The sequence below is a fragment of the Uloborus diversus genome, chromosome 1 (assembly GCF_026930045.1).
Source record: "Uloborus diversus isolate 005 chromosome 1, Udiv.v.3.1, whole genome shotgun sequence".
Classification (NCBI taxonomy): domain Eukaryota; kingdom Metazoa; phylum Arthropoda; class Arachnida; order Araneae; family Uloboridae; genus Uloborus; species Uloborus diversus.
In genome coordinates, this window is record NC_072731.1 from 191,361,927 (window position 1) to 191,434,015 (window position 72,089).

A 72,089-nucleotide genomic window follows, 5' to 3' on the forward strand; every position below is an offset into this window, starting at 1 on the left:
TTGACCCCATTTTCAAAAGATTTATTAGCCTTTCGTAGTACAAGTTTTGAAACCAAATTGATGAAGCTTGCAGGTAAAATCGTATGCAAGCTTACGACCAGTCAAAAGTAACAAATTTTTAAATTAATTAGTATCTAATTTAAAAATACTATTTAACTTCGAAAGATGTGAAAAGTTAAAAAAAAAATTCATTCATTGGCTATTGTTATTTAACTAAAAAAAGGAAAAGTATATCCAATAGGGTTTTGCTTTAATTACATTTAACTTAACGGCATTAATCAAAACAATTAACACATTAACTAATTCATTTCAGAGAAATTTTGGTAGTATTGCGCCGAAAATACTCATCAAAATAGTCACAACAGGTTAAATATGTTAATATTACAAAATAATTACATCAAGCACAGTTTTGACCACTGTGAACAAACATATCTAAGAACTATAATAAAAAAATAAAACGTAAATACTTTTTAAAATGTTCACTCAGAAATAAACATTGTTAATTAAAAACGATGAACTGAGACATTAAGTTCTTAATTCAAATGTGCAATGGCAAGCTTGAAAAAAAGAAAAGTAACGGGTTAAAACAAAATGCTTCCAATTACTATCATAAAACGCATTGTATGAAAAAAAGATTTGTATCATAAATCGCCAAAGATTCAAGTCCTTATTTCATGCTTGCTCGCGAACAATTTTGGAGAGTCGGTAAAACATACTTCAAATGAAGAAATTCTATTACCCAAACCTTGTTTATGAAAGATTTAAAAAATTCTAACCTCTGAAAAGTTTGATAACTGAATCTGCAATAAATATCCAATTCTAAGAAAACGAAATTAAAAGTATACGATACAAATTGTACTACAATTTTGAAATATAATGAAAAACGATACCCGCGAAACATCAGAAGCAACAAGCGTTGCTTTCAGATACATTCAAAAATGCGAATTATGCAAATATCATCAAATCAAAGGCATCATTATGTACTATATCAAATCTTAATCTAAGATAATATCTGCATCTTGCTAACAAGAATTAAAGCCAGCGTGGTCCATAATTCATAGTTTAAATACTGTTCACTCTGCTGCAACAATTACTCTTTATCTGTTTCCCGTCAACGTGGAATCTATTTCATCTCAAAGCCGAGGCATCTACTGAAACATCTCAACCAGCTAACCTTTTTATTCTCCATATCTGACTAAAAAATCCGCACGAGTTAACTACTAAGATGTTCCTTTATTTCAGAAACTTCTTATCAAATCTGGAAGTTGTATAATCCAGCACGAGTTAGAAACGCCCATTTAGAAAAAGAATACACTTTAAATCAGCGGTTTTCGAGATAAAAGCGAATGTAGTTGATTAAAAGATCCGGGTGTTGCCACGCGCTTGTTAAATCGTGTGCTCGTGAAGTATAATAAAGATTCCTTCATACTAAAAGAACATGAGAAGGTTCTTGTAATAAGTGCCAAGTTTCAGAACGTTCGCTCTTAGTAAAAAATAAAAAATAAATTAAAAAAAAAAAAAAAAAAAAACTTTTTAGAAACATTTTTGACTTTTCTTGTGGACTTTTAAAACGATATCTATGCAAATAGCACATTGCTATTAGAGATAAAATTACATTTTGGCAAAATATTTATTTTACTGTGTTTCTGTAATTGAACTGTTAGAACGTTTTTAGAAAATTAGTGAAAAAATGGTGCATTGATTTAGGATAATGTTCCAAAAAATCGTAAATCAAAGTTCGTAGTGAAATCAGAACATCAGTAATAAATGCTCTTTTGTTTCTTCAAAGAACCTTACCTTCATCTGAAAAATTTGTAGTTTGATTGAGTTTTAGATTATTCTACTGATTTTTACTTCCTTTTACAAAAAAGGAAGTATTGTATTCGCGGAAAATTTTCACTCAAAAAACGGCCTTAATTTCCATTTTGCTCACCCCTGAATAAATGTTGAGTTTTTTTTTTTCAACCCGACCACACGTGGATAAGTGCCTACGAACGTATAGAGCCCCCGAAATATCCATTTTGACAATCCTAGAGTTAATTACAACGAGTTTTCTCGTGACGTCCGTATGTACGTTTGTATGAATGTGCGTATGTGCGTATGTATGTCGCATAACTCAAGAACGGTATGTCCTAGAAAGTTTAAATTTGGTAGGCGGACTCCTAGTGGGGTCTAGTTGTACACCTGCCCTTTTGGTTGCTTTCGGATGTTCCTAAGGGGGTCTTTTGCCACTTTTTGGAGGGAAATCATTGTTAACATCGATGTAAACTCAAGTGGTGTTATAATTTGGCGAACATTTGGCGATATATCGCCAGTCTTTTGGTCGCCAAGACAAATTTAGCGAATTTTTTTTTCAAATCTGGTTTCGACTTGGCCACTGTTGGTTAAAATTCGAAAGTAAACTATTAAATCACATTAAAATTGCCAATAATGGGAAAATGACATTAAATTGGAATAAAAGGAAGTCATGTGATGCACACATCAGCTCGATTTTTCTAAGTTCATAATGTTATATGCTTTATTATTATTATTTTAGTTTTAAAATGAATTTGTTGTGTAAAATTAATTCAAATAACAAACCAAGCAATTGAAAAATCGTACTTAAAGTAAAATACCTTGAATTTTAAACTAATTGCATATTTAAAGTAAGACATACAACGTTAGAAAAATCACAAATTTGCCAATAATTTGCTGTAATTGGCAAATTTGTGCTTTTTCTAACGTTGTTTGTCTTACTTTACTGTTCAGCACAAAGGTATTTATTTATCGTAATTGCATATTTAGTTTAAAAAAGGCAGTTTTTGTTAGACAGACAAAAGAGAAAAAGCCGTTAGATGTGATAGCATTTGGTAAGATTATTTGAGACACTCTCAAATATACAGTAGATCACCAAGTGAAGAAAAAGTGGTATATCACTCGACTAGCGAAACTATAACATAAATTTATGTTAAAATAGCTTGAGGTGCTCAATCGCGTAGAAAATTCTCTTCACACACAAAAACATTTCTCGGAAGCGTTAAATATTATTTTTAAAATATTATTTGAGCTTTGTGTTCCCTCTCGAGCAACATTAAATATAAATATTGATTATCAAAGCTACCGTTGAACACGTTAAAAGGATAGAGTACAAAAAACGATTTTTTATTTTTCCCAATAGTTAGAATAAAAAACCGAATTTTGTAACGGTACTAATAACGCGTCAAGAGTACCTTTCTTTTAAGCATTTTCATTAACAATATGTTTACGATCTTAATTAGCTATACAGGATTTTCAAATTTAAATATAAAAGGAGATGAGCTGATGGAAGTAAATTATTTATTGTTTATCTATTCACTGGAATATTTAAATTCATTATTTAAGTTTCCAAGAACTTCAATCGCTTTTTTTCTTTACTTCCGTCTTTCTTTCCTTTCTGTTTCCTTCCTTATTTTTTATTTTGCATTTGATTTTAATTTTGTTCATTGGTGTTATTTCGATGTCTAAATTTAAATTATAATTTTAAAGTTTGTCATAGCAAGAATAAGGTGTTTACGGAATAACTGTATGCTAATTATACTCATTTCTTTAAATTTAAACTCATAAATATATGGACTGGCTCATCTTCGACAGTTGACCAACTGCTTGTTTTTGTCTATAGTATAGAAAACAAATGCAGTTATCAACGCACAATCAGTTATTGTGTTTAATGTCATAGTGCAGAGTTGATAAATTAATTTATAGCTGTTTAGGGTTTTAGTCAATAAATCTATTTAATTTTGTTTTTATTAATTAATAATTTTATTTATTAAAGTAAAGCTGAGACGAGATAAAGAAAGAGGTAGTTATAACTATGAATATAAAAGAGAAAGGGATAGACATGTACATGGGCGTAGCCATAGAAGGGCAGGGTTGGGACAACTGCCCCTCCATAGAAGAGATGCTCTGATTATCACGCTCTTTTAAAATGTCACCCAAGGAGGAGAACCACTTCACCGATTTTTCTGCCCTCATCTGATTAAAAATTGCGCAAAATGTTTTTCAGGGGGAGAGGAGGCCTATAATTTTAAGCAATTAGCGAAGTTCGCACCGGGCGAGTGGTGGGGAGGACAAGTAAAAACCACTAAATTGTTGCCCGTGCGCTTGCTCTTCCCTTACGAGAATACTGGTTACGCCCATAGCCACCTGATAGCCTATTTCTGATAACGTACAACAGAGATTGTAGGGAGAGCTAAAATTCGAATCGGCCTTTGAAAGAAATATTAAAAACTTTCTATCGATTTACCGAGCAGCATGCACCAATATAAAATTAGTAAACAAAAAAGGCGAAAAAAAATCTTCTGAGATGTTTCCAAAGACAAATGCTTAACAAACTTTTCACAATTTGACAAAATATTTTTTAAACTTTGCCGCAAAAATATATATTTTTCATCTAAGATACCGTTTACAAAAAAAAAAAAAAAAAAAAAAAAAAAAAAACCTAACTTTCTTGTCAATGTCAGGCAGACACAATAAAATGCTTTTCAAAGTATGAGAATCGTTGAAATAAAATAAATTAATTGAATATTCAAGTGGGGGAAAATAAGCGAAAAACGGTCGCACAGTTTTAACCTGTGGAATGAATTTTTAATCTTGACCTTTGAAACGACTCAATTTCATTTGTACTTTCTGCATTTAAAAATAGAAAAGGTCTGGAAAATTTATAAGCTCTATAATCAGCAAAATATCAACGTCGTCAAAAATCAATGTAAAATATTAGTACGAATAGTAAGTATATATTTAGTGCCATGAATAAAAGAATGTATTTCGATTTGAACAATTACATATTTTATTATTTTTTCATCTGATTACTCTAGTGATGGCTTACAATAAAAATATACTTTCCGAACATTTTGAGCTATAATATATGTGTAAATTCTTTCTCTTATATATTTTAGTTAGAAATCAAACACTTACTGTTTAAAATGTCTAAAATTAAGGAAAATGGTGTTACTAAAGCTGTCTTCTCCATTAAAGAAAACTTTTTAAAAAATGTCGGGACATTTCGTTAATTTTACTTTTTCGTATAAAGATTAACAATTCGTGTTATAGTCGAATCTAATAACAACTGTGATTTCTTGAGACATTTGAACTACACCTCTTGAGTTTTCATCGAAACTAACAATTATTTCTCCCAAAAAGGTATAAAAGACAATTTTTGGAACATCCGAATGCAACCGAAAGGTGAGGTACACAACCAGACTCCACCAGGAGTCGACGTACCAAATTGAAACTTTCTACGGTTTACCGTTTTTGAGTTATGCGAGATACATACGCGCATACGAACTTTCATACGTACGTACGGACGTTACGAAAAAACTCGTTGTAGTTAACTCGGGGATCGTCAAAATGGATATTTAGGGCGTCCATACGTTCTTAGGTATACAGTGGTTCCCAAAAGTGTTCGTACACTTACAAATTTTTTACTAAAACCAAGATAACGCGAAACTGAACTCCAATATGAAGTCCAATATTTTTTCACATCATTCCTATTACATTCTAAATAAAAGCCTGTAGTTTTTTCAAAATGTTGACTTTTTTTTTTTTTTTTTTGAAATGGATCAAAAAACGAAGAAACACAGAAATAATACGCCGCAAAAGTTATCGTACACTCAAATATTTTCGAATAAATTCATGTTAAAAATTATCATCTGTGGTTTTTTTATTATTTTTGTTTTGTGTTGACCCTTAAAAGTCATTTGGCTTTAATTTTTTGTTTATTTATTCCTAAATATTGTGCTTATTGCTTTAAAATAGCTGGTATTCATAAAAAACTCTAAACACCATTCTAAATTTGAATTTTTTCCTCACGGTAGAGGTACATTGGTGTGAAATGTCTCTAAATTAATTAATTTGTTCCATTCTATAGTAAAGTGCCTGATAAAATGCTTTACAGAAAAGAATCGGACCGAAAACAAGGTAAAAAAAGGTCCACTGACGAAATTGACAAAGCGTGATCGGAGATTTTCAGTTAAAAAATTTATGAAAAAGACACATTTGAGTGCTGTAAAAGTTTCTGAAGAGTTAAATGAAATTTGATTTTCACCTAAAATTGTTCACCAAGTTCTCTGATTAGCTGGATTAAGTGGGACCTCTTCCAGCAGAAATTTTCTTGGCCGTGCGAAAAACAGAAAGCTTACGCTATTCGTCGCAAAATGAATGATAAATAAGCTCAAAATTTTTTGAATTACGTCTTACTTACAGATAAAAATGAATTTAACATTTTTGGTTAAATTGCTGTATTATTGTAAATAGAAGAAAAAAAATTATGAATTTAATCTTAAGAACTTAGTTGGATCATTTAATTAGGACGGTGAAGGTGTTTTTGTGTGAGGGTTATATCAACATCAGGACTTGGTAGTTTGGAATTTTTTGATGAAATATTGAATCATGCTGTTCATTTAAATATTTTAAAAACCAATTTTAAACTCTTAGTCACCATTTTGGTTATCGGAAACAACTTTGTTTTTTGTCATGATAACGATAAGAAGCACATGGTTTTTTTCAACGTTCGCGTCTGGTGCCACAAAAATTGTCCTAAAAGTTGGAAAACACTTGTTCAATCACCAGATTTGAACTTAATGCAACATATTTAGAGATATCTGGATGATAGATTACGAAAATGCGGATGGGAAACGAAAATAGAGCTAGAAACAATAAGACTCGAAGTGTGGTTGAACACTTACTCAGATATTATGCAAAAAAAAAAAAAAGAAAGAAAAAAGAATGAAATCTATTCCCAGAAGTTTAAAAGATGTTGTTGATACTGCCTGATGTTCTACTAAGTAATAACTTAATAAAAAGTTAGATTATTCAAAAATATATAGACATTTTAAAGTGTACAAAGATTTTTGTGAGATAATACTTCCGGCACTTTTTGGTTTTTGATCTTTAAAAAATTAGGTTTAAAAATTTTTAAAAACAGTTTCATGGAGTTTAGTTGAAAATTGATCATAGATCTTATAATTAAATACCTTTTCCGAAATATTAATTCCAACCAATGGTTAGGTTTCTATTTCATTGAAAGTCGTAGGTTACGAACACTTTTGAGAGCCACTGTATGTACACAAGTGGTCGGGTCGAGAAAAAAAAAAAAAAACTCAACATTCATTCGGGGGTGAGCAAAATGAAAATTAAGGCCGATTTTGAGTGAAACTTTTTTTTTGCGAATACAATACTTCCTTTGCTATGTAAAAGAAAGAAAAAATGTAAGGAAGATTTAGTCCAGTTTGTTTCGCACTTGACGATGGAATCGTCCTGTATCACCAAAGACTGAATTCCTTACGTACTTGCATGCTCTAAACTTTAAGCGCATAAAGGCTTCAAAAAGCATAAACATCAACAAGAATTATGGTTTGTCTTCCTTCCCCTCGTAAAACTCACAACGCACTCTTAAAGAGTTACATCTATCCCAAATGCTCCACTTACTCTTCAGCCAATTTGCTTTTGCAGAATTCAGGAACGGCAAACTCATCAAACAGTTCATATCAGCGTAGGCAAGTTTAAGATCCCCTTCGTCCTTTCGATCCATTCCGTCCATCCTCTGCGCATTCTATCCCTCGTTCGAGACGGACGTAGTTATTAGTTGAATATTCAGTCATCTGTGGAACCGGATGGCAAATTGGTGGAAAGTTCCCCTGTTCCCTGACTTCGTGTTTTACTCGTCATACTCTGGATTTATCGATTCTTCGCTTGCCCTGGCTGCCTTCAGGTTTATGAACACATCTACGACATCATTCTGGTTTGAAATTTTTATGCTCCACGTTGTTAAGTGGAGTGTCTACTGAAATTTGCTTCGATTAAAGTTACGAGAAATTAACGATGAAAACTAATTGCTTATTGTGAAATTACCTATGTGATAAAATAATATTAGCATTCTAAGAAAAACATTTTGCACATTTTTTAATGACATGTTTTTAAATATATTTTTACAGCTTTTATTCTTTTGCCAATTTAACGTATATTCGGATAATGTTTAGAGACGATTTGGAAAGCAATTACATAATAAAGCATTTGATTTCAGAGGTTCCTCCAAAGAAAAAAAATAAAAATAACTCAACTACTTAGTACAAAATTACCCATGTGATAAATAATATTAACGTTCTACATAACAAATATTTTTCAGACATTCTCGACATAAACATGCTTAAAAAGTTTTATGTCTTCATCTGTTAACTGCATAGTCGAACACTATGTAAAATACAGTCTAAAAATGTGTACAAAGAAAGGAGCAAAATACGACAACGTGTACACAAGTATAAAAAAAACAATAAAAGAAGAATTAAAGACTCAGCAAACAGCTGTATCGGGGCTATAAAACAAACCTCTTCATCCGTGCATAAAAGAAGGAATGATTACTAAATAGTCGGGCAATGTAAAAAGAAAAATAGAAGCAATTAGGTAATAAAGCATCTGATTTTAGCTGTTACTAAAATAAAAAAAACTAGAAAATAATTTAAGTTGTAATTGCAACATTTTACATGTGATATTATTAATCTTCTAATAGCCACCCATTTTGCACAGGCATTCAGGCATTAGTGTTTTTTAGGCATACATTCATAAATTTTAATATCTTGCCTATTAAAGCATAGTCGGATAATGTCTAAAAGAACACCTTTAGAAGAAATGATGATGATATGAAAAATGATATGAAGCATCTGTTTTTAACAGTTGCTAAAATATAAACCCAGAATATAAATTTACCACCAATTACAAAACTTAAAAAACAATAATAAAATACTAATAATGATACACAACAAAAACAAAACAAAACAAAAAAAATTACAAAATTTAAACGTCATAAAATAATATTAATAATCTAATTGACACTCCTTTTGTACAGCCATTTAGATTTTAAGGACTACTTTTGCAAGCATACTTGTGTAAGTTTTAATAGTTCGCCTATTAAATGCGTAGTCGGATAGCGTTTAAAATAACGACTTTGAAAGTAATGAGGAAATTAAATATTTTATTTTATCTGTAATGGGGGAGGACATTTGAAAATATTCAAAATATGTCTAAATCAATAATCATCGTTAAATCCAGAATGTAAAAATACATTTAGAAACAAATAACTTGATAATAACATTGAAAACGGTAGCAAATATCTAAATTTTTCTTTTGATTCGGTAAAATGGTATTTTCTTTCTTTCTTTTTCTTTTTTAGTAATCGTTATTACCGAAGAAAAGGGTTCAGTTTGCTATTAGACCGCGAAGCAGCATTTACCGATGACACTTAAAAAAACACATTTATTAAGGTAAAAGTACATATTTTTCCCTTTGGAGGTTATAATTCTAGAAGGACAGTAACAAATAAAATATAAGTAATTGCCTTTGTGTAATATTCATGCTCTGGTTTCTGGGGGGAGAGGGAGAATTTTTGAAAAAACATGTCTTTTATAGCAAAAATAGTCTAATGATGCGACTAAAGATGTTATGTAATGAGAAAATAAGCAGTAAATTATTTTCCACTGTACTATATCTCTTCATTTAACAAAAATATTGTTTTCCTCATCGTGATACTGATGTTCATACGTCCCAGTTTTGATACATCGAATTAACTTTATAGCGTTAGAATTTTCTAGCATAAGAATATTTTAATAACAGTGAAAAGTACGCTTGCATATTTTTTTAGCAAACATTTCAAAAGTTAATCCTGAAGGTAAGGGTTTTGATTTTGAAAGGAAAGACTACTTTTTCGATGTAGGTATCACAATCGCATTCATTTTATTAGAGGAATCATTTTTTTCTTACTTGAAGAAAAACTTCGTTTACGTCACCGCAATGTCTGCTCCACATGGATTCCAACTTAAGGGAAATTTTGTTTTTGTTAACAGATACTTGTACGTTCTAATGAACTTTTTAAAGTTATTTACTTGTTAGAGAATTATTTCATGTCATTTACTGCAGTGTTATCCGCCAAAAATAGATATAGTAGTTTTTTATTTGACGAAATAATTTGCTTTTAGGTAGCTTAATTCAATTAATTGATCAATTGATTATTTTTCATTTTATTGTAATTTTTAGACACTTTGACAGCCTGTTTAGTTTGAAAGACCATTCAAAAGGCAACGCATGGTATTGCTAAACAAGCAGTTTTCAAGTAACTTTAAATAGTTATGACGTCAATACACGATGTTGAAGTTAATCAAAAAATTTAAAATATCACCATCTATAAAGGGAAAATATCAATTATTTTTTTAATGATTCAGTCCTCCCCCCCCCCTCCCTTTTTTATAGTGTAAAAAAGACTTTATATGTTTTTTATTTATTTATTTAATTTAGAAACTAAATACGATAAAGAAGGATGGAACTAAATAAGAATAAGAAAGACGTACTTTTTTCTTTTGTTTCTAAAATTGAGATAAAAATATAATCCTAAAGAATGAACCTCAGAAAAAAAGAAAAGAATCTATAGTATAACAAAATCTCTAGAGCAATTCTGGAAACATTTCCTTGAATGAGAATAATTTTTTATAGAGGGTTGCACCAAATTCACTAATTAGCAAGACTTTTTTCGTTTCGTTTTTGTACGAAATTCATATCATAGGGCATTTTTCAAGGAAAGGTATCATTACCATTGTAATCATTTATAAATACACATTCACTTAATGAGCGCTTAAAATTTTGAATTTATGAACGTCCGGCTTATAGCCCTTTCACATTTGTTTGTTATGCATACGAAAAATGAAATTATAGCCTTTTCTGTAAACTTATAAAAGCGGAGAGAGATGAAACCTTTATTTCATGCCTGATTTCAGGGAATCACAATAGTTTTTACTATAGAAGTGATTATATAAGCAAATGTATTTGAGAAACTTAAAAATATTTCTCTTCAGAGTTCTTACAAGAAAGAGTTGTCTTTTACTGAAGTTAAGCGGATTACGTCGAGTTTGATTTGTTGTTAGGCAACAAAGACTACTTTTAGAACATAGTTATCCTCATTGCATCTTATGCGCATGATTCTTGTGTTTAACAACCGGAAATTTTTAGCTATTATGATTCGAAGTGGTATGTGAATCCATGTAGCACAGAATTTAGGAATATGTTGATATTGATTGATGTCAAAAACGGAAGTTGAAAGTATAGTTTAATGACATAAAATAGTTTTATTCTACAGCGTACACTTAAGCTTCTTATTAAATGGAGCACAATTCTACTCAATTAAATAAATTATATATTTTTTCTCTATTTCCTTTCCGCATTTCAGGAAGTTGACAGGGGGCGGAAAATTTAGTGTTCCCGTTTACCAAAAGAGATGGTGTAATTGTTCATGGACATATCAATGTTGAGGAAGTTATGCTTGATTGAATGGCGTTATTTCATCGGCTGTTATATATTTCGTTAAGTTTAGTACCGGGTATTTCGAAAAGTATTTTATAGCGGTTCAGTCAGCTTGAATCATTACTAATCTTAAAAATGCGTTCTGAAAACTAATGTGTAATTATATGCTCAGGGTTCCGGTTTAACCTGCAAGACCTCTATTTTCGCAACTCTTAGTCCTAGATGCATACTTCCAATTGCAAAAATGTTCAAAATCAGATGCGGAGTTAAGATAATGAAAGTTTAAAGGAAAAAAAAATGTCAGAAAATACAAAATTTAACTTTTTGTACAGGCTCTAGGTTTCCTAACTTATAGTTAGGGAAATAACTTCCATTGAAAAATATTAGTGACACAAAAAACTTGACATTTGTGAGACTAAAACTCAAGGAGATATTCGTATTCAAAGTTTTAAGGGAGCATACAGAAGATGAGATTGGACTTGATCATCGTTCAGAAAAATGACAGGTTGTCGAAGGAAAATAAAAACGAAGTATTTATATGTTTTATTGCTACTCAGAAATAAATGCAAATGTTATGTAATGATACGCAAAAACACACTACAAAACCTCGAACAATTTAAAAAACCACACTATGCACACACATAATTTTAAACACTTGTTTACCGCTACATTTTCCCCCAAAAAATATTGACTGCGAGTGTAAAGTGGTGTTAGTCACAAAACGCTGCGTTTCATATATCGGTGAATATTGGTCGTACTAATGTCAAACCTTTTGTGTTGGAATTATTTTTCAATGGAGATTATTCCCCTAAACATAAGTAATGGGGCCTAGGGCCCGTATAAAAAGTTAAATTTTGTATTTTTGATCCATTTTTATTTTTGCTCCAAACTTTCAATATTTTAACCCTGCATCTGATTTTTACCATTTTTGCAATTGGAAGTATGCATCTAGACCTAACGGTTGCGAAAACAGAGGTTTTGCAGGTTAAACTGAAACACCCTGTATAATATTCACTAGTGTTCGCCCAGTGGTCAAAATTCAACCATATTCATAAATGAATATTTGAGAAAACTTGTATGAATTTAACTATTTCCAACATTTTTATTTCTACTCTTACTCATGTTTACTGCATATCTGAAAGCATACAATTTTTATACGGACACACAATATCACAGTAATAATTTATTCCAATTTTGCTTTTTATCTATTAATCTCAAAACAAATGGATGAAAGAGGATATTTCGGTAATGGGGTCGTTTCCGAAATTTTGGAAGAATTTTTTACTAAAAGAGGATGCTTAAAAACAAAGGTTTTAACCATTTTTTAAATAATTTAAAAAAAATTAATATTTTTTAACAACTATTTTAATCGATGCGCAGATTGAAATTAATTTTTTGGCATCAAAAGCGATAAAATGCCACTCATTGATGCCATTAGCACACAGCGCAAATTTAAATTTGCACTTTTTTTAAATTAAGGTATTAAAGCCACCTATTTTTCTTTTAAACATTATTAGGAAATAAAGAAAATATATTAAGATTTTTTAGTGGCTGGAAAGATAAACTACGACTGCAGATATTTTGCCTAGATTTTTCAGGATAGTCCTATTTCATAATTCTCAAACGGAAGCCGCATTCTAAAAATAAACGCAAGAATATATGAAGACAATGTGCTTCATTGCACTCAATTTATATTTGTTATGCGTTATTCTTACTTTTAATTTAAAAAACAATTAACTTTTCTAACCTGCAACGGCACTTTTACTTCCAGCTCAGAAAATTTCATTTGCACTAACAGCTACAACAAAACTCCAACATGTCATTTCTTTTAATACATATAGCTGTCATTTAAGACAGACTGTAACATCTTTCTTTTCATTCAAAATATATCCTTAAATTCATCATGTCTTGTCGACAAAAGTGCAATAAACGAGAAAAGATGTTTGTTTAGTTATTGTTTTAGTTTGCAAACCATTGTTTGTAGACGGGTAAGATTTACCACGGAGTTTAAATGAAATATTTGAACAGGAAGACGAATTGCTTTCCCTGAGAAATTGCACTACATTCATTTCAAATTCTACAACTCTGCTAATACTGTAGAAGACACACACACACACACACACACACACAAATTGAGACTCCTGTTTCTGTTGTTGTGAATTTGATTCTTCAAATTCGTTACCGTTACCTGCTTTTTTCGGTCTTTTATGTAAATATCTTTTTGTGGGAAAGGATTCCGCTTTAAATTTCAACTCAGTCTTTTTTCCCCATCTCTCTTTTTAATGTGTCCTGAAATAAAAGGCTTCAAGAAACTTTGGTTACAGAAAAATACTTGTGTTTGTTTTGAGTTTTTAAGAATGTATTCTTCGGCATATTTTCTTAATGTTAGTTTTATTTCATATTTTTTATAAATTTATGTTTTTCACTCAAACATAGCTTTTCTATTGCGCTTAATTTTGATTTGTGTAGTTGTGTTCATTAAGTAAAGTGAATAAACTATGTTATTAAAAATAAAGTTTCCTTTAAAACAAATCAAATCTGAACATGAAAAGTTGACATCCTCAAAGTCTTCTCACATATGCTCTCCGTTCTTACATTTTCTAGCAATTGAAAGCAAAACGAAATATTTTAAAAATATTTTCCCAACTATTCATATTTGGCATTAGTAGTCAGTGTGTTTTAAATTTAAAATTCGATTTCTCCCCTTTTTTTCATATATTCCTTTGTTAGCATTGTATATATATATATATATATATATATATATATATATATATATATATATATATATATATATATATATATATATATATATATATATATATACGAATTTTTTTTAAAAATTACATAAAGAACAATTTGAGAAAAAAAGCTTCAGTTTCTCAAAAATTATACTTAAAAATAAAATAGATCTTTTGCCTGTCTTAAAAATGTCCAAACATCATAGAATGAAAACTTCGTGAGGTAATTTATAAAAATTTCCTCTATAAAAATGTAATGAAATCAATTTTTAAAGAAAATATATTTCACTTCGAGAATTCAGGTGATTTGAGTCGATTGCTTTGCAATATTTTAAGCTCTTATATGACGAATTACCAGAGCACTATATTCCGGTGCCATTGTTAAGTTTTTTTTTCGTCATTATACCAATGGAAGTAACATGTTCATGGCAATAGCTTTTTACCTTTTTTAGAACCTTAAAAACGGAATTTCTGGCGATCCAGTGGGACGGACTTAGTTCAGTTCTGCTCTAAACTTTAATTTAAAAAAATCTTAAAGAATAATTTAAAAAAAATGTAACAAAGAAGAAATTGACAAATGTTTGCCAACTTTTAGATATTCCACGCGAACGATATTTACTCACTGATCGTAAACTACATTCATTATCATCGAAATATATCCTCCTTGTTTTTTTTTACAAAAAGGGCTAGTTTTAAATCTAAACAATAATTTAAATGCATAACTTTATTATAAGCTACTGTGAATGAATGTAAATTTGGACTTGAGAATATAATACCTTGGTTGAAAGCTATAGACTCATACATTAGCTATTTTTCCTCTCGCAATTTACAATATTATGCATAGCTTCTATAGCGCAGTGCTCCAAACGACATCCACAACTTAAGTTAGAAAGTTAAGAACTTCCAAGCCACGATAACTCAACAGATTTCAGGCTCCATAAACGAGAAGAAATGACTTATCTCTTGGTAGTAAAACTCCAAGGATAATTTTAAGACGAAAGTTTTTTCCTCTTCACGATGACCTAAACGCGGATTCTTGACGACCCAAATGATCGGCATGAATATGTAAACGAAAATAAAAGTACTCCTGTTTCTCCTGTAGGGAGAACAGGGCGCTTCCGTTTATCAGCGGATATGAAAGCTATAAAAGACTTCAAACTCAAATTTAAGGCAAAAGGGAATTTTATATGGATTCGTGGATTTTTGTGAAGTCAGTTTATTCAACGTGATTACTTGAAAGCACTTCCATGGGAACGATGCGCAGCTAAGCTTACACATGATTTCCGGCCGTATGTCTACTTGACGTTCATAGATTTAATCTTGGATGCAAATGGCCTTTCCGTTGAACCGACTGTTTTATTTTAAACTAGCGGTACCCGCACGGCTTCGCCCGTAGTATAAAATTAGAGGGTCATTTGGTTCGCCTGTATATTTACAAATAATGGATGATCAATTTCTCGCCAATTTGATATATTCATCGCCCATGCTATAGTAATTTGCTCGCACATGTTATGATAATTTACATAATTTACACGACCACGTTATGATAATTTGCTCGATAGAATTTCTTAAAATTGGAACACAAAAAGAACAAAATCGAATCTTCGAAAAATCGCTTTGAGGTGCTCACCCCTATCTTAGGAACTAATTTTGTGCCAAATTTCCTTAAAATCGGCCTAATGGTCTAGGCGCTATGCGCGTAACAGACATCCAGATAGAGATCCAGAGAGACAGATAATGAAAGAGACAGAGATCCAGACTTTCAGCTTTATTATTAGTAAAGATACGTTTAGGACAATATCTGTAATCGGACCAATTGCTGTTCAGTATTCGTGCTTTCATGTTTTTTTTTTTTTTTTGCTAATATAATCAGAGCACATGTGGGGGAATGTGGGACAAAGAGAAATATTTACTCTGCTTGTAGCGTCACTTTTCTGATAATATTTTTACAAGGTAGTAACACATGTAATCTACTTCAGCCAGGAAAAAGTTATCCCTGAAAATCAAAGTATGATAATGCAAGCGATTTTCAACACTGCTTATTCAAATTCTAATATTTGTTGTAAATCAAAAATTATTTTTTTACTAAAAATACAAAGGCTTTTATTGAGACCTACTAATATTCAGTGCAGTATTTATTTATTTAAGCTTCTTTGCATTTTAAATGCTCTGTTTAACAATTATTCTACTCGAACAATCAGTCAAGTGCATGCGGGGGAAAATGGGGGGAGGGGGGTATGGGGCGCAAAATGGAATAGTTCATTTGCTTCACTTATTCAGTCTTTTATCGCATCACTTGCGTTATTCACTTTTTGATTAATCCATTTGCATTCTTTCATTTATTCACATCTATATTCCATCATTCTTTCTCTATTTATTCACATTTATGTATTTATTTTTATTATTATTCACTATTTTATTCACTCATTAATTTTCTCTTATATATTAATAAATTAATTTACTTATTCATTTATTATTTCATTTTGTATTCATTTACTCATTCATTATGTTATTTACTCATTCACTTGATCACAAATCTTAATCTGTCTACAACTTTTTGATTCTGGTTGTTTTTTTCTAAGTGTTTCGCATGTTCTAGCGTTGATCAATATGTTTTCTAAGCTTTCTCTCAATCAGTCTCCAGAATAGACACATAGAAATTGATCATAATAAATCGTTTTTAAAAGGGGAACAATTTGAGAACAGGTCGTGTAACAATCTCATTGGACCACTTCAGCATAACTCAACGTGGGACTATACGAGCTTTTATGAAAAGCTCGGTGAAGTATACAAAACAAAACAGAACAAAAAAAAAAAAAAAAATATAGCGGGTACTCTTCAAATAGCATTTTTTCCTTTTTGCAAACAAGTGTTGCTTCGTTTAAATTAAAAGAAGTGTTTAATAAATGAGTTCAGCTAGATCACCCACAAAAAGGTTAATTATTCGTCATTCATTTAACGTTGCTGTCGGTGAGAAATTGCGGCTAATGGCAGGCGGTCAGAGAGCGGAAAAGGATCAAATAACATTGCTCTAATGTTTCTAATGCGATATGAAACTAGAGTAGACATAAACTGAACCATGGTAAGAAAGATACTTTCGGTCAGAAAATTAATAAAGGCGATGGATATAATTTTCAACTACTACAGCTGTGAAAGAAGAACAAATAAAAATTGTATCATAGTATTGAAAAATCAATGGGAGAAATCATGTCTTTCGAGCAGTATAGGGTCTACAAAAATGTTCTTCAAAAAATATATATTTAGTTTTTTTGAATTAAAAGGGGGTAAAAAATCTTCTTTAATGTTACTTTATCTGTAAATCAAAACGATTTAACGCTCGACAGAATTTCGAAATACGTGAATTGACGTTGAACTATTTCCCCCCTTTGGTGTATTTTTTTTCTAATACTTTGTTTGAGAAGACGAACAACTCTTGATAGATTCCTCTGTAGCTTAGTGTTGGAAATAATAAAACATATTGTATAACGTGAAATATCACAATGTGACTTGCAATATTAACATAAGTATTTTCATTCCCAAAGATGAACGAACAGTAAAAATATTATCAATTTGGAAAAAAACCCAGCTCTATTGATTTTTTTTCCTCTAAGTGTTTCATTTAAAACAAACCTTTAATCCATGAAATAAAATCGAGTAGTTTCCCGAAAAAGACCACTGAACATATTCGGATCACTCAAGGGACAGCTTGGTAACTTAGTGATTTACTGAGTCCATTGACCTATAAAAAATCCCACCGGAAGCTTCTTGAAATCCGAAGTTGGTCAACAAAGCCAGTTTTAAAAAAGAGAAATAAATATAAGTATTACCATCAAGTAAAAACTAGAGAAATCCCGCTGAGCACATTTCGGATGGCTCCCCTTTTATTAATGGACTGGTGAGACGGCGGGCAGATGAACTGGCGTAGGTGGTCTTTGGAGATCCGGTCTACAATTACCGCTCAAATTGCCGAAAACGGCGACGGCCTGCAATTCCCCGACTTTAATCTTGATCATGCGCCCCCACTGCGCTCACCATTGTTTAGGGGCTGATTCAATATTGCATGGCATATAGCTTGGTTATTTATAGATCTTGTTATATCAATCAGATGCTCGTAGATCAGAATTATTATCCAATCGCATTCTGCAAAACAGTTGTTCTCGCTACGAATGAGTCACGAATGGAGTTTTGTTTGGTTGATGTAACTCTTTTCACTGAAAATATGTCATTATTACTTTTTAAGTTGCTAAATGACAATTTAGAAAAAATTCTGGGCATAAAGCCCACACTTACCTATATAATATCCATTTAGTTGACATCTGCAAAATGAAGAGCACAGGGAAGAAATACAGGCGAAATACCAATATTTCCAATGTTGGAAAAAATATTGTTTAAAAACTCAATAACTCCAGACTTTCTTCATTCTGCAGCAGAGTTTTGATTAAATTGTACCCTCTGAGCTTTCCTGTTTCTTAATTGTATAAACAAATTAATAAATTGCATCCTACAAACACTCAGTGCTTCTATATTAACTTAACTCGAACAAAATATGCCATTGCGCCTATCTTCCGCTCTGTCTTTAAATGTAATTTCATACTCTTTAAATTAAATAAATATCTCAATAGAGCAGAAGGGAGTTTTAACATCTAATAAAATATAATAATGAAAGAGTATGAAGTGAAATAAGAAGTAACAAGGTTAAATAGCACAAATTGTTCATTACTACAGACACGTGTTTTGGCGTTACAGGGAACGCCTTTTTGAATTCCAAAAAATGAGATGTCTTTTCATCCATAAGCTCTTTTTTCTTTTTTTGTATTGAAACAGGCACTTTTTTAAACGCCGTGTGTCAGACAAAGGAAGGTATTAAAACTGATTACGCGTCTGCGCAAACTCTGGTACAGGAAATATCTACGCGGTCTAGTCATGGAATCATTTCATTGACGGCAACCTTCCCCTAAATGTTGAAAAATTATAAAATCAACACCGTTAACCGTAATTACCGTTATAAACAACAACTGGTAATGAGACTTATTTAGCAAAAGTATCATACTTTTCTAAATGATGTATGGGTCGTTCTCCAGAAAACGTAACTTTGGAACACAAATATTTTTCAATTTCAAAATATTTTGTTTTCTTTTCTTTTTTCTTGTTACATGAAGTGTTACCAATTAGAAATAACCATAAACAATGGCCCAGCTAAGTTCCAATTATTTTACTCATAAATAAAAAAAAATGCTTTGTTCATAGAAGTAAAAAAAAAGAAAAGAAAAAAAAGAAAAACACTTTTAATATTAAAAAATCGAAGTAATTTTGTAAATTGCGCAAACAATCAGCTATTTTAATGTTTAGTGCAGGGGCGGCAAATAGGGGGTGCAAGAGGGGGCGGTTGCACCCCCAAATATTTTGCGCAGAATATTAAGAAATCAGGAAATTCAATTTACCTAAAGCGCAAATCAGTGATCATATGCAATAGGAAGTTAAAAAAAATCTGCAGATGATCTTTAGTAAAAGTTGATGAAACTCGAGACTTGTCCAGCCACAAGCGAGTGTTTTTCGCTATTTGGATAAAAACTTTGAAATTCATGAATCATTTTCAGAACTTTCATAATAAAAAAATAGATGGAGAATAAGTTTGTTTCAACTAAAGAAGAAATTTCCTCGTATGGTTTAAATGCCTCATACTTGTAAGTGCAGTGTTAAGATGATGCTTCTGCTTCCAATGTGAAAGGGCAGTGCAGTGTGACCGGGCCCGATTTTTACGAGAAGTTTCTTGGTATTTTGAGTTCAGTGTTGCGCTCATATTTTAAATATACGTTCAGTTAGTGAGTGAACATTGATTCCTCCTGTTAAGAGAAATATTTGAGCAGTTCAATACATTGTATAATTTCATGGAAACTTCTTACAAAAAACACGCTATTTTTGAAAAAAATTCGTGCATCAACAGATACTTTTGCTGGGTGAGGTACAAAATGGTCTTCAAAAGTTAAAGCTAGAACTCTTGATTGAGCCCCTATTAAGAGCTTCTTGTTAATTTGGATTTATTGGACATATCTAAAAAAATAAATAAAGAAAAAAGTGACAAAAATCCACATGATGATGCAAAGTCAAATGATTGACTCAATATTTTGTATCAAATAATAGATTCACTCAGTTTCTAATGAAATTAACACAAGATTTAGTGATAAATCTAAGTTCAATATTATATATGCAGGTTATTGAACAAGGTAAATAAAATATTTCAGTTACAAGTAAAAGTTGTTGAACGAAGCAAAAAGAATTGTTTTGCGAAGAGCCAGTGTACTTCAATGATGAAAAATGAAGACTAGAGCACAAATTTTAAATTTGCGTGGTTTTTTTTTTTTTTTTTAAGAGCAAAATTTTAAAGATGCGTTTTCTAACATAAGTTTGTAGCTTCAATTATTTTTTCACCGATTCCAATCAACTCAGCTAACTGCGAAAGATCATTTTCGCGTCTCAGAAGGTTAGAGATTTTTTTTTTCTGGTGAATGATGGGACAAGCAAGACTTTCATCTTCAGCTATACTGCCAAGAGCATGCCACTGGATATTGGCGGAATATAGTACCAAGATTTCCTCTTCTTCTTGATTCCAAAAATCGTGCATTATAAATGTACTTTAGAAACGGTAGTATCAAGATCTTTTCTGTTATAGTTGACTATAAAATAAATTAAAAGTGTGGATATTTAAATTTGAATTTTTTTAATGACCTTACTTTAAAAAAAATGTACTCTCATTTTATTCCACACTGAGAAAATTCATGTTTAAAAAACTCGACCCCCCAAATGAAATGTTGAAATGCCGCCCCTGGTTTAGTGGGAATATAATATTATGCTCTCTTAATTAAAGTACGGCTTAATTAGTACTTTCAAATGTATGTTACAAAATTCAGTAAATTTGAGGATATACTGACAATTTATAATTTTGGTAGAATGCCTGTTATTGATGTATTTCTCCTCCTTCATTTATTTTCACCTCAGAAATAATGACATTGATAAGGTCTGTCACGGAGGTGAGGGATAGACCAAATAGACACATTTTTCAGAGAATTTCTATTTTCTTCGTTGCTGCAATCTGTACATTTCAGTATATGAAAACATGTTTTTTCTTTTACATTAATTTACATCAGTGAAATTCATGTTCACGGAGGTGAGAAGTCAGAATAACCATACTAAATTTTCGAAGCAAAATCTATCTTTTTGTTTTTCGATAAAAATCTCACACCTTCTTTATGGCTACAAATAAACAAGGGGGCTCCCTTTTATAATGGAAAATAAAATTTGATGTCATTACTACCACTTGTTAATGAGAGATGGCATTTTTTGTTTAGGTAACGGAGGTGAGAATTTATTGTGTGACATGACTTCTTGTCCTGTTAAAACGAACTAAAACACAATATTAAATATATATATATATACTTAAACAATTAGTACTTGAGACACTTGTGAAAGGAATGATCAATAAAATAAGTATATACATTTAATTAACTAAGTTATTAAGCAACATAAAGAGTCACACATGGTGTCTGACATGCCACAGAGGTGAGAATTCACATATTGTGAACCAAAAATGTACTAAAATAAAAATTATTATTAAAAAATTGTCGGCAAGTTTAAATAGATATATTTTTGATGAAATTAAAATTCATAGTTAAATGAATTGTTCCTTAAAGTTTTTACTGTAAAAGGCGTGTGACAGGAAAGTTACACTTTTTGAAGAATGACCCATATATCTGTATGGATGTTCATAGGCTGTATGTATGTTTTCGTATGATTCTAATACAAAGCCACAGTTTACGTCTGATCTTTACGAAATTTATCACAGAGATCTTTTGGTGTTTGGGAAAACACATTGGCTGACGGAATGTTTAAGCCTATTAACAACAGTGGCTGAATTTTTCAAATTAAAAAAAAAAAAAAAAAACAAAGATTTCTAAATTCAAATTTTGAGTCATAAAAATGTTCTTTTCTACACGTTGACGGGACAGTTTACACCGTTTTTTTTTCTTTCATTTAACCTTGATTGTTGAATATTCGTCACTCACTTGACACACCTTTTATTTTCGAGGTAGACTGTGCAACGTCGGGTGACGTAGCTAGTGTTTAAAAATACTCGCTAACGAAAATACATATGTATGTATTACAAGAAATATATGTATTACAAGAATATTTTTAGCAAGTAGAGATAAAAATTTGTTAGGAAAATTGAAATATTCTTTCAAAATTCTTCATTTTATTTAGATAAAATATTATTAAAAAATTAATAAACCACACTTCAAATGATTTTTTTTTTGGTTACTCTTTTATAAGTAATTACTTGAAAAGAAATTTTAAAAATAACTTCATTATTTTTTTGAAGCGTTTAGCTTAGGAACAGTAACTACAATTTATCCTGGTGTTTAAATTCAATTTTTTATTTATATTATTTTTTCAATGCAGACCAATGGTTTGTTTTCTTAAATATATGGTCTTCATATGCAAAGTGACAACGATAGGCTAATTTTGAAATGAATTTCTCCTACTTGCAAAACTGTCAAAAAAGTCAAGTGAAAACCTAATGTACTTAAAAAACGTTTTTAGAAAATCAGGAAAAACTATTTAGCATGAAATTCTAATAAAACTGTAGAGTAAATGTTGTACAAATGAATTGAAAGGTAATACGCATTTTCAAAAATTTGGCTTATTTACTGCAGTTCATGGCTTCAAGTAGATATTATATAACTTTACCATATAATTGCGAATGAGGTCATATGTGTTAAAGGGAAGGTTATAATGCCATAACTAGTACGTAAATCTAAAATAAATAGAGTTAGAAAAATGAAATGTGTCAAATGAGCTGAACTAAAAAGTTCTTAAATCTTTCCTGTAAAAAATATTGTTACTGTTAAACAAATATCAAACGAACGTCCTTGCTCCCAGAATCAATTTAAGCAGTTTTAATACCAGCACATTTTGTGATGAACAACTTTCTCGAACCCAAGTAAAAACTCTCACAATCAGAATATTATTACAGATAACGCAAACTAAATTGCACTTGACGAAATCCACAATACTACAATGTGCAATACGATATTTATCAATTATTAAAAAGTTTCTTAGATTGGGATTGCTTTTCCAACTTAAGGAAATCAGAGCACATCCAACTTTATCTACTTCCAAATTCCAGCTCAAAATTTTCGTTGTCTCAGTTTCCAAATAACTCGCCAAAGTTTGCCAGGATCGAGTTCAATTCAGCTGGCTTTCAATACTACGATCGTCATTTAAATACCTTAATTAAAAGAGACAAGCGAGTCCAGTTTTCTGTAAAATGACTTTCCTGAAGGAGTGCACTCTTGGATCTCTCGCAATCTCTCATTTTCTGCAAAAATGCCACTACTCCGACGCCGTTGAAATGAAATTTCATTCCACTTGGAGGGGGCGGATACTTATTGCCGCTGGTACTGCATGCGTCGAGCGTATTGCATAGCTTGTTAATTAGAAAAGGGTAATGAGCCTTCAAATATTTAAGAATATTTTATAGTATTTTCAAGCTTTATCTATTGATTTTGTAGGCTACGTGATGTAATTTGTTGTGACGCATAATGTATAGACAGTTCAGTATGGTATATTTATATACCTGCACACGCATATATATATGGCAGTTTCCCCCAAACAGGCAATCTTCACACAGTAAAAAATTGTGCCAGAAATTTTCTAAATTTCTTTGACAAGGATACTAAAGAATGTATTTTGTTGGAAAAAAAATAACTGTCATATTTTAAACATAACGAAAGAGAATAATACAATTTAGTTTGCTTTAAAAGGGACTAAGTTTTAGGGTAAATATGTTGAAAATTATAATTTTAACGACAGTTTTAAATCCCTAGGAAAATCAGGAAATTGCATGTGTTTTCGCCGCTGTGACATGAAACAAAGGCTCTTTTTTTATTATTAATATTATTTTTTTTTACAGTGCGTATGTTTTTTCTCTTACTATTCTGTTATCAGAAGAAATAGATTAGTTAGAAGATCACCACACCAGCTAGAGTATACGTACGACATCGTAAAAGAACGTCGATGTTTCGAAATATCGTTGTTCAAAATAAAGATATCAATTGTATCGATAAATCGACCCAAAACCATCGATGTTTTAAAGCATCGATGATCTTAAACATGAAATTGTCCAAGTTACAGTTAAAACGCAAATTATATTGAAAAATTATAAATATTTACAGCTACTTGAAAAACCAGCAAGTAACAGTGCTGGTGCATACATGTACATGCATGACATTTTAAGTATTTTTTTCATTAAATATATATATATATATATATATATATATATATATATATATATATATATATATATATATATATATATATATATATATATATATATATATACATATATATAGTATTGTTATTATACTAGTTATGCTATTTTTTTAAACAAAAGCATTATAAAAATTAGTAAAGCAGGAATTGTAAAATGTAGAAATTTTCCAAAAGCCTATTGCTAGATGTGTTTATCTGATTCGTTTTTTGAAAAAATTTTTTCCTAGATACTACGCTGTTTAAAAAGGCAGCAACTAATAAGATACATGCTAGAAAATATATTAAAACATTAAAACTATAAAAGATGCATGCAAAAAAAGGGTGGTTAAAAATACGGGAAGTTTCCTGAAGCCTACCGGAAGAAAGATTCATATGGCTTTTATTTAAATAAAGTATTCCTAGAAGCCACGCAGTTTAAAAATAAAGTGCTCAGACCCATTCTTGATTCTATTTGCAACGTAATTTCAATGCCTTAGAAAGATACTCCTAGTGCTTTTACTTAGAATTGAGGTAGTTCTCCTCTGGATAAGCTCAAGTAGTTAGCTCCGTAAATAAGAGAGCCTTTGGCACTCAAATATTTTATCACCAAGTGGCACTTCAAACAGAACGGCACAAAATCTTCCTACTTCTTGTTTTTTACGAAAAAGAATAACAAGCATTTTTAATTTTTTTTTTCGATTGTATGTATTTTTTTTTTTTTTTTTGAAGTTTCGTTACAAGTAATCGAGTGTTGTTTATGCTTCTTTAGTTAAAAGCATTGAAAGAAGACTACATCAATTCTTTTAATAAATGCTTTAGCAGTTTATTTTTGTATCAACTGAAAAACTCAATGCATTTCTTTGTAAATACATCGGAAAATCTCCCATTGATTTTTTCTTCCATAAGTATACAGATGATCTTTTTTCCCCATTATTTTATTGCTCAAGAGGTTTAAAAGTGTGTTTCTGTCTAGTAAACAGCGAAGAAACTGGAAAATCTAGTTAAATAAGGTAAATGAAAATATGTATTTTTTTAAAAAGATTTTTGATCATATTTAATTATTGTCTCTGAAAAATTAGCCTTACATTTTTAAAATTACATTTGTCACTTTTTTCAAACAAAGAGCCAGTAATCAATTTGTCAACCAATACTCATAATGAAAAAATCAAATCTGTTTAAAAAAAAAAAGGACAAAATAAATAAATAAAAACTAGATTCATTTTTATGTCTCAAAATTTAGCGGTGCATAATCGGCAAGATTGATATAAATTTTTTGTAAACCTTAAAAATACTTTAAGTTTCACATCTATAATTTGCTAAAAGTTACGATTTATTTTAAAAGAGTATTTTGCACCTGTAGACTAGAAACTGTTTTTTTTAATTAGCATTTTAGATTAACCTGCTCTACCATGTAATATTTAGTGATCGTCTAGCTTTTGGAATTGGGAACTTATTTGTTTTTTTTTTTTAATTATAATTTTTTTCATTTGTTAACTTTAAAAACGGAGTTTTGAAATAAATTGAACATATTCGTAGTTGATATGCAGTAATAAAATAGCGAAACGTCACGGATTATTTTCGGGAAACAGTCAAGGATTTTTCACCAGCTTCCTGTAAAAAACAAGTACTATATTCGCGAAAGAGCTTCCTGAGTCGCTAAGAATTTTATGAATGTAAATTTCTGACTTGTGAAAACATATCCAGCTTTTTTATTCGATGTTTCAGCTTCAGCCCAGTTTCGGCCCTTTTAGATTGGTTAAGCTACAAACAAGGGAGATATGCAATCTTTGAGCAATGTAGCTTTCCAAGAAAAGCAAGCAAATGAGTTAGCTGTTCGGTATTTCCCAGCAATTCTGCTCTAGCTTCGACCGTATTTGTGTTAGAAGCTTTCCTATTTAATATAGACGGTGACGTGCTGTTACTATAAACATATCTAAGTTGTCTCTGGAGGTTCTTGATTTATTTCACAAACCTTACTGGCTTTAATTGGGCAAATTCCTGAATTCTTCAAAAAAAAAAAAAAAAAAAAAGAAAGAAAGAAAAATCATGTTAGTTTCAGAAAGGTATCTCTCAGCGGGAAACTTTCCTATTTTTTGATAAATATGTTACTGGCAGGAAGTAGGCACTTGAGCTGCCGTTATTTCCCAGGAACATTTCGGAATCATTTTTGGCATTGTAATTTGTAAACGACAATTTTTCATGTCCAATAATTTTTCATTATTGCAGTAACAATAATTAACTCACGATTACTCTTCTCTTTAATATAATTTATGCAACACTTCTTTTCTGCAGGGCCCTAGTCCTCAGGAGCAAGGACGCAACCCCTCAAGTGCAGCAGAGGAGACACTCGAGACCAAGATTAAAAGAAAAAGATTAAGACTTCCTTAACACCCCTCCTCTGTCCCCCACTCCCTATTTCCCTTATGACCACACTTGTAGGAATTGGTATTATATGTCTCAAAAACAAATTATTTACTAGATAGACCTAAAACAGTGGTAACAGAAGGAAATATATGTTAACTTCATTATTGGAGACTTAGTTTTATTATTAGTAAATGAGTAATTTCTTGGTGATTTGAAAGTGTGTAAGATATTTTCATTAAAACATTGCTTTTATTTTGCAGTAAGTTACCGCCCTAAATCAGGACTAAGGCAGAAATGCATAAAATACACCTATCTTGGCTCCTTTAAGAGGTTTTCCCGCCTTTAGTTCAGTTACTTCCTATTCCAGGTTCATGAGTGCTAAAAATTACGAAAATGCAAGTATCGGATGGAATAACTGAGCTGGTGGTGTATTTTATGTTTAGCGTAGATTATTTTATTTTTTACATCTAGGTATTATGAGTAAGTACAAATACTTTGTAAAGTATTTTTGTGTTGGAGAAATTCAAAGTTTGATGTGCGCAAATCTGATTTCAAAACTACTCTCATTAACATTGGACTTAACAATGTATTCAGCTGGAGTACATGTAATTATTTCAATGTAATTTGACTTTTACGATCGCGAATTTATTGTTTATATTAATGTGTAAAAGATAAAGTGAACTTTGCTCGCTAGCTGATGGTTGTTTATGTATTTAGTTTCAAACATTAATTTTGCATATAAATGTTCCTGATAGATTTCATGTATTTAACAATATTCTTTTAGGCAAAATCTTGCTCTCACGGTTATCCCTCTTGTAGTGTACAGTACAAGGTTTTATTCATTTATATTTTTGAAATGACTTTCACGATCGCAATTTTTAGTCTATGCGTTCACAAAAGCTTTGTTGCGATTTTTGAATATTTTCAGTTTTGTCTGCAGAAAACTGAAAAACTGAATTTAGGATGAAAAAATGGTTTTAAACACTATCTCAAAACCTCCGTGCGTCAATTTATAACAATTTCAGAAAATTTGTTGAAAACGTTTTTAGAAAAATTGTATTGCATCGAAACAGTGGCATTCCTAGTACGGGTCGGGTATCAACTGAAAGAAAACTAATGATGTCTCCCCCCCCCCAACCCTTCAAAAAGAACGTTTTTTTTTAAATGCAAACATGAAGTTAATATAATTCTCAACAATATTTTTTATAAATAAGGTGTAACGAAAGTTTACATTAAAACACCAGTGCAAATAACTGACGCACTTTATGTAAAAAATTTACAATAAACGCACATGTAATCTCCACCTCTCCTCAATATTGTGCTCCATTTTCGTTGCAATTAGATAGCTTCAGCATAATTTACAATGTATTTTTTTAACACTTCCGAATTGACGTATTTTTCTTTTTCATTAACTTTTAAAACCACTACGGGTGTCACTCCCCCCCCCCCTTCAATAGGGTATTACCCGGGACAGATCACTCGCTCTGCTCCCCCCCCCCCGGTACTGATGAAAAGAATCCTTCGCATAAAATTATTTGTAGAGTTTTATTATAAAATTGAATTTTAAAACCTATTTATGATTTCAGACGTTTCCCGAAAAAAGAAAAAAAAAAGACGTAAGAAAAACATAGACCATTAAAAGTAAGTATCGTTCAAAACTTCGAAACTCAGGCTTTTAGTATCAAAATCAGCTCAATTTATGCATTTTCAGTCTTTTATTTTTTCACAACTTGATACATCTTTGTCGATACTATCATGCTCCAAAACAGTTTGAAGCGAATCTCTTTCAATCAGGTCAATAAATGCTGCGAAAACCCCGTTTTACTTCAAACAGAGGGATGTCAGTGGAACAATTAAAAACTTGGGACGTAACCAGTAAGTGAACCTCACCTCTGCTTGGGGCAAGATTTAGTACTAGTAGTCCTGCTAAGGGCTGTTATGGGTCATTCTGCAGAATATGTATATTTTGAACGCAACTATTTTTCAATTTTGAAACCTTTTATTTTCTTTTTTTCCTTCATTCGTACATGAAAGTGTTACCTACTAGAAGTAACCATTAACAATGGCCCAGCTAAGTCCCAATTATTTTGCTCACAAATGAAAAAAATAAAATAACGCCTTGTTCATGGAAATAATAAAAAGGAAAAAAAACTTTTAATATTTAAAAATCGAGGCCAATGTAATATCAAATTAGAAATTGTGTTAATTGTGCAAACAATGAGCTATTTTAATGATTAGTGGGAAGCTAATATTAAGCTCTCCTAATTAAAATACGGCTTAATTAGTAGTTATCCTTTTAGTTCAAATGTGTGTTAAAAATAGTATTTAATAAATTTGAGAATATACTGGCAATTTATAATTTTGGTAGATTGCCTAAGATTGATGTCTTTCCTCTCCATCAGTTACTTTCAACTCAGAAATAATGACATTGATACGGTCTGTCACGGAAGTTAGGAATTTTCCATTAATTTAGACCTATTGAATACATTTTTCACGGAAATATTTTTTTCTTCGTAGCTACACTCTACAAATGTTAAGCATATGATAACAGACGCGCCTCTTCTTTTTTTAAATTAATTTACATCCCTGAAAATCATGTTCACGGATGTTAGAAGTCACAATAACCACACTTTGTTTTTAAAGCAAAATTCATCTTCTTGTTTTTCGACAAAAATCTCACAACTTCTTTATGATTGAAAATAAACAAGAGCGCTCTTTTTTATGGTGGCAAATAAAATTTGATGTCATTACTGCCACGTGTTAATGAGGAATGCCATTTTGTGTTTAGGTAACGGAGATGAGAATTTATCTTGTGACATGACTCCTTATCCTACAAAAACACAATATTAAAAAATTAAATATACTTACACAACACCAACAACCTTAAACAACCAGTACAGGGCATTAAACTCAGACACCTCTTGGATTTAATCGGAATTTGAATGGAAAAACCAAATGAAAATGTGGAAGAAAAGAAGGCCAATTTGCTTTGATAACAGCTTGATCCAAACTATTTTCATCTATAAATAACTAGACCATACTGATGAATTAAAAATAAAAACCAAGCGTGAGTATTTGAGATCTTTGTGAAAATAATAATAAATAAATAAGTATATACTTTCAATTAAACAAGTTATTAAGCGATATAAACAATCACAAAAGGTGTGTGACATGCCGCAGAGGTGAAAATTCACACGTTGTGAACCAAAAATATACTAAAACAAAAATTATTATTAAAAAATTGTTGGCTGGTTTAAATAGATATATTTTTATTAAAATTAAAAAGCATTAGTTCCTTAAAGATTTTTATGTAAAAGGCGTGTGACAGAAAAGTTACACTTTTTGAAGAATGACCCTTATGCAGCATGATTTAGAAAAACTTTTCAATGATGTCTGTCAAGGACCTTATCTTTAAACGCGTTTTACTCAATACTTGAAAATGTTTACTTACATCCCTTTGTTTCTCACTGCCTCATATGATGGACCCTGTGAAAAAGTGTGTGTTTGTGTGTACGAATAACACTAACACCATTATTATTACACATTCCGTGATCAACTTCATTTGCACGGGTCAGTACATGGCATTAAACTCAGATATTACACGGATTTAATCGGATTTTGAATGCAAAAACCAAATGTGGAAGAAAATAAGGCCAATTTGCTTTGATAACAGCTCGATCCGAACTACTTTCATCTATAAATAACTAGACAATACTGATGATTTAAAAATAAAACCAAAAAGAAGTCATACACTAAACCTTAATCAAACTAATGAAACAGATATTTGGGAAAGATAAGGTGAGCAGAGCGTGAAGTGACTTTCGTCTTTTCTGCAAAATTTAAAAAAAAAAAAAAATTGTCTAATTTTGACACTAAACGCCTAAACTATAGATATATGCAAAATTTCCACTTCAGTGATTCAACATTATTCTGTACAATCAGTAATTCACATATTTGTCACTCTGAGCAATCAAACCACGGTGTAAGATTTCACAATTGTCTATCAGTTTTTCAAATTATCCTTAGAAAGTCAATTTCACTTAGTTTTATCGACAAAATGAAAATGCCTAAGACGCCTATTTCAAACTTACTTAACGAGTCGAAATTTTGTGAGAGTTTTTGTGCCCTCAAACTGATACATACAAAATGAATCAGACGAACCCACAAAGATGAAAACATGAAAATGCAATAACTAACTTCACAGCTGAAGAACTGTATGCTTCAACTGTTTTCAAACTTTCAAGTTCAATGACTCGAAATTATCCAAAGAAATTCCCAAAGTAAGCTATTGAAAGCGTGAATATCATTGACACCTGAATGGACACAAGATTACCCCACTCCTTGAAGCACCTTGTCCCATGCGCACAATACTACTTTCTCCAATCCGTCACGCTCCCACGAACACCTTCTGTCAAGAACGCACCTTCAGCGATCGGATTAAAACGCCAGGCTTCAAAAATTCTCCGCAGCTGTCTCATAAATATTAATGAGAGCATCTTTTCATTTTTCGTGGGGTTAATGTGTCTGAAAATGAGGTTTGCGCTAATTAACGGCCTCGAGGTCAAATGTGAAAAGGCTTTGGTTACCAGGCAACGGGAGGCCTGGACCCATATGAAGTCGGAGTTTCTAGTTGACCGCCTTGGTTTGCTGCAGATGATAAAGGCATTGGTGAATGAAATGTGTCTCTCGAGGCCATCAGAAGGTATTTAAATGTAACGAGAAGAGCAGCAACTGTTTATAAAGAAAGTTCACAAAATGGATTTTAATTTTAGGCTTATTGAAGTTTGATAACATCAAGAAAAAAAATCAAATTTATAAAAGTTAAGGATATATATATATATATATATATATATATATATATATATTTATCTTTTTCAGTGTAAATTACGCTTAATCCTAAGTATTTGTACTATAAACAAAGCTATCAGTCATATAGCTCAAGATTATTAATAATGATATAAATCAACTCGGTAAAGAAAATTAACTTCTACAAACAGTATCCCGAATAGCGTAAAAATGCAAATGTATTTAAGTAGGAAAATAACTTTCAGAAATAACTTACGAAAGGAAAATTAAACAGACCGGCAAAATTCGGGTCATTAAAATCGGAGCTTAATATTTCTTTTAAAAAACGGAAAGACTATTCCATACCTTTAGACCACTTTATATGGAATCCATAACCTGCTTATCAAATTTTACACCAAAAATATGTATACTGTAATATACAGTCTTTACAAAATATGTTACATTTCTTTAAACCTCCTTCATTAAAATTTCTCCACAAATATAACTAAAAAAAATCGGGTGCTTTCTCCCATTAAGTACGTGTAATAGATAGATTAAAACAAACAGCATAAAATTACGCACACTCAGCTGCTGTGGGAGAGAAACTAGGTACAGATATATCACCTTAAAAATTGATCTGCTCTGCACAGAATCGTTTCAATCAAAGATCACAGAGAGAAATTTGAAATAGGGAAGGAAAAAGAAGGGTGGGGAATCATGTACGAAAATCTAAATTTTCAATTTCTGAAAATTTGGTAATGGATGGAATTTTTCGACAGTTTCTCTTGAGATCAGCGTCCATAAATATATCAGAACCAGCTATTGGTTTGTAATCACTTTTTTGGTTGCTGGCCTGTGTTATTAATCTATTTGAACTCAGGAAATATTCTAACTTAACGAAAAACACGCCCCTGAATGACGTTCTATTCCAATATTCAAAGAAGAACGAGAAAATGATCTGAATAAGGATAACTAAATTTTAAGCTATTAGCAAAAGAATTACTTTAGTTCAACAATTGAATGGCTTGCTGCAGAAAGCAGGTGGCTCCAATTTCCCATGTTTTCAAAAGGTCTATATTAGAGCTTAAAACACCCATTCATTTTATTTTCGCATTTTAATAACTCTCCTTATGTACTGCTTTGATTTGATCTTTAAAATGTTACAGAAATATGTTTTGAAGTTCACGAGAAATTAAAAAAAAAAAAATCGTATTATTGATGGATTTGGAAAGTCTAAAGGTAAGCTCTAAACGGATAAATTGATTACTTTTCTCATATATAGTAGTACCCGTTGCTACCTTTTGGGCCTGTATTATTAAAGAAACCATCGATTTTTTTTTTAAACAATGACAGAAGAAACGATGAAATTTTTCATTAGGGTGGGCCGAAAAACACGTTTTTTTAAATTTCGATTTTGAGGAGTGCAGAAAGGGTGCCAATGGTAGCGCAAAATGCATATTTTGTTTTTGAAAATTTTTTGATCTGCCGCAATTGGTTTGAAGTTAGGATGAAATGCTGTGTTTTGATGCTTTTAGCAAACTTAGTAACAAAAAAAAATATTTTTCCATTTTTGATGACAGATAGTGCGGAAAAGTTGCTATTGGTGGCACTAAATTCACATTAAAATTTTTTGAAGTATGTGGTGTAATTTCTTTCATTGCCACAAATGCACAGAAGTTTCGGCCATTTCCGTTTTTTAAACATTTTTATTAAATTATGTCAAAATGTTAAAATTCTGCCCTCGACTCTTGTAATTTTATAGCCTCCGACATTCCTTCGCATTTTGAAAAAAATACATTACTATTAGCTGGAATATATAGTACTTATTTTCTCAAACTAATTTCCTACCTCAAAACTCTGCGTGATAATTAAGGAATGGTCCCTTGCCACGAAGTAAGCCAGCGACAAGAGATTACCAGGGAACCTTTTTATTCATTTAGTTCCTTTTTAGCCTCATCGCTAATATGACTTTGTCGGACGTTCTCACGCCAAGAACAAAGTATAGCAGCCAACATAAGGGTTCATAAGGCGAAAAAATTTCTTCGATTCTTTCCTCTTCTTTCCCAAGATTGGTAGAAAACTTTATTGCTGAGGCAACAGAACTTCGATATCAAAGGATACTCTCTTTTTGTCTTACTTTATAGTATGCTTTAAGCTCAAGAGAGTAATGTTGATTGCTGTGAGTAGCTTTAAATTGAAGTTTACTAGTTTTTTCATATCACTGTTGGAAAAATTCTGTTCAACTAACCTTTTCGTTAAAAATTGAAACATTTAAAAAAATACTTACGCTCTCTTCTTATATGCTATACTTGTTGTTTTTTCCTCAAAACCAAAGATAATTGTTTTCGTATTCCAGACAAATTGCCTCATTTTTTGATTAAGAGGGTTTATTTTTAAATCTGTTTAAAGGCTATAGTAAAAAGAGGTGTAGATCTGTTTGTTGCGTAAGTTTTTCTATTTGATCTACCAAACATTTCATTTTAATGTAACAAAATAATGTTTAAATAAAATATTTTCCTTTTCTAATAGGTTTTTGCTTCTTTTAATTTAAAAATTACAATCTCATTGATTATCAGCATGGATTGTGTTTATCTTTTCTACCAAGGTACGTGCATTGAAAAAACAAATAATAGTTTTTAGTTATATCTTTCCTGTAAATTTCAAAGAGCATACGTAATTTTTACACTGTAACAAGCAGTTTTCTTAATATATTTTTAGTTCATTTATAAGAATTGATATGCGTTTTTAATGTTGAATGCTTCAGAAAAAGTACTTTTTTTACCTTAAAACCCCAGGGTAGTGTTTGGGAATCTATTTTGACCAACGGGTTGGCAAAAACTTTAAAAAAAATGAAAATACTTGGTTAGATTATTTTTAAACTAAAAATTGCGGATTAAAATAATGTAGCATTAGTTAATTTTGCTATAATTGACTCATAATAATAACTTAATACAAATATATTTAAATAATAATTGTAATTGTTACACAAGTGTAACTTTTAATACGTATACAATAGAAGAAATTGGTGAAAATTGTTAAAATCGATCTCAAAACACTGATCAAACATTATAAAAATTATCTTATAGATTGTTACTATTATTATTGTTTGGGCAATAAAATTTATTTATGTTTACAAGTTTGAATTTCCGAGGACGACCGATGTTTTCTGGAATACTGGTTGATTCTGCTAATTTGGAATTCTAGAAAACGGGCAGCAGCAGATTCTAGCAGAGAATAGAGAAATGTAACATTTGCATCTGAAAAGTGGCTGTCAGTTAATGATATTCCATTTTTTTTCAGCATATTTGACACCTTCTCCCTGGGTCACAAAATGTCACACTTCACTTAACACCCTCATTTTCTCCCCTTATCACATGTCATGCTATATTATTTATAAAAAAAAATATTTTTGTTTCGGTCAAAATGTTTATTATCACACTTCTTGTTATCATCTCCTTCCCCCTTTACTCAAACTTTCACAATTCCACGACCCCTCCCCCCTCATTCCCCTCAAATTGATAATTTACTTGCAGACAACCCCAAAGATGTCGTATGATCAATATAAATGAATTGTATTAAGTAATACCTTTTATCATTTTGACAATTCTTATGACAATCAATGCAGCTTGTTTTTAAATCAACATGTTTTCCATACAAAACAACACCACTTTAACATTGGAACGAAATTTCGCACAAAATTTTATCATACCCAAATGGTATATATACCGCGCAAGGTTTTACTTGCAAATTTGAAGTTTTTCCATTCCAATATGTGTTAAGATTTTTGCTCAACAGTGAAAATGTACAAAAAGTTATCTTTTTTCTTAAGTTTAACGTTATTTTGACACCGTAAACTGTTTCAAATAGAATGTATCGAAAATTTTAGAATGAATGAGGCAAAAGTTAATGCCGTAAGTGAATTTTTTTGTCAGACAAAATTAAAATATATTCTTTTTTATTCGAAATTATGAGTTTGCCTCTGTTTATTCTATGTTTTGCTAAGTATAAACTTAAAGTATTAATCAATGTAAGTATGCAAAAATAATATCGTGAGGTATTGTTCTTTTGATCTCAAAATTGAATTGATCATCTTCTACTTTCAGATCCCTCGCTGTTTGGCAGGCTGCTTATCATTTTCATATCTGTCCTATAAATGAGACGGATAGCCTATTTCAGAGAAAAAACCCTAAAAGTTCAAAGGATATAACAAATGCACCAAATGTTGCAACTTATCGTCTCGTCACATTGAAACGTGCATTTTTTCAGATGAAATTATTTTTCATACAAAAAAAAAAAATACATTTTTAATTTTGAGATTTTTACTCAAGTAAAATTTTTTCAATTTTATCCCACGTGTCAAAGCTTCTTTGAAAGCCACATACTCTTTTGTTCATTCTTGTTTTTTTTTTTTGTGTGTTCTTCAAAGAATGCCTTTTTTTCCTTTCAAATGCGTTTTCATGCGTTTTACACATTTTTTTTTTTTTTAAATTCTGAAGATCATATTTAGGTTATTTTGCATGTAAAGGAGAAGAAAAAAATGTTTTGGAAAGTAATGGTTCTGCTAAAACACTAGATTTGTTTAATACATTTAATTTTAGCTAATAATTACACTTTAAGAAATTAAGTTTTGTTTTTAATTTTGAAATTCAAGCTCACAGGATAAAAAAAACCCGTATTTCGTACCAAAAAGATTAAGATGTGGAAGAGCTTTTAATTAAAACGTGGGTTATGTTACATGGTCATATATTTTTTGGGTAACGTGTTTTCCAATTTATTTTAATTAACACTAGTTTAGAAAAAAAAATAAAATTTTAATGCTTTAAGCAATACAAAAGAAACATATTAGCAGATTATTTATTCATAGCCGGAGTGCATCCAATTTTTTTTCTTATTTTGTTTTCTGGAAAGTTGAGTCAAAGTTTTAGTTACAAATTTAATGGAAGAAAAAGTTAACTATATTAAAATCGCATATTTTTTTTCTTTTTGCAAGTTAATCAATATCTTTCGAATTAAGTTACGTATTATATTATTGTGGAAAACGTTTTAATATAAAAAATATTGAAGTGTGTTACCAACATGGGTATACTGTTATAACATGTTATAACTAGTAAACTACAAACATTTAATTGCTGAAATGGAAATGTTTACGTGATGCCTTGCGTTTAAAAGTTTTCCAATACACAAGAAAAATCAGTTAGTGAATAAAGACAAAATTACAATGAAAATGAATATACGTGTGTCGGAGTTAAAAGAAACCTATTTCTTTGAAATAGAAGGGTTTTGATATTAAAACTAGTGTTATATAAAATAATAGCTAATAAGTAATAGAAGCTAAACTGCCTGCATTTAACTAATGAGAAAAATGAATATTATCAAAGGGTATCATACATCTAACCAAAATATAAACAAACCAATAAAATATTACCGGATTTGAACATAAACACAAACTGTGTTTGTTCTAAAGGGGGACACGAGCTGAATTTTTAGCTAAAAAAATTCTTTTAGTTCATAGTTCATAAGAATAGAACTCATCAATATCTGATTTTTTAAAAGTAGTTTTCAGAAGTCCTTGAAATAAAAAAATGGATCCGTGGACTTTATGAATGCTTATATTCTGCAATATTGTAAAACTCAATAAGCAGAGAAGTGACAGTAGTTTTATGTGGTGGCAACACTGATCAGTGTTGAGCATTGTGACTTGCAACACTGAAACTGTAAGTGCAAAATTTACAATTTGAAAATATGTACTAATACACGGAATCCAGTTTTTCTTCCAAGCACAAGCATTTGTATATGAGGCAGTGAGAAGCAAAGGGATGTAAGTGGAAAAATTTAAAATTTGGGTAGGTGAACCTCTCCTCTGTCTTGGGGACAGAGATGGTACTAGTAGCCCTGGTAGTTGCAGCTGTACAGCATGATTTAGAAAAAAAATTTCAATGAAAGTCCACCTGGGATGTCTTTAAACGCGTTTTACTCAAAACTTGGAAATGTCCACTTACATCCCTTTGCTTCTCACTGCTTCATATGTGTGCTTTGATAATTTCATAAAATTCTATTGAAAAGTAAGACTTTTACAAAATTAATCCCAAATATTTCCTTCAATTATGGCATAAAATTTTTACATTTCCACTGAAACTTTTTCGTCATCATTTTTCAATCTTTTCCTGATAAAAAGAAGCATTAGAATCACGACAAAAGCTAGACGGATAGTGAATTTGCCATTTACTCTTCTCCCCTTTCTTCTTTACACCTCGAATCACGTCTCTCGACATATCAAGCTTGATCTCACCGAGTAATTACAATCATCAGGTTGTTCGCAACCACCTAAATGAAGTTTCCTGGAATTTAGGGCCTGCATTCCCTATTTACTTATCCAAGCGTACGCTTTCGCAGACGATGTCATTATAAAGCTTAATCAAGGTTTTCCAGATTTGGAATCCCAGATTTTGTGCCTTGTAGTGAAAGATCCCTGTTCCGATGATGGAAGTTGCTGGAGAGGGGGTGGTGTAATTAGTGTTTTGGGCATCGGCTCTGGGGGGTCGGGGGGTTTTCAGCCGATACCGAGGACGTGTTGTCAGCCGGGTGTGATAATGCCATTTTGCCGCTTTTATCAAGAGGACATTCCTTGGAGTTTCACATTATGGGAAGAACTATTTTTGAGCTGTCATTCATCAAGAAACTAGCAAATGACAGTTTAATGGTTTGATGCAAGAATAGAGAATTAATTTTTCAATTGATAAAGGAATTTAGTTCGATTTAAATGCCTTTAAAGTTTTGATCATTTGGGTAGTACTTGTTTTTATGAAATTAAGCCTGATAAGTATTCTGAACACAATTTGAGCAAGGAATAGATATTAACACTATTATGGTATGATGTGTTTCTACTTTGGATTTTGTTTAAATACTATAAAATTTTAATAAAATAAAAGTTTAATTTACTTTAAATTCATGTAATGATTCAGCGACTGAGATAGTTTTGACTGATATTTTGCATTCTTAAAATTCGAAGAATATTTTGAATTCTAAATATAGGTATAAATTACTGATCAATTTCATTTGAAATAGATTTTAATTCTTACTGAAATTATAAGGTATCGTTCTCGAAATTATAAGGTATCATTCCGGAAGTTAAAAAGTCAACTTTTAACCCCCGACGCACGAAGGAAAAGAGCAATAAGTTTGATATGTGTATATGTGTTTGTAGGTGGCATCATAGCTCCTATATGGTATCATAGCTCCCTATATCCATACGAAGCGATTGTGATATTTCTTTTATCGTTCAAGTGGTTTTATCAAAAGTGTTCTTAATTTGGTGTCATTGTGTAGAACTTTAACTGCAGGATAAATCAATTTAAAACTGAATTAGCGTTCTTCTCAATTTTGGTAGTGAAAATTTACCCATAAGTTAAAAGTAATGACACCAATCGAAAGAACGAGTTTCTCTGCTTTTATTATTTGTTTAGAACTTCCAAGTTATATACAGAACGAAATATAATCCTTTAAAGTAAATTTTAAACACAATTCTAAGCCTTTATACATTTAATTGGTACCAATTTCAATGTGGGAAGATAAGGAGAAAAACTTTCTATATGTTGCCAGTGTCTATTTGTTAACATAGTGTATTCTGACACGTAAGATTTATCTTAATATGAAGTCAATCTTCTAGGTCAGTTTTTTTTAAATAATTTTTATTTGATTTCAGGGTTTGCTGAGAAAAATATCAGTCGATATATATCTTGATATATATGACGATATATATCCGATATTTATTTTGAAAGTATCGTGATATTTTGATATTTTCGATATTTATTTTTTTGACTACGGTATTTTCAATATGAAAGGTATATTAATCATAGTAATACTGTTCATTTATTATTAAAAATAACTGAAAATTTATGTGCTATATATACTATTGCGTACTATGATATTTTTATGATGTAATAATACATGATTAATATGACAAAGTAATATAATATTCCTTTTTTACTTGTATTTTATATTCATAAAATTATTAGTAATGTAACAATTTTACTTACTAAAAGTGCCTAATAATATGTTAAACGTTGCTCAGAAAAAAAAGAAATGTCTTATGACTGTGCACCGACTAATGCATATTATTTATTTCTGAACCATATAACTAAAAGTAGCTAACAAATGAAAAATGAGTAAAACAGCTAATGCTAAATTAGCTACTCCATTAAAATTGATAGAAATGTGAAATGAAATATAAGATATAAATAATGAAAGAAACCTCAATTTTAAGTCAATATATTATAAATATAATATAAGAAAATAAAGAGTGATTTGAGGATGCATTTACTATTTTGAAGAATTTAGTTTGTGCTAATTAAAAATATCGGATCTATATCAAAATATCAGATATTTTCGATTTTTTTCGAAAATATCATGATATTTTCGAACCCTGATTTGATATTAGTCCTTGTTATTGATTAGGTCTTCATTTCGTTTTTTTTTTTCGGCGTTCTTCGAAAAAAGTGACATTAAACTATCTGTTTACCGTTTGTAAAGATGTGTACTTTTGACGGTAGGGGCGAGTTGGGAGGAATGGATCACAGTCATAGTTATGCCAAAACTGGGAAAGATTTTTTCTAGCCTGTCCAGCCAGATATTGGATGGGAAATTTAATTGTGTAAAAAATTATAACCGTATCCGCATCCGTATTCGTGGATCTAGACACTGATGATTCAGATCCGTATCCGTATACACGATTCTACATTTTTATCGATCCGGCGCATCACTGCAAATTGTATTTTATTTTTTCGAAACTAATCTTGATTGTGCAATGAATAGATCGTTCTCTTTTTTTTTTTGATATGATACTACCTTAGATTTTTACATTGTGGGAAGAACTATTTATGACTTTTCATTCATCAAAAAACGAGTAAATGACAATTTAATGGTTTGACGCAAGAATGAAAAATCTCTTTTTCAAATGCTAAAGAAATTTAGTTGACTTTGAATACCTGTAATTTATTAACAGCTCATTTACTACTTAAAATACACCGCCAGCTCAGTTATTCCAACCGAGGACTGCAATTTCGTGCTTTTTAGCACTCATCAGCCCGGACTAGAAATCACATGAGCTGGAGGCGAAAAATCTCTTACGGGAGCCAAGAGAGCCAAAAAACCTGGTAGCTAATGCAGAATTAGCAAACCAGATGAGCGACCGCAACAATGGTGCGGTTCAACAACTTACTAAAAAAAGCTCATTTACTATTTTACTTTTTTTGTAAAATTAAATACAAATATTTTGCTAAATACAATTTGTGAATGAAGTATATGTTTCACATATCATACGGTATGATAATATGATAAAGATGTAGGAATGACTCAGGAAACGTTTTAAATAACTTTTTTTTCTAAACTTTCTGTTAAAAAATGGTAATTGACTTATGTCCAATTTTACTTGAGTTTTATTTACCATTTTTACATCGCTGATGAGTTTAAATATGTATTTGATTGATACTTTTTAAATTTATTAACTTTGAACTATGCATCTTTTTTATGCAGACGAAAAAATAAATTTAAATTAGCAAATATGATGTTTGAGCAAATTCCAAATTTAAAGAGGTATTAAACTCACTGCAAACTTTTAAATTTAGCAAACCGGCAAGCGTTTGAAAAAAGACCTGATTGTGCATCAATATTGTGTCTTTTCGGAAAATTTGTTTATTTATTTAAGTTCACTGATACATTTTGATTCGCATTTCAAAGTTTCTGACAAAAATTAGCACTACTTTTTGCATACTTTAAAAAAATATTAATCCACCGGTTAAAAATATGTGTAACAAAATCAAGAACTTTCTGCTTGTGTGAATCTAAAAATTATTCTTCACAAAAGATATTTCTAAAAATCAGATTATTTTTTTTCAATTATCTATTTAGTAAATTATTATTTAGTAAGAGTTCAAGTTAACAAACTTACTGGAAAAACAAGAAGATTTATTTTCAATGCACTTATTTTTCTTCATAACCTGAAAAGTTTTTATGAAACTTCCATTCAATGTGTAAGCGCTTTAACACAAGATTCTCCAGTTCACAGAAATTCTCCCATTAAAGCAAAAAGAGTTATGCTAACAAAGAACGCGGAATTAAACTGTCAGCACTAAACTAAGAAACAACAAAGAACTGCATGCCCAAAACACTTCAAAGCTAAAATGCACCTGCTGAAAATAGGCGCCATAAATAACGCCACCTTGCCGGTGAAAGTCGTGTAAAGTAATTAAGAACTATTCTTGGAGGACCATCGCGTCAAAATAAAAGAACACGCGCAATCAATTTTAACAATTGCTATTTTCTGAAAAGTAACTTTATAAGAAAGAGTAAACTTTATATTTATTTCAAAGATTTTGTTTCAGTCTTAATCGAATTTTACTACGATTTTGTCAACTGGTAAGTTAAAAGTCAGTAGTAAAATAAAACAAATGTTATCGTAAATTGAATTAGTCTTAACTATAGGATGAAACCTTGTTGTTAATAGAACTATATTGCTCTGCTGTCTTAATCAAATGCACCCCGAGCTCAAGTTTTTGGATTGTAGACTGGGGGAGGGGATGATTTTTAGAGTATAACTCCGAATTCCACCGAGTGATAAAATACGAGCATACGAGCATACACTCATACATACTTGCATCTAATAAGAAGAGACATTAAGCATTATTATAGGATTTTTTTAATTTCAATTTTGAAATGTTATCTCCAAACTTTCCGAATCGTTAGACAATATCTGATGAATGTAGAAATTTTGATTTCCCATCACAGTGACCTCCTGGCTACGGTCTTAATCCCGTTTACCTGAATAGAGGTCGTGGCAAATACTCGAATAGTATTATCACTTCCGGTAAATGGGCAGCTACCATTATGATTGGAGAGCGACATAGGATTTGTTATGAAAAAAACAAACGGCCCTATTTATTCGACTTTTGATTGAACTTGAAAAATATGATTATTTGAAAATGTATTTCAAATGGAATTGCTTGAAGGAATTCTTTTTACTGCCCGTGCCAGAAGTCTTTCATCAAGACATCACCAGCATTACATCTATTTTACATTCAGTTTTCTGATACATCTATTACTGTAACATTTAGTAAATAATACAACTGTTCCTAAACTAAAGTTTTATTTAAGAATGTTTTCCGTTGAGTATTTAGTAGTTTCGATGACTTTCTTTTTTACATCATTTATTAACGTTTAGGTTTCATTAATTATATACTTTTTGGAATTTTTGTCATTAAAACAAATATTATAGTTGTATTTGGCTTTATAACATAATTTTTATTCGTTTTCACAAACAGGCACTTATCACGTTGAAAGTACAAGAAACGATAAAATGCGAGTAGAACTTACTGAGAATCATTTCCAGTATGTTTCAAAATCTTGATGATACATCAGTTATTTTAAACTCATTTTTTCAACTTGTTAGTCAGTATATTTCTGTAAATTTTAACCTTTAAAATGGCTGCTGTTAGTAAAATTTTGAATCCTGCAATTTCGCTTAACATTTTAAGCTTACAGTTTTACGACACAGCAGCTGCACAAAAATAAATTAAGAAATAAATAAAACTCTTAATACGAGACAAAAGTTCAAATCTGCAATTCTGAAAAGGTTATAAACAAATGAATAAATAAATAAATTAATAATAAAGACAAAATGTACCAATAAATGTATAATTTTCCTCAAAACAAAACAGGCTCTTACTTTTGAGTAAAAAAATAAATTGCTGCTGTTTGCAGCATTTTGAATTCAAAAGATTTTGTCCAATTTTCAAGCGTGCAATTTTGCGACAGCACAGATCGCAAAAAGAAAATAAATAAATAAAAAAAAATAATTTGAATTTTGTCATCTTGAATTCAAATTATGTTCTTCGCAATCACGAGTGTGTGTATATGTAAGCGTGTGTTTGTGTGTGGGGGGGGTATGTGTGTGTAGGTATGTGTGTTTGTGTCTGTGTGCAGGCATGAGTGTGTGGGTAGTTGTGTGTATGTGTGTGTGTGGGGTATGTGTATGTGTGTGTAGGCATATGTGTTTGTGTCTGTGTGCAGGAATGAGTGTGTGGGTAGTTGTGTGCATGTGAGTGTATGTGTTTGTGTATGTGTGTAGGTGTATATATGTATATGTGTGTAAGTGTGTGTATGTATGCGTGTAAGTGTAGGATATTGACGAAACCTGGAGACGGTTTTCGCTAGAGGTGCAGCATCGTGAGGAGCCCGTCGACGGTGATGGTGCGGAGGGTGGCGGTGGGAAAAATCAAAGGAACGTCAAAAACAGTCAAATGAAAGCAATAAGCAATCGTGATTGCTCAAAAAAAAAAAAATGCACCAATAATGTATCATTTTCGTCAAAAACAAAATAGGCAAATTTCGTCAAAAACAAACAAATTTTGAGTTAAAAAAAATGTCCTAAGTTTCTACCTTTCCTTAAAAAAAACTCCCTCAAAATGAAAGAAGTCCATCTAAAATATACTTTTAATCAAAAATGAAACTGTGATATTTTCTTTTAATTAAAAAATAAAGGCATTCAAATTTCCCTTTTTTTTTCTATTTTCTAAAAAATAAAAAAGAAATAATTACAATTTCAGTATGCAAATTAAACAATTATTTCAACAATTATATGTACTTATGTTTCTGTGAAAGGTCGAAATTGGAGAATGTTAATAGTCACCAGCTATTCATAGCATACATTCAGTCTTTTCCCACAAATCTTTGCTCAATCAATAGATCTCTAAGTTGCGTCAATGTTAATTCCACGGGAAATCACGTTCCTTTATTAATTCTTAACACATTTTCTAGTTCAGTAAACATAAAACTAATGATATATTCTCTGTAATATTATTCTCTGTATTTCATGTCTTTCTCCACTTTTCCTCACTTTTGAGGGAACAGGCATCAAAATAAAAAATGGACTAAATTTTCAGTGTGCAAATTGAATACTTATTTCAACAACTATTTGTACTTATGCTTGTGTGAAAGGTCGAAATTAGATGATGTTAACAGTCACCAGCAATTCACAGGAAATATTCAGTTTTTTCCCAAAAGTCTTTGCTCAATCAATAGATCTCTAAATTCTGTGTTGGTCAATGTTAGTTCTACGGGAAATCACATTTCTTTCTCAATTCTTAGCTTATTTTCTAGTTCAGTAAACAAAACACTAATGATATAGTCCCTGTGATAACATACTCTCTATTTCATATCCGTCATCACTTTTGCTTACGTTTGATAGAAAATAAGCATAAAAATAAAACTTTTGTGTATTGCACCTGATTTTTTTTTTTTAATTTTTTTCAAATGTTTAATACTTTAACTCATTTATTTGTTAACATAATTTAGCGCCCATAAGTATGATAAACTAATCATCCGTTGTTCTGTCCAATAAAAAATATTTTATTTAAGAATCATATTTTTTTATTGCGATTTCCAAAGCAAAACTAAAACTGCAGCTTTGACTTAAAACATTAAAAATTTCCCAGAGTTTACACCAAGTACATGTTGCTCATAAAGTGAGAAAGAATTCGGCTTGGAATTCCGAATCTGTTATGGAGCAAAGGTTTCAATGATTTCAGAAATATCTCTGCTTTTGAAAACATCTAAAGCAAGTACTGACAAAGTAAGCAAAGACTACTTTCCCGAAAAAGCGCCGAAGTTTTAAAGCGTTGAAAGTTCAGACGTGACGGGAAATTTCACTTTGCTGACGCAGCGTTTCTCTTTGTTTACGTTTACCATTTCCCAAAGAGAAAGGGAAAAAAAATCGTAACTGAACTATCCGTAGAATTCTCCGTTTCAGTTTGAACATTTGTAAAGGACATGTCGTTTCGTTTCAAAAGTACTTTTTTAAACCAAAGCTTCAAATAATTTATTTTAAGAGTTTAATTCGTCAGATATCATAGCCAGAGGCGCCGCTGCTTAAATTTTTGGGAGAATGAAAATTCTCAATTTGGCGAATGATGATACTTTTGCCGAATTTAATACCAAATTTCGCCGAATGATAATAATTTTGCCGGATGGAACTCGAAATTTCGTCGAATGATGATAATTTGCCTCATAAACTCCAAATTTAGTCGAATGATGATAGTTTTGCCGAATACCACGCCAAATTTTGCCGAATAGTACTTCGAATTTTGCCGAAAAAGGAAAATGCTTGGATGTCACAGTGACCTCCTGTGACCTCTCATCGGTTCACAGTGACCTCGCCCCTGATTATAGCAATGTTTGTATATTTTTGTGGTGTGAAATTCAACTTTCTATAAAAACAAAGTTCTAAACCAAACTTTCATTTCGAAATAGCTTTTTTCATTTATCTTTTCGTCGTCGTGCTCATTCTTTTACAGGGTTCGAAACTCTTGTTGCAAGGTTTGTGTAATCACAACATAGCTTTTACACTGCTAACTTATTAAATAAACCTATAAATTTTATTTTTGCTTGCTGTTACGTGCATAGTTTATATGAAATGTCTTCATGGAAAAAACTTCCACCACTTTAAACTGACCAAAAACCAAAATTTACTACTGTCTGCATTAAAAAAATATATAAAAATCAACAAAATCGTTGAGCATTCAAAAATAATGCAAAAACGCGAATATGTATCTATATATTTTGAAAATAAGAAAACCTTTTTCAATCAAAGGCCATTATCATTATTGAAAAGCATCATCCAAAATTCACACATGTGAATGTTTTTAAGGTCTTCAGATATTTTGGTCTCTATTGAGACTGCATCAGAGACTAACTGCTAATCAGCCGATAAATTAAATTAATATTTAAAAAATCCGAATTACTTTTCTGATGCCTTGTAGGAAATCATTTGCAAATTTACTTAAACGAATTAAAGTTAAACAGGTCTGAATCATTGATAACTAGACACGTATAAAACAATTTTCAAAGACAAAACAAAAAGCAGAAACAAAAGTTCTCGAAAATGTCAGTTTCTAACACCGAGAAGCGTCAATTCCTGGCCCCAAGGTGTCTTGTATTTATGTTCAACTGAGCTTTAAAGAAGTTATTCTATTTCTGGAGTCCAGACAGATACTTGATCTTTCTTGACAGACAGTCGCCGAGGAACAATCAAAGAGAAAAAGAAAATATCTTCAACGAGTTTCAGATCGTCTCCTTGTTTTTCCCTTCTCTGGTATTGTCCCAAACATAAGAACAAAACCGTTGTAAATTTGCAGCATTAAACTTTCCCAGGAAAGAAACTACATGAATTCGTTTAGCAAAGAATTTGGTACAAGAGGCTCCTTGGTGAAAGAGGGACGCGATTTTGTTTTCTAAAAGTTAAACAAATTTCTAATTTATCTTAAAGCTTGCATTAAATGTTAAAATGTTTTATTAGTAAGAAGAGAAAGATTAGTGTGACTCAAAAGAGGAAACAACAGCGAACTCAGAGCCATGGAGCAAGAAATTAAAACGCCTCACAGTTAAGAGGGGTAATTATGACGCAGACTGTATTATTAATACAATTATTGGGTTGTTTTAAAGAATCTTCAATTGTTTTTTGGGGGATGTGGGCTTTCGTTGTTTGGTGGTGCTACAAAGCAAATGAATGGGTGCACCATCGTGGACATTATCATTAGGGTGGACTAAAAATGAATATTTTAGATAAGATGTGTATAAGCATCCTAAATAAGAGAAAAAATTAAAAAACAAAAACAAACAAATATTTGTGTCTTCAGATTTCAATTGAGATTTGAAGTATTTAAAAAAAAGTTTTAAAAAAAATGGTCAAATTGTAATTTTTTTAAATTAAATTTGTTTAAAAATTTTGCTCTAATACCATATAAATGCTATCATGAAACATAGTTTTCACAAATCTTTAAATATATGTGCACTTTTTCACGGTTCCACATGTGTCGTTAAATTTCGTGAAATTGTCTAAAAATTGTTAACTAAATTATTAACTAAAAAATAAAAATTATGAACTAAAAATCGACTTCTTTAGCCTTTTTTTGAAGAAATCCCAATAACAGTATTTCTTTCTTTCAGGCAGTGTTTCTTCTTTCAGTCCAGTTATATATTTTAAGCAATAATTGCCCACTGTGAAGCTATTCACTGGTAATTTATTCATATTTTATTACATTAACAACCCAAGACCCCAACTTTAGATTAGAAAAAAAAGATCGTTTCCTAAATTTCACAATATAATAATTATTTACTAAAACTTTAATTCCATACAATACCTGATACAACTATAATTTTCTCATACTACATTAAACTCATTGCAATCGTTCTAGCTTCAACTGCAGAAAAATAATTCAGGCAAACAGTTTGAAAACTATTTTTTTTGTGAATCTTATAAAGGCTAAACAATTAGAAAAACATTTTTGTGAATTTAAGCATTCAACACGCTTCCGTAGTTTAACTGGATTTTAATTGCTAATTAACTAACACAAACAGTTTTAAAAAAGGCATAGCAGTAACTTATTTCTGAAAGCATCCGAAAATACTCCCACTTATTTCCAATACCTAATTTTAAGAAAACTTGTTGAATTCCTCAGGGTCAGTTTCGTCGAGTGTCAATTTCAGCGACGTCAGTGTCATTTTCTAGCTTTGGGGTATTTTCTCAGTACATCCCTTCTTTGAAGCCAAAAATTTATTTTATTCCTCTTGTCGAATCTGTATTGACAGCTGGTCTCTTTGGGATTGTGCGATGCGAAGAGACAGCTTAATATGGAAGGTTCAGGAAAGGATTTGATTGTTTCTTTTTCTTCTGCCCTTTGGGTGCAGGTAGTTCTATATTTTTTTTTTCGAAAAGAAGTTTTGAAAAGTTTCCAATTCTTAAATGTTTTTTTTTTCTAAAAAGGTTTATTTGAAACCATGTATTATTTCAATTTACTTCGTAGTAAAAACTAGGTTTATATTTTTATTACATACAGTGAGGGGATTTTGCGTTTTCAAGAGATTCCAAGCTTGAAGGAATTTTTCAGAAAAGAAGAGGACGTTGTGCAGCATTTAACGAAAAAATTAGTCCTTATCTTTTTTTTTGAGCGATAACTTAACATCAAATTACGAAAAGACTGCAGACTCTTTAAGATGGCACAAGAGCAACTCCTTCAAAGATTGGTTAAAATTAATATTTTAATAATTTTAACCCATCTTTGAAGGAGTTGCTGGGGGAGCTACCCAATCGCAATTTGTACTCCTTCCTCCAGGAGATTGGATTCTTCTTTTTAATTTAGTGTTTGTCACGTCATTATATGATTTCGTCCTTTCCTTATTTTTCAAGATATTGTTTCGTCCATTTTGTCTTTATCTTCTAATTGTTTATATGTTTTTAACACATATGTTTTTATCGGCTGCACTTTTTAAATACTAGTACTTGAAGTTTTATGCTTTCTTCTTCAGAATATGCTTTTATTTACTTTACTCTTGAATGAAAAATAAATAGCATATAATAAAAAATCGTTTGGAGCAGCAAAGCCCTCAAGGGCTCTTGCACCATAAAAATCAAATCAACCAACCAACCAAGAGTATATCAAATGGGCAACCAGGAGCATCAAAAGAGCAACAGCGCTTATCAAAAGAGGAACACTTTAATCAAAAAGGCCACAGATCGCAACAAAAGTCAACTATACACTGATGAGGCTCACTTTATTAGTGAGCTTAGAACCAGCTCTATTTTGTTCCCTCTGTAGCACCTCTCCTCACTCAAGGTTTGAAGATGAGGGGCTACGTTAAAGAACTGCTTAAGGGCTAATATTTTTGTTTCTTACAGTGAGGGAATTTTGTATTTTCAAGAGATTCCAAGCTTGAAAGAATTTTTAAGAAAAGAAGAGGACGCTGTAGTAGATTTAAGACAAATAGTTAGTCTTCATCTCTTTTTGAGCGATCACTAATCAGCAATGTGCGAAAAGACTGCAGACGCATTAAGAAGATCCAAGAGCGCATCAGATAGACAACCAAGAGCATCAAAAGAGCAACAGCGCTTATCAAAAGTGGACACGTTGCATCAAAAAGGCCATACAGCGCAACAAAAGGCAACTTTGCTCTGATGAGCCTCGCCTAGTTAGTGAGCTTAGAACCTGCTCTATTTTGAGCCCGCAGCAGCACCTTTCCTCACTCAAGGTTTGAAGAAGAGGGCTACTATGAAGAACTACAAACAATCAGGAGTGCCCAAGATTGGAGGTCATGGAAGATCACTGTGACCTCCCAAAAATTTCCTTTTTCGGAAAATGTTGTGCTACGATTCGGCAAAAATTATCATTCGGCAAAATTTGAAGTTCCATTCATCAAAATTACCATTATTCGGTGAAAATTGTTCATTCGGAAAAATTGTCACCATTCGGAAAAATTCGGGGTTCCGTTCGGCAAATTGAGAGTTTCGGACCTCCCAAAAATTTAATTGGGGGGTCGTCCTGGCACACAACCCCACCTTCATTTCCATTCTCTATGACTTCTTACAAGACATTAACATTATTTTCATTTTCTTTTGTTCTTACATTTGCACAGTGAGACTTGATTTTAGTCCGAGATCAAAAGGCAGTAATAAAATTCCACGCGACACCCTATCGTAATAACGATAATTCTAAAGGCCTGGAATGTAGTGGACAAAAAAATTTCAACGTCAAGGAGAGATTTTTATGTTCACACCTTCATCGTTTTCAGTAACCATTAGTATTTGCCTTTCATGGCGGATCGCGTGAGAAATTATCAGTGTATTATTATATATTAAATGTGTTTCTTTCGTTCAGCTCTTCATAAAGACAGGGAAATTTAGAAGCGTTTTATACAGTTATACAAATATTTCTACAAATGTTTATATTGGTATTGTTATATTCAAGTTACTAAACTGGATTTAGATTTATTAAATGTTGTAAGAAATCATACATCTTGAAGCACTTTTACTTCGTATTTGACAATTAAATTTGTAATGTTATTCCAAAAAAAAGAAAAGAAACTTTAATGTAGAAGAACAGTATTTTGTTGGGAAAATACATTTTTTTTGTTAGTACGTAAATTAAGTTTTTCTCCTTCCAAATAGAGTACATAATCAAAACCAGTAGTACGTAACGAAATGAGAACTGAAATATTTCTTATCCTCTAGTTCATTTTGAGTTTTAAGAAGATAATTCTCACGCAATACAACAGAAGTGGTACCATAAATTGACAATCATTTGGTTAAAAATTGAAAATATGTTGTCAAATAGGGACCTGGAAATAACCAGTGTTAGCTTCGTGATATAACCGGTACGTGTAGGGGTTAACATACAACGCTGTGTTAAACCATTATGAACAGTTCTACTGATGATATCTGTAAAACTATGATCAATGTAGCAACAAACTAAGCCACTAAAAAGCAACGTACTTTAATTTGCTATTTTTTTTCACTAGAATGCAATTTTAATGTATTTTCTCTGTTTTACATCGACTTTAATTTTTGTTACTGAAACATAACTAAGGAAAATATTAAATTTCTTTTTGAAATTGTATTTTTTATATGTACTATACTTAATAAACCCGTTTGTAAGAGAAGTAAAGGGTTATTCTTAGCACCTGTCATAGTAAATTAAATTCGGGAATACAGGCACTCAGAAATAGCTATACTTTGGGGCAAGATTTTATTCTGTTTTAAGGGCATTTACTTACTATTACTACAGGTGCATCAACAGTTATGACCCATTTTCAAGAACAAAGGTCACAGTTGTCTAGATAAACTCAGGGGAAGGTTGTCGCCAATGGACTGTTCTTAATTTTTTTAGATGATGATTCCAATTGAAATTTTGCATTGCCTACAGGAATAATAACTCAGTACATTTCTCTTTGAATATGAATTTTCACTTTTATGATAAATACATTCAAAGCACCTAGCGACCGGTTGCTATGAATCGACAATCAAGTTTCTTTCGACAGACCACATTCTCAAACACAAAAGTCAATGCATAAAGTAATTTTTTTCATTACAAGAGATCAATAAGCACTTGAAATAATATTAAGTTATTCAAAGAGGAGAACTTTGTTTATTATTATTATTATTATCATAGGAGGAACATAAAAATCGCTAGCACTTTCTATGACAGATCCATGGATATGTCATGATCAGATCCATGACAGATACATCCACAATGTTGTCATCACACCTCGCTCACTACTTGATATTTACCAACCTGTGACTTACATTTCTTAGCAAAAATCTTTTGAGATCTCTTTTGAACTTTTGGGATTCATGTTTCATCCAATTTGAAAATTTTGCTCTATCAAAGCTCTAAAATTTCAAAAAAACTCATTGATCATTTCCTTTCTGAAACCATGCAGAAGCTCGAGCTATTGCATTATTCTATGGTAGTCTCAAATTTAAATCGGGGTGAAGTCACATGAATTTATAATAAAATTTATTTCGAGCATACTTTTTGTCTTTATTAAGTCTGTAGTCTATGTCTTTCTTACAGCCACTTTAGAGGCCAGTTCCAGCTAATCTTTGGAAGTGATTCCAAAAACCGTCTCCATTTTCAAAATATGAATGACGTATTTTTTTTTTTCTATTTTTTCAGCGGGGGTGGGGGCGGCATTCTTCAGCTTGACCCTCCCCTAAAACGGTAGTCTGTATCCGCCCCTGGATCTACCAAACTTCAAATACTTAGCTTCCCATCAAGAGCTAAACGGTTTTTTTCCTTCATGTTTTTCTTCAATGTTGCCTTCGGGACTCCATATCGTCGGCAGATGTCGTTAAGGTCCACGTCACCATTCCTATAGGTTACTACAGCACGTACTATGCTCTCAGTTTTCCACTTGCCATATGTCACCTCTTATGGTACTTTTCTGGAACAGAAAAAGTATTCGAAACTATTAAAATTCATTTTAAAAATATTGAATCAAAAGTATAAAGTTTATTAAATTTGTTTATGTAGCTTTTAAAATAATGTTTTTTTTTTTAATTATTATTATATTTACTAAAAAAATAGCGAATATCTAACATAAGTGATCAGAAAGTGTAATAATATTTGTAACTGCGCCGTTTTTGAATATTCTAGTAGCAGTTACTGCTGTGGCGAATCATAATGAAGCATGAAATATGGGAAATTGTATTTGACAATGCACTCTTTCAGGCCAGTGCTCCCGTTTAATTGTTCTGTGATGTTCAAAGCATGTTATAACAAAACGAAAATGTCAATCATTTGTAAGTAAATAGTAGACATTGTACCTGGACATTTAACAATATGATTAAGTAATTCTAGCTCCTTGACGATTCTGCATCAGACCGAGGAAAGCTCTGTCGTGTAGATTAAAGGGGTTGGTGTGATCGGACTAACAGCGTTTTTTTTTTTTTTTTTTTTTGGCAAACAAGAAAGCGTACAGTGGGTACATCGTTATGCGAATCCGCTAAACCGAAACCCAGGCTAGTATTGCAACCGCGACTACTACAAGCGCTTACCTAACTTACCATATAAGAGGCGTGAATCATGTACCGAGCAAATCAGGCTGACATAATTGCATTTAACACATTTTGAAACGCGACCTAAAAGCTGGGTCAAGTATTTGACCATCTAAAGTAAATGAAACATCTCACCAACATCGATGACTGTTCGCTGCCTCGTAAAACAATCCATAGTGACAGAATGAATACAAATAAGTCCAAGGCAAATAATTGCGGCACATCCAGTTGAAGAAATAAAAAGGATTGTTTATTCACAGCAAGAAACACAAGGTTCACATAGTGCATCATCCATGCACGCACCGGTAGTCATACCTCCACGGTACATCATCTCGATTTCACAAAGTTCAAATTCAAGTTTTTATGTTGCTATGCAAATGTACACAAAGAGATGCACTCTCATCCATGCGCTCAACATTTCACAACGACAAATCAGCAAAGGGGCGTACGAACATATCGCCGAAGCGAATACATAAGGATATTACGGCTACTCCATGAAATTGGCTGACATTGTCATGTCCGTAGCGAGAAACGATCGCCGCTCATTTCAAAAGAAAGGCCTCATATTCACAACGTGCTATTCGCACAGAAAAAAAGTCAAATGCCGCGAAAAATGACCGAAACATCATCCTCATACATGACTCTCAAAGATTCCGTTAGCCTTGAAAAAAATATCTGTGGCCAAACAAAACTAACATGCACGAATCCGAGTTCTTTGGAAAAAACGCGCCATATTCACTAGCAAATGATATCAAAGCCAAACATTTCGTCGACAATGACGTCTTCACATTAGCAAAAACTTTTCTTCAAATCGGCCACAGAAAAGAGCTCCGTGTGAAAACTGCGGTCTATATTTGCGGTCTTAATCATGGAATTGGTTTATTGACGCATTGACGGCAACCCTACAATAAGTAGACAGACTTAAAAATTTAACATACGTTTACAATATTTTTTTAAAAAATAATAAAGCGTATTATAAAACAACATATTTGTCAACATAATTAACTATTAAAATGTTTTGCAACGTGCAGTTATCTACTTTAAAAATTGGTATTAAAAACCAAACATACAACCTTTCTTTCTATACATTTGACTAAATTATTCAAATAAAAGAAAATTTAAACAAACCTTTTCTTACCAGAAATACCCTTTTTAAAATGTCTAATACTTTCCAGATCTAAACACTTTTTTTCTGACCTCTAAACGAAAGAAATAATTTAATATATTCTAGAGCTTAACATTTAATCCTTTGCTTCAAAAATAATTATCATGTTAACTGAAAGTAATCCAAGTTAGCGGTTTTCGCACAAGCTATTTCTTCAAGCTACAGAAAAGGGAGAAAAAATCCAGTAAGTCACAAACAAAATTAAACAAAGGAATAAGAAACGGACCTGATGTCGGCGTTTTCTAATCAATTTCAGAGAAAATTAATTTTCTGAAAGAAAATTTTCATTTCCAAAACAATCATTTCTTAATCACTAAAATGTCGCCGATAGCAATTCCTTAATTTACATCGCGTCATGCGAGCAGGAGAGAAAAGATTGCCTCTAATTTGTTGTAATCCTATCCACCATCTAAAAGGAGCTTCGTAAATAACATTTTTTTTCCAACTTCCTTTGTGGAATTTTACTGCAAAATGCAAAGGAAAGTGTAATTAATAACGTTAGTTTGTTAGATCATAATTACAATAAATGTGATAATTTTGCTTAATTTGCTTTCCAGAGTTATATTTTTTTGCACTAAAGAATCATTTATACTTAAGGTTCATTTCATCCAAACTTTTAATTGAGGGTATAATGCCTTGCATTAAGTATTTTTATTTCAGTGTGTTACTAAGCATGATTCTTTATTTCAAAATGAATGTATCTCTTAATATATATATATTCATTTTGAAGTATAACATAAGTATACATAAGTATATAATGTTTACTATATACATAACAAAAGTATATATGTAGTAAACATTAAATACATACTTTTAAATCTTAATTTTAATTTTATTTCTTGGTGTACTTTAGGAGGTGTTATAAGAGCTCATGTATAGCACAAATCAAAATAGATACTCTGGTATATCTCCGAGTTTTTTTTTTTTTTTTTTTTTCAAGACATCAGTGGCCACGCGAAAAAAAAAAAAATCTGAATGTTAATTAGTACTTAATTTAATGGGAAAATAAATAAAAGGTAACCACTTGATTGATCCACACTTTCTTCCAGTCAAGATAGAATGCCTAACATTTCTCTTTTTTTTTCAAATGAAGTTGAATAAAAAAACAATAATATAGCTAAATTCACTTTATCTACCAGTTTGTTCGCACTGTCAGCTTCAATGAGATGACATCTGCCTCCTGCTCGGTTGTTCCATTGACAAGAGATAAAATGGAGGGGGTGAAGATTTTCTTTCTTGAACCAAAGACCCCAAGTCACGTGATGGATTTCAAAGAAAAGCATTGGGAGAAATCAGTTTTTCTTCGCTAGTTTCAAAAAAACATTTCAGCCATTCGTCATTTTTGAGTCACGTGACTTGGCCTCAGCTTTTGCTAAGACAATGGTGGGACTTGCTCCCTCCATTTACTAATTCCTACTCTAAGGGTTATTCCCTACTCCTGACTGAGGAGTTGTAATACGAATGAAAATGCAGGCTCATGGTGTGTTGACCGGGTTGTCTGATATATTGCACTTTGATGCTTTTATATTCCCGGGGTATTGGATTGGTCGGAGTGGTCCCATAACTTGGCCATCTAATTTGCCTGATCTCTTGTCTGGATGGGACCACTAAAAGTCTTGTCTGCAATATCCAAATCAGCGGCAAAATGACATTGTAGCAAGGATTGCTGCTGAAATTGAGGTGGATTGGAAAGCTAGGATTGAGTTTTTCAAAAAATGCAGCGTGCTTTTACTAACGTGTGCTGCTCGTGTTAGCACAGATGTGAGGCAAGCATTAGTACCAGTGTTCAGTGTCTAAAAGTCTGCGCGTATCTTGAAGCTCTATAAATTTAAAGCGTTTAAAGCATTCTAATTTTGTGTAGCGATTTTAGTATCTTCATAAATTTTAAATTTTAAAGATATGTAATTTTTTTACGGGACAGACAATTTTGCAGAGAATGTTTATGAAATTTTTTTGTCAACAACTTGACAAGCGGATCTGCTCAAAACTAAAGAAATGTCACCTAAGTGACAAGGGTTTGGCTTTTTTTTATGAAAATAAGTAGTCGAGAAATTTGCAAATTAACATCAAATGATCCTTAGTCTATGACGTTTGCATATCGTTATAATACTTTTGTTTCATGCGTTAGAGGCTTTATTACGCAACTTAGCATTTACTACTTCATTTAGCACCACTACCGGTTGATGCCATTACCAAGAGAATTTTAATATCATAATTCCCCACCAGATGGAGGCACTTGTTCCCCCTTCAATGCGAAACTGCACTAGGAAATTAATTTTACTAATACTCAGAGACAAAAGAATACTCGAGGGATCTTTTACAGGCCGCATATTCATACAATATGAACACTGTCGATTTTCTGTGCTTTGAAAATCCACCGACTGTAAGACAGGATCGAACCTGCACTTTTGGACGTAAAGAAGGCAATGTTTAACCATTATAATACTCTGCCGGCACGCTAAAAAAAGTAAAACGACAAAAAATGTTGCAACATTTGTTTTGTTTATCACGATCTGTAATTATAATACAAGTACAATAATATTTTACTGCAGACATATCTTCAACAGACAGTTTTAATGGATACCAATAGACTGGAGTTAAATTCAAAGCTTTGATTCGATTTCATTTAAAAATTACTTTTACTGAATCGCACTTTAAAGCGTAGGTTTTTCTTTTTCTTTTCCTCTCCCCCCCCCCCCCCGCCTTTTTTTTTTTTTTTTTTTTTTTGAAACCACTTTCATGAAAGAATGTAATACCCTTTACTTTGAGACAGATATCAGGGAAAATCACGTTTTTTTGAATTATCCAACCATTCGTTCTTAAGAATAGCAATTCTCTCACACACCTAACATACCCTCCCAAACAAATCATGATATATATCAAGGGCAAAGAAGAGAAAAGTAGCTGATAAAGTGGAACAGTCATTACCCGAAGAAACGTGTTTGACTTCGTTGCTTAAGTTAATGCGACGCAGTGGCAAATGGTGTGGCCATTTTGGATCTTTTAAGCACTTGCCGAAATGGCTTAAGAGGTGGTGCCGCGTAATTTCCCCGAATCCGGGAGTTTCGCCAAGCATTTTAGGGAGGGAGGAGTTTTATTTTCATTGTACTTTTCTTGGTATTTTCGTCCCTCGTTGCTGAGTTCAAAGTGAATGACGAGTTCAAATGGAGACGTTAGAGCATTGTAGTTTACGGACAGTTTCGTAAATGATTCTTCCAAGTCAGTGAAATCACAGCAAACGTTTTTATTCAAAATGAAACATTTTTTTTTTGGAGATTGTTTATCATATTGAAGTATACTTCGTCTAACATATAAATCAGAATGAGCTGTCAAACTACTGAACAGATAATTAGTTTTTACTGCCTTCTCATGTGTTTTGTAAAACGATTCTTCAGCCTACTTATGTATCAACACTTTTATAAGAGTTAAATGTGTTCGTATTTGTGTTTTGAGTCTTCAAAATGACAATATATGTGAGTAGAATGGAAAATTAATGTACTCGTACATATCGTATCCATAATAAAATGAAATGCGCCTCTGTGTCTTTTGGTAACTAGCACTCGCAGAAAGCGAACCATTTGACTGACCTTTTATGGAATCAAGTCGAAATGTTGTCAAACATGTTTTGAAACGATTTTTATAAACGGTAAGTTTTGTTATTTTTACATTACTAAATTTAAGCACGTTTTTCACTTTAAAAAAAAATAAAAATGTGGAGTTTAAGAAATTCTTTCTACGTAGGTGGTTTAAAAAGCAAGGTAACAAGAGCTCTCAGGGGTATGCAGATTCTCTGTTAGAAAAAAAATCACACTAGAGATAAAAAGGGTGACCAAATCTTTCAAACGGTGAGAGGCAATTCGCCGAAAACGACCAGGACCACTCACAACTTGGCGTTGTTGCATGGCAATGTCCGACCGCATACTACCACAGCTACGTGCAATTTGCTACAGCGTTCACAGCAATTCTAGGGGTTCGGAGACACTGAATCACACACCTTACAGTTGCAACCTCGCACCAAGTAATTTCCTTCTATCTCTTCGGAACGATTGATAGGTCAGATTTTCAGAACCGATGCTGCAGTTCAGCACGCCGTCTTGACGTGATATCACAACTTTGATGATGATTTCTACCAAGCCGGTTACAATGGCTTGGTGTATCGCTGGAACAAATGCCTCTATAAGTATCGTGACTATGTAGAGAAGTAATTTGAACCTTTGCATCCTTGGTCTTTTCAAGCTTTTCTAGCCGGCCGAAATGAACATTCTATCCCACAATTGTAGATTTTAGAGTTCAAATGTTTTTAAATCCAGTAAAAAGCAACAGTGAAATGATGTCGATGTTAGTTAAATGATTAAAACCTCTGCTATAGTTGCTATTAAGAGTAGAACTATCAAGTGAGATCAACCGAGACTTTCAAAAGCCGCAGACGATCATTAAAGCACCACAGATGTTCGTCAGACAAAAATATTGAAATTGAGATATATTGAGGAAACATATCCACTAGATTACACTTAAATATTTCAGGAAATTAATTCCATTAACATACTTTTTTTAGAATCCAGATTATTGTGAAATTGATGGGGTACCCATGCGAAACTATATCAGTCCTTACCAACTTCTACACGAAAAAGTTTGAACCTGAAGCACCAAAAATTATAACCTGAAGCCAATATTTTGGTTAAGATACCTTTATTATTGAGTTATTACTTGTGAACCCCACCATGGAAGAGATCTGCAAAAATCTTGGACATACTATCAGCTTTTATCCATCTATCATTTTTACGACGAAAAAAGAACTTCAATTACTTTTTAAATGTCTTTCTTACTCGTAGATATGATCCTCACCTTATACATAAAGTTCTCAAAACGTTTAACCCTTTACAGGGGAGGTGCAGTCTCACAGACCGCTCAAAAGTTCATCAGATCACCCCTATTTTATTTTCAGTCCGATTGAATGGTTTTTCAAAATAGCTTTTTGTTTTGGGACCTTGAACACCTCCTTTGCTTATCAGTATCTTTAGGCGAGTGCATCTGGTTTAAATTTTATTGCATTTTTTACAGGCGGTCTGTGAGACTGCACCTCCCCTTCAGTGTTACTATTTTCAGGAGTAGTAGAGATTAGGCTCATAACGTTAGAACCGCGGATACAGGTACATTTATCTTACTCGCGTTATGCGGAAGAGATGCAAAATATTCTAGATGAAGTTGAGAGTTGTTTGAAATGTTCATAAACGTTATGCAATGATATTCTTGGGACAATGAAGCTGAATTATTTCTCGAAATACGACACGAAATACTAATAGTTAAAGAGCTGTCAAAATTTTCCCGTAACATGATATAATCAATTTTCTGGTACTAAAATGTTCTGTACATATCAAACAGCTAAAACGAAATCATTAATAAATAATGGATTCATTTTTATTGCGAGTAGTTAGTTATTTACTGCAGCATATTATTTTCTCGAAAAATTTTAAAACTCTAGCAAAATTTTCTCGGAAAAGGTATTTTTCAATTCAAAGTTCAAAAATATTTTCCCCCGTGCTAATAAAAGCTCAAAGAACATCTGAGGGAAATTACAGGAATGTATCTTAACTACACGACTTTTAAAATTTTTTTAAATATAACGATCTCTGAGATCTCACGTTCCCTGTTAGTCCTACTTTTTCACCTCCCCTGTTACGGGTTAATCACACTAACAAATGTTTGACTAAGTGATTACATCATTCTTACAAGACAGATGAGAGTGATTGATAAAACAAGGGGAATTGATGAGCATGATCACTGAAAAATAAAGTAAGAAGAAATTTGTCTCTTTATTGCATTACTTCCATCCATTAGCAGCAGCCTAGTCAAAGTAGATTAGCTTTACGTCCTTATGTTAAATCTCAAAATGACTGCTTGAGAAACATTGAACTTAAACGACAGACATTTTGACCACCCACACCTACAATCAAAGATCACTTTCGGCTTTCACAATAAAATCTATACAATATCGCGTCAAAATTACGACAAGCCTTTCCAGCAGCAAAAGATGCTAAAAACATCTCGTCCGCTTCTTGGGTGTACAACATTCAATGTAACTGTGGTCAAATTTACATTGATACCACAATGAAGGAATTAAAATAACAATAAAATGCCCAAGAAAAAGTGTGGCCTTGAAACATTTTCAGATGTAGGCCATTACTAAGCAATGCATTGCTATTGGTTAAGGTAAAAGCACCGAATATGGGACACTCCTGTTATTTTCAACTCTTAGAAGTTTTCATTAGTAAGAAAAAATAATATCATTTAGCATATAATTGAATTCAGGACTCTGGGAGGGTGATAGTTTTAGTTTAGAAGTTTGAACTAGTAGTTTTAACAATAATTATGTAAAACAAATTGGTAAACCGTTTGTCTTAACGATATAGCTTTTATTATGGATCACAAAACTAACACTTGAACACAATTGTTAAGATTTAAAATCAATTATTTGCCCTTCAAGCAAATGATATCTTTGTCTCAATTACTATTACAGTCTATATAAGCCTATTTGAGGCTTTTTTGAGGTCAAGCAGACTGGACAACTCCCCGACTGTCCCCATCTTACGCCCTTCTGCAACGAACTTGCATTCTTAATCAGTTATTAACTGAATATGAAATCGAATAAATACTGTAAAAAAAACCACGCACATGACTTTAATCGAGTAGATATGAAACTTCTAAAGCCATAATTTTTAATGTATACGAGCAAAGTATACATTAAAAACATCAGTGCAATCAACAAAGTATACATCAGTGCAATCTAATAAACCTAATTACTGTAACACTAAAAAAATAGAACTATGAAAGAAGCAAATATCTATAACCTCCACAATTGCAACTCATACCCCATATTTTTGGCCATAGCATAACCTTGAAACAACTATAGTTGGGACACATTTAACCTGACAGTGTCATATAGCTTTGAATAGGTTTTGAGTAGCCTTCACAATGCAGCCAGGTAAGGTTTGCCTTAAGTATAGTTCCGACACTCTTCGCTGATGTCATATGCCAAGTGTAAAAAAAAACAGCATGGATTAGGAGATATGTTTTGTTGAAAGCTCTTGCCTTAGTATTACTTTTCATGCATTTCGCATAATTAACACGAAGTGGGAGGTATTAAAAATAAGCAAAATTCTTACATGAGTTAACAAAAGTAAAAAAGGTTCTTTTGAATCTATATATGGGAAAAAATGATCAAGAAACAATGATTTATGCATAGAGTTAAAAAACAGGCAAATAAATACGCAGGTAAATCGAAAGTAAATGTAAATGTTTTTTAACTGCACGAAAGTGGAATAAATATACAGACAAGAAGGGCTGTTCAGTATCGTAAACGATGGCTACTTTGGCCCTATATCACTTGTTAATCTTTCTTTTGGGTTTAAAAAAAAGCACATCGGGTTCCATTTCTCACCCGTTGTCAAAAACTAAAGAAAAAAAGAGATGTATACTTTAAAAAATAAATATAATTTTTGCGAAATATTAAATTATGTGTACAGCCCTTTCTTTGTGTTGAAAAATATCCTTTCATTTCCTATTGCCAAAAATAAAATTAATTAATTGAAACTTTCAAATGAAAAGAAAAACAGATCTTCTCTCCACAAACATTATTTCAGAGTAAAATCCAGGGCTGCGGAGTTGGAGTAGTGGAGTCAGAACCGGACTGATTTTAGGGTAAAGGTGTCGGAATCGGAAGTCCAAGGCTTTAATGTTTCAAGAGTCGGAGTCAGTCATTTTACCTCCGAGTCTATATCTGTCAACGGCTAAGGAGTCAGAGCCAGAGTTGTGGAGTCGGAGTTGGACTGATTTTTGGGTATAAATATCGGAGTTGGAGTCGAAAAGCCTAAAATTCTAGGCATCAGATTCCGACTCCGCTGTTATGATAAAATAAATTGCAGTTTGAATTCATTCTATTTTGTTTCAGTCACATTTATCTCTGACTTGCGTCAATGTTAAGTTTACGAGAAATGGCATTTCGATTTTTATTTATAACTTTTATTAATAACTCCTTTTTATTAACATTAAATATTAGGAACATGTTTACAATTTGCATATTTTTTTCAATACTGTTTCCGTCAATATTAAAAGTTTTTGAGTTGTTCAAAAAATATCCTTAAAATAGTTAAATCGAGAAATCCACATCATCTTCCTTAAGAGCGCTTTCCAATAAAGTTTGTTTGAAGCATATCTATCTTTTTTGGGATTTATGCGGGCTTAAATTCACCCGCAGATGTCGATCTCTCTTCTTCTTTTTTTTTGAACTGTTCAAAATTTAACAAAAGCTGTTCTAATCGGAGAGTGAAATTTGGAAATGAGGTGTCCTCGCCAAAATCTTTCAAAAAAAAAAAAAAAAAAAAAAAGTTTGACCAAATCGAACTTTTTCACTAAAAAGGTTTTTTTTTGGGGGGGGGGGGCAGACAGACAGGTTGATAGACACACACATCGCCATTCCAATATCCTAATTTTTAATTTTTAAATTTTCGATAGTGTTTTAATTATTTTATTTCGTGTTTAGCGGTATTTTGAGATTCATCAAGATTTATTTCATGTTTTTTCTTCTCTCTTTTACTTTTATGGGAAGGTAGGCTAAAAAAGGAGTCAATGGAGAGAAAAGAACCATGATTGTATTTCGTAATTAATTTGAAAGAGCAATAAACAGCACGATGAATAAACACAATTAAATAAAGGGGATAGGTAATTAGTTACTTTTCTAATCCAGCGACGGAAAAGTAGGATTGTAGTTGAGCCAAAGAATAAAACATTTTCAAAAAGTCTATGGATTAATTTAATGATTATTTTCAGCAACTTGCATTTTTGTGTTTGTTTCCTTGTCTAAATTAATACTTAAACTTAATTCGGAAATAATTGTGGTATTAGTAGAAACTTTTTCAAGATTACAACAGGACATTTTCATTACCGTAATAGCAGTTCAGAAAGAGGAGCTTTCCAGTGGTAAAGAATTTGATTATGTAAAATTCATGAGTTAAATCCTAATGGATTTAGGTAATCTAAATCTTCTATTGCATTCGATTCTGAGGATATAAACTACGTCATTACTGCATTGTTTCACATGTTTCGGATCCATAAAATTCCGATTTCCCATTTTTGCATTTTAAGTTCAAATTAAAACTGCAATTTGAAGTGCGGATGATCTTGTTTATAGGTGTAAGTTTAGAAAATGCTTTTAACAAATTATTTAATGATTCTTATTATTATTAAAAATGCTTCTTCTTAAATGCAGCAAATGGTGCGATAAGAAACTTAATTAAAGAGAAGATATTTAATGATTTCAAAAGGATCATACACTCCACTGCACCTTTTTCCAAATTATGAGCATCTAAGATTCATTCCACAATCATTCCCTTTAGCCTAAGTAAATACTTCTAGGATACCGCTAGTTCGTATATGATTCGCCGCTAAGTGTCGTGGGTTGTCCCTAGATTTTGCTCGCCTGTATTTGCTGTGGCGGTTAAAAACATGCATATTTTCATTGTTAAGCCATCCCATCTCTATGTCATATCATTGACCGTATTGGCAAAGTAAATCGTTGGTATTGTTCTGTGGGGATACTAATGAATGAGAGCGAGAGTGTCCTTTACTTGCTAATGCGGCATAATCTGTTGGATTTGATCGTAGACTAAGGGGATAAGAGACAACACAGAGTCATACATTTAAACTAGTATCTATTGCAAAATTACTTTTAATGCAATTCCAGAAAAAAAAATATTTCATGAAAATACGAAGATGGTGCACAAGTGCCGCACAAAACTGCATAACTTTCGGATTCTTTAAAAAAAAAAAATATTTTCTCACATTAACAACAGCACTTTCTTTTTTTTTTCCATCAGTCTTCTTCAATTTTCTAAAATTTCACCTTCAAGCTACTAGTAGTGCCCATCCCGCATAACTCATGTGTCCGACATGTAAATCTCTTTTAAAACGAAGAAAATTAAAAAAAAAGTTAATGAGGTATTTTTTGACTAAAAAGGGAAGAACAATTTATTGTACGATTTTTACCGTATAATTTGGACAAACAGCCACCCCCAAATGCAAACCAGAACGTTTATTAGTAAGGATTCAACACTCAAAAAAAAAAAAAAAAAAAAGTGGAGCATTGTAGAAACATAGTAGTAAAAACATTTTCTGCTAATCTCATTACAAAAAATTTCATTTTTGTTTCCTACGGTCAATCAAACAATCATTACAAAAAGTTCAACGGAACTACCATCGGAGCAATAATTTCAATAAAATTATCTTATACTACTGGTTATTCCCACTAACGTTCACAGAACTAAACTACATCGCTTCTGAAACTTTTATTTTACACTTTTATGTAATCCAATCTTTTGCAGCGGTTGGAGATCCAGACAAATCAAACAATAACTGATATGCTTTAAAACAAATGTGTACTACTGCAAATAATATTGTAATTATTTTATATTAAGTCTTCAACTAACACTCGCGTTCAAATTTCAGAAACCTTATTTTTGAGGAAATCAAATATACTATTAATGAGTTGTCCTACGTTGTCCTGAAGACAAGTTTATGTCCTATGGTCAGAAATACAACTCAGCCAAAAAATCAGCAGTAAAAAAATATTGGCAGCATAAAATGTAACCCATCAAATATATATATATATATATATATATATATATAAAAGTGAGGAAAAGATATCGATGCGAAAACTAAGCTACCTAGGTTTTGATCTAATCTAATATCCCCAAAATTTTGTTTATTTATTATTTTGAAAATTATGAAAGGGGATTAATCAACAGCAAAAAAGCATTAGTTTCAGAATGGATTGTACAAGATTGATTGGCATAGCATTATTTTGTTGGAAATATTTATCTTAGGTGCACATTATTATCTTGAGAACAATCAGTTCATGGAAATTGTTTTTTGTTGATATTCTTTTAAAAATGATAACAATCCTTCTTATAAGATGGTTCTTATAAGATGGTTTCAAAATGAAATTTTCTAATACAAGAAAAGTAGTCGAGCAGAAAAAATATTTAACCCTTATGAATTTAAATTATAAGTTACAGTTTCTGGAAACGAAAAATTTAATTATGTACAATGTCAATAAATGATAAAAATCAAAAGTTCGTTTCTGATACGCTATTAAGTACGCAACAAATAAAATGAGGAATAAACGCTGAGATTTGAAATGCATCGTGACGCACACATCCTTTGGCGTCAGGAAAATTTGGCAACAATTCGGCAGCATTATATTTCTCGCCATTTAACATTCACATTAAAATCATGGGGGAACTATCTCGGCGCCGAACATACGAAATTAGCGAAAACTTTTTCTATTGCTAAAATAGGTGCCACCAGTAGTTGTTCTTCTTACATTTTGATGGAATTTTCATTGTTTTTTACTTGATATATTTATTTGGCGAATTATTTTACATTTTAATTGATCTTTGGCTGCATTACAGTAACGTGGATGCTTCCTAATACTGTTTAATTTAGATTTGGAGGATAATTTAGCTCTTAAATAGCTTAACTTAATTTTCCAACAAATTATTATTTTTCCTTTTACTGTCACATTTTATGTTACTTAATGGCTTTTTTTTTTAAATTTATGTTTTAGCAAATAATTTAAGTTTGTGGAACTTTTCATGCTTTTTAGCGGCCTAATTTATTTATATAGCAAATCCCCCCCCCCATTAAGTTTTATTGTAATGCATAAGCATTTGAATACGTTTGCATTTTTAACAGGTTTGTTTTTTTTTAATTGTTGTTATTACTATTATTTTTATTCATTTAATTTTAAACAAGCAAAAGTTTTGTTCGAAAACAATTTGGAGAGAATTTTTATTCTTATTTTTCTAAATGCTGGAAAGTAGGTTTATAAAAATCTTTAAATGAAAAGCTGCCACCTTTAATTTTTTTTTTTCAAATTGTTATTGGCTGTTTTTCCTGGTGAATTCATTATCGTTTCAATGTACTTATAAAGGATTTAAATTTTTTGTTCTTTAACATACAACGTACTCCTTAATGATATAAATTGTAAAGCATAATGATCGATACTAACAATCCGTTTTATGGCTAAAATTTTATTTGATACGTTTTCTACACATTTTTCTTTAAAATAATTGTATCTCTATACATTTTTTTTTTTTTGCATTTTATTAATTTCTATTGTAAAAAAAATATAAAGATATCAAATTGAGTTATTCACCATTTTCAGAATATGTCTTTAAGAATATTTAATTTTTAGTTCAAATTTAAAGTAAGAAACAAATTATAGAAAGTTTGTTGAATGTTTCCATAAATACATTTATCACTTGTGCTTGATGAAGCATATGTAATTAATTCTTGCATAATTAAACTAAAAAAAAATTCTTCTCGTTAATACAACTTATTGAGTTCATATGTTTAATGTGGTATGGTTTCGTGCATAAAATGTAATGTTTGATTTTATAATATTACATATAATTTCATTCAGAACCAAATTTTCAATGATTTTTTTTCTTTTTTACTAAAAGCAGATATTAAACTAAACCCCCCTCCACTGCTCAAAAAAAGAGCAGCAAAAAAAAAAGAAAGAAAAAACAGTATACGAAAACATTTTATTCACATACGTTTTCAAACAGCAAACTTCTTTTTAAGCTCGTTTGAAAACGTTATTTAATGTATAAATTGCAATAAATAAAAAATGATCAATATTCAATATCACTAATTTCTATTTATGTTCATTGAAGGTTTGTAGTTACATTACGCAAATAATTTTTAAAACGCTTCATTACGAAAAATTAAAATAATTTATCGCAACAATTTTTCATTAACATAATTTTACATTGATTTAATTAGTAGTAGACTAATTAAAACTTGCTCAGGAACAAGTGATTTACGCAAATTTGTGCATCAGACAGCTGGAAAAAGGAAATAAATTCAAGTTCAGATGGCGTGGTAGATCGAGAATCGTTATCTGTATAAAAGACAGTGCATACAAACTCAAGATTCTTACGAAAATTCACGCTGTTTGGTATTTAACAAAAATAGTGCTGGATGTTGAAAAAGTTTTTTCTCTAAAATTCTGTTTGGTTCTTGAAATATTTAAGAGTAAAATGTCTGCAAGACATATATTTGAGTGCCTACGATTTTAGATGAGCGGTTGGACGACTGGAAACTGGTCAAAGTATCACCACTGTAGCTGTTGCAATACATACATAGTTTTTTTATACGGATAGCAATTTTTTCGCCAACTTATTTTGAGCCTCCTTTAATGTAAGTTTGTTGCATTATTTTTAAAAAACGTCAGTTTGAACTATAGTCAGGGAAAACAAGAGTGATAAATTTTAAGTCTAAGTAAAAATGCCCAATATTTTATTTCATTCATTTCAGTTGTAACACGTTTCGGAAAATAGAAGTCTGTCATTTTTGCAAGTTAGAAAAATATATTTGATGAAAACAATTTTACGATTCATTTGATCATTTTGCTTAAGTTATTGTTGCTTCTTTACCATAAAATGCCAACTAGAAAGAAAATCACAGAAAGTTAAGATTTCGGCAAATTTTTAGTCTTAAATAAAAATGTCTAATTTTTTATTTATACTGAAAATCTTATTTCAGTTTTAACATGTTTTGGAAAATGCAAGTCTCGGCGAACATTTGAACACGTTATTCGTTTCTCATTACTGTAATTAAAATTTCATATTACAGAGCTTCTAAGATGCATCTTCTTTCTTCCACATCCACTTCACGATTTGACCCTCCCCCTTTCATCCAATTAGCTCCCTCCCTCACACAAGAGATGCATTGTTGGTCTTAATTTCCTCAAGGGCTGACATCTTTTACTTCTGCTAATGGTAACGTTGAATTGAGTTGACAGGATTTAATTTATGGATAAATAAATTCTATTACCTAAACTAATTCCATTTTATTCTCCTTACGTGTAATTAAGAAAAGGGACATCCAGGAGAATAAACGCCACCTAGTCGTCGTTATGGAATTAGTTGGAATTTTGGCGAAGTTGTCACCTTGTAATTAGTCCTAGCAAAAAGGTTTCCTGGGTTCCTTAAGAATTAATTATAAATGTTTGAACATTCAAATGACTTTTTTTTAAAGTAAAAGCGTAAATTGAATGTAAAGTTTTAAAGAATTTACATTCACTGGTTTAAAATTTTGGAATTCTTACTTGAAAATATACACACAAAGAGTGTATATTTTTGACAAATGCTTTTTTTTTTTGGTAAAAATAAATTTTCAAAACAAACTACGAAATAAAAATGAAAATAGAGCGAATGTAATAAAGTGATGATCAGTCTTTTTTGCCACATTGGTTTAAGGTGCAGTTCCTGAAGGCCACTATGGTCATTGAAGGCGCAGCTCATACTAAGGATGTAATTATTTTTCAGAAACTAACGTCTAACAGTTTTACTCTAAATTTACTATGCTCATTCTTAGGGCCAGATGAATGTGATCAATTGTTTTGGAAGGATCTAGGACATAGTTTTTCACCTGTAATATTAAACACAGTAACGGGCACCATGGATCAACTTTGTGGCCCACATATAGCTCGCGAACCATAGGTCAGCATCACTGACATAATTCAAAATGCAAGTCAAACAGTAACAATCACGCATGAAATATATATCTATATATATATATCTATATATCTATATATATATATATATATATATATATATATATATATATATATATATATATATATATATATATATATATATATATATATATATATATTTGGTAAAAAGAAAAACGATCTCTTTCTCCTTTTTTTTTTACTGCTGTGACTTGCTGCCACTTCAAAATACGCAGTAATAAACACTAAATGCAATCACTGCAATGATGCTGGTAAAGTGCACAAATATATTTGCGTTTTAAATGGATTAGTTTGAGGGTTTATCTGGGGGGGGGGGGTATGCATGAATATGTGTTTGAAAATCTTGACTTGATTTATAACAAAAAAAAAAAGAAAACAATGTAAAATTTTCGTTTTTTTTTTTTTTAATTCCATGTAACGTATAAGCATCGTTTCTTTGTAGAGTGCACCAACATAATTAATGAATTCAATTAAAGACACCACTTCTTTCGAGCACACTAACAGTGCCATCAGCTGGCAGGAAAAAAAATTTTGGTCTGAAACAAAGCATAAAAAATATTAATTGAACTCTACTGTTGCTGAAAATGCTATATCAGTGTTGAAATACAAATACATGATATGAATTATTGGCCTTCAATCGTCATTTTTTTCTTTTAATACTTCACAGGTAGAATCACTGTGACTCGTTTTCAAAATCACTGACTTTCCTAAATCGATACACCCCAACTCTGTACTGACATACCAGAACGTTAAATGAGAAATACAAACTACGAAATAAAAATGAAAATAGAGCGAATGTAATAAAGTGATGATCAATCTTTTTTGCCACATTGGTTTAAGGTGCAGTTCCTGAAGGCCACTATGGTCATTGAAGGCGCAGCTCATACTAAGGATGTAATTATTTTTCAGAAACTAATGTCTAACAGTTTTACTCGAAATTTACTATGCTCATTCTTAGGGCCAGATGAATGTGATCAATTGTTTTGGAAGGATCTAGGACATAGTTTTTCACCTGTAATATTAAACACAGTAACGGGCACCATGGATCAACTTTGTGGCCCACATATAGCTCGCGAACCATAGGTCAGCATCACTGACATAATTCAAAATTCAAGTCAAACAGTAACAATCACGCATGAAATACATATATATACTAGCTGACCCAGTCACGCATTGCTGTGGCGAAGTGGTTGGATTAAAATATGATTTTACTTAATATTTTAATTGAATCTATTTAATATTTTAGTAAAGCTTAAAATAGTCGAGCCAATTTTAAAACATATGAGATTGATAATGGACGTATTAGACTGAATTAAGTACTTATTGTACTACTTATTGTGTTAAGTACTAACTAAATCTTCAATGGTAAAAGCTCTGTAGTTACGCTTAGTAAATTTTTCAAGTATGACTTCTGCCAAAAATAAAAGCAAAATAACTTGAAAGTGACAGTAAATGTCGAATTTAATTGTAAAATATCGGAACGTAGAAATTAAGCATAAACCAACATATACTCTTAGAATGTACACTATATTTTATTCATCTCAGATTTCTCTATTGTTTATAGTAAATAACTTCTTTACAAAACACATTAACTAAATTAAAAATATAAAAAATTTTTATTTTATAAATGAGGTAAATAACATTGACTTCGATATATTGTTTCTATTATTTGAAGAATGAAAATTATCTAAGCACTAAGATGTGCACAATATTCTTGTTTAACCTGGATTTTTCTAACACGAATAGGTATGATAACTTTCCCATTTGTGAGTAGGCGATAGATAGTTGCCCATGAGAGAAACATGTATGTTTCAAGTCGAAACCAAAAGTAGACATTGTTTGGTCTTGAGATCTATTTATGGTCTTTTCAAAAGCTAAACAAATGGGAATTTGAAGCCTTCCAAATGTGTTTGAAAATTATGACGCTATTAATGGATTACGTGGCACCACAAAAATTTCTCCTTTAAACTTTTCCGTCAAAATTGTTGAAATTTTGATGAAGAAGCGTGTACTGTTGCATAATCTAGGTGGGTTTTTATCTGTGAAAAAGAAAATGGTGAAACAATTTGCAACCGGAAATCGTCTAGTGGCATTCCTAGTATATCCAGAGAATTTAAAAATTCAGTTGGAATGTTTACGGCTTTGTTTTCATCGACAACTGTATAGCCTTGTTCACCATCAACGGTCAACGCAATCTGATTAAGATTTTTGTTTTCAGCTGTCAGAAATGGCTCATTATTCACAATAATTGCAGCTAAGACAGCGTCATTGCGCTGTTTTTCTCGTTGTAAATCAGTGTTAACTAAGTCGGTGATGAATCGATCAGGTAATATCACATCATAATGACTAAACAACAATATTTAAATTGAAGTGCATAAATCTTCAATCACCACTAAAGCTTCATTATACATCTTTGGTGTAAAATCTAGATTTGGACATCGGTTTGTTTGTTTAACTCTATGGAGTACATCTTCAAGCATACATTTTTTATAGTTCCCCCACAGCAATGATGATTGTGTTGGATATTATGCCGTCAAAATTATCTTAAACAGTTGACGAATACTGCATTATAAAATGCAACTCCCAATAATGGTGTGCTACCAATAATTACAATTCGCGAAATGCATCGTGATACGTATTAAGCACTCGGCAATTAACGATCCACAAATATTCCTGTCTTTTCGGGAATGTTTAACAAAAACAAATGCAAAAACAACTTTCACTTTGTTTTGGATGCACAGGTTTGTTTTGGATGGAGTTTTGGTCTCAATGTCTTGGCTTTAATTTTTAATTACGCCCGAGATTGATGAATGTTGTGTTCTCTGTTTGCGTGGCGTCCATGATTTTTTTTGATTTTATTCAACACTATAAAAATAATTAAGAAACGTACTGCAATATAGTGAATAGCTAACAGGCCCTATTTCTGCCAGTAACATATCTTGCAAAAAAGTAGGAACGTATCCCCATAAAAGTCAGAAAACCTCATAAAAATATCCTGAAGTCTTTCTGACGAATTCCGAAACCTCTACCATTCGAGACAATCATTTCTTAGAAACTTTAGAGAGAACCAAAGTAAGATTAAAAGTAATAGCTTGGCACATTTTTCGACTCACCAAGAAAGTAACAAAAGCATTATCGCAACCATAGCCACTGCTAAGAAAGACTTTCAAGCATGCAAAAAGAATTCTACGGAATCCAGAGACTCACTTCCTCCCATTTAAAGTTACTTCTATCTAGACGGGCTACGACGACGGTAGTGAAGTTATTCATCACTAAAATTCAGTAACCTCCGGAAATTATCGTGGAATCTTTTTTAAAAATTCAGTAATCTCCCTCGCTTCGCTAAGAGCCAGTCGTGTCGCCGGACCTTCAGGGAAAACTTAGGTAAGTTGAATACAAAACCTAACACATTTCTACTTTTCCAAAAAAGCTCCAAAAGTATTACTGCAAGCATTG